Here is a 72089-nt window from a genome sequence, read left to right as displayed (position 1 = left end):
AGGGGGAGAGTGTACACCTTGTATAGTTTCAACTGAGGATGTCCACCAGGGATGTATTCTGGACCCATTTTTATTTCTTATTTATATAAACGGTCTAGAAACCCATATACTCCAAAAGAAGTTAAAATTCTCAAGATTAGGTACCCACTCTGTCCTCGCACTCCTTTATCAGACGACACTGTAATTTTAGCAAGGACAGCAAGTAGCCTGCAAAAAACACTTGATGCCTTTGTTGCCTTTGTCTTCCTTGGATGTTAAAGTCACTGATCTGAGTGCAGCATTCGACACAGTGAATCACCGTATCCTGATTTACCATCTCAGAAACCTAGGAGTTACTGGCACCACGTTGCAATGGTTGCGCTCCTTTCTGGAGGGAAATTTTTTCTAGATATTTGAAGGTGAGACAGTCTCTAAACCCTTGCCTTTGCTGTTTGGTGTCCCTCAGGGCTCATCCCTAAGCCCAACTCTTTTTAATGTTTATATTGGCCCGCTGGCGGCTATTGAAGCCCCCTTTGGCATCCACATGGTGACCTACGCCGATGATACTCAATTGGTCGTAGCGTTGAACCAAGCAAATCAGAGATCAAATGGCCTCTATTCCTGTCTAGAGGAAGTTTCTAAGTGAATGGTGGTGTCCCACCTTAAGCTCAGTGGTGAAAAGACTGAGCTCATGATCCTGGGTAATCCTTCAAGCTTTACATCCAGCACCATTTGGCCAGCATGTATGTGCCCAATTCTAGTCCCTTAAGCCGAGATAAAGAGTGGGGGCATCTGGTTAGACCAGAACTTGACATTCATGGTGCAAGCAAGGCAGACTGCGGCCACTTGTTATGGCCCAACAAAGTGCTTCCTCTTCTCCCTTCCTCCTTCCCAGGCCCAAAAAATATTAGTCCAATCTCTGATACTCTCCAGGTTAGACTATGGAAATGCATTATACATGGGGGCCCTAACCGCAGTAGTTATGAAACTTCGAACTGTTCAACACTGGGTAGCCAGACTTCTGTTGGGAGTGTCTAATCGCCTATCGGCAAAACCTGCTCTTCACTCCATTCATTGGCTACCGGTGAAAGAAAGAATTAGCTTTAAGGCTCTCTGTGTTGTCCACAATTCCCTGCAAGGGAATGGACCACCGATATACTCGACCATGATCCGACCCTATAAGTCCAACAGGAAACTGCGCTCGCATGAGCTTCACCCGGTCCAAGTCCCAAGGATCAAAAAGGCCAGAAGTGGTGGCTGACTTTTTTCGTATAATGCGGCCAAACTCTGGAACGCAGTGCCACTGTATTTATGCAGGCAAACCAGCCATCTTGCCTTCCGCAAGCAGCTGAAGACACTACTGTTTCCCTAAGTTTTTTGCTATCTGCCACTAGTCTCGCCCAGTGCTGGGATGCCCCCGGGTAGCCATGCGCTTTATAAAAATGTTTTTCATTTCATTCACTTACCGGAAGTCCTTTACAATGGTATGTGGACCAGACAGGACTAAATCTAAGACCCTTTATATCAAGGGTAATGTGGTAGAAAAGGTACCAAGCTTTTCTTAGTTAGGGCTTCTTTTTAATTCACAATTATCATGGAACCCATTGTTGGACTTAAGGTCCCAACAAACAAATAGAGCTGTAGAAGCAATGTCCCGTTTTGGTGCTAAATTGGGTCACAGACCTGTGAAAGAATAGACAGCTCTTTTTAATGCTAAATGCCTTTCTATTGCTACTTATGGGGCTGGAGTGTGGGGGTAACTCCACGTTATAGAAAATGTTTTTTTACATAGGCTTTTGGTAGTCCCCCAGGGAACCTCAACATGTATTTGTCATTCTGACGTGGGTTTTAAATTTCTAGAGGGTTATGTGGGTTTGGCCCCATGCTGACGGATGATAACACCGGAATTGGAATTCTCTAAACAAATCCTCTGTATTTGTTTGGCCCTAGACAATACTGAAAGTATCCCTTGCCTTCGGTATATACATCGCAGATTTAGGGAGCTGGAATTTATAGAGCTTTTTAAGGATTCAGCCAAAATAATAAGAACAGGTAGAGTTTTAGTTAAGTCAGCCTATTGCGAACAGGCCCAGTTTAAGCGCGGGTGCAATTTCCTCCAGTCCACTTCTTTGACACATTTGAAAGTAAATATTCAACCAGGAGTTTAAATCGTACCTTCTGTTGTAGAAAACTGTCAATACAGATTTTACTTGGCCAGAACCCGATTGAACACTGTGTATTTTCTAGTGGCCTTTCCTGTTCAAGGGGGATGGTCTGATAACTTGCAACTGTGTCCATGTGATAATATTTCTAGGCAAGGTACTTTTCATTTTCTACTATTTTATGCACTTCATAAAACAGCAGGCGTTAGGTTTGTAGTTCCTTTACTGGGCAGATGCAGATTCAATTCATTTCAAGAAGTTTTTCGTTTTTCTAAATATTCTTGAAACCCTTGATAAATTTATTAGAAAAGCACCTTATATTAGGAAATGTCATGGCTAAGCATCCTATTTATGATGTGCAGGCCTGTGGCTGCTTTAATGTTATGAATTATGACGTGTATTAACGGCTAATTTGATGTAATGTATTGTAAATTGTTCTGTGTTTTATTCATTTATGGTTTTGTAAAGCTGAATAAACATTTTGAATCTCAGTTCTTAGCCAGCTAAAACGTATACAACAATTCCCAATTTCTGAAACATCATCTGTAGTTGCCATGGGTCTGAGAGACATTACTGCAGAATCTCTTTGACTCTTGCTGCTGATATCTCATTCCACGTTGGGTCCGCTGAGGTGGTGAAGAGTGCTTTGTTTGTTTATTGTGCTTGTCCGGATTACTGCTTGCGGAACCCACTGCGCCGGTCCCGCTTCGCTGAGGCCACCACCTATCAGCCTAACCGAAGGATCTTTGCCGGTAACTGCGGAGACCTGCAGGGCTGCGAGCGTGTTGTGGGCGCAGGACTCCAAGTCCCAGGAGCGCCCACAACTCCCAATTACCAACAGCTGGGACGCTCTCCCTGCAGGCTCCTCCTCTTTCACCTTGGCCAGTATATTAATAACTGCAGATTCCCGCGGCGCGGGAGCGCGCGGGAGGGCGCCGGGAGAAGCCCGGGACAAGGGCGGGACCGTCTGAGGCCGTCCAGGGACGTGCAAGGACGGGACGGGCCACCCTATTTTTATTTTCAATTGATTTACAACCTCAATCAATATGTCTATGTTGCCATAGGGTCCTTAGATTGAGTATTAACCGGCAATATTGCGGAAAGGTATCTTCCATCTACCTGCCTGACGACTATTTGAGCCGTTAACACATCATCCTACAACAGAGTGGTTACTATCATCTAAAATACCCATAAACCTGAATAAGGAAATTTATATGGCCTTCAAAAAACTCAGATCTCGCACTATATTCATGAAGAGAATGGGCACCGAGGAAGCAGTAAGGAAATCATCCGACAAAGCAATAAAACAAGGTCAGATAACTGGTACACCTGCAATTAGTAATTATTTTTTAGACTTATCGCCAAAAAAGCAAACTCGGTCACCCGCTCAAGAAATTCCTGTAAAAATGGAAATAACACTATCTAAAGAGGCTTCAGAGTTGCCTCTCTTGGACTTACAAACTACTCTAGTTTTAAATGTTTCGGGTCTTGAATTCAACCAGCAGATCTTATTTTCAACACAAGAATCTCAAATACCGATTCACGAGTCTTCACATCTAACAACTTTAACACCCATAAAACAAATAGGAAGCCTCTCTGACACCGAGGATCTTTTTCAAAATGATATAAAGCCGATGGAAAATATCTCAGATCTACAGTTAAATCCAGACAATCTACAAACTGGGTCTCAGGAACAATCCCCAGATTATAAAATAGACCTGGATACATCATTGGATACATTTCTTCCTAATAATATCAACTCAACTAATACTGCGACACCTATTTCAAAGGCTCTTTATACTTTACAGGAAATATTGGAATCGGTTCTTTCTTTTTTAGGTAACATTTTGGAAAATTCTGATCAAACTTTGGATGTTCAAATTGGTATTTTAAAATTTTTGGTAGAAGAAAAGAGGAAAAAAGATTTTGTCGATGTAACAAATAGCAAACAGATAATCGAGGTGAAACAGGAGAATCACAAGACTTCTTCTTCCAATAATATTTTAACTGCCGAAACCCAAAACAAATGTGACACTAGTACCCAAACATCCGTTCAAAAATTATCAGGTCAATCAAATATAAAGATCCAGAAAAAGTCCAAGGATGTCCCAATATATTCCTTAAAGAAACTTTTTAGAGAGGAGCCTCCATCAACAGTTAAAGAGTATTCTATTTTCTCGGTTGCGAAAAAACACAATTTGCAAAAAGGTACCGATGAAGGAGAAGAAGGAACCACCATTATACCTTTACCTGATGAAGTTGGAGATGATAAGACCACCCAATTGAAAGCTAAAAAAGGAACAAAAGGAAATAATAAAAATAAAATTAGGAAACCGCTAAGAAGAATTAATAAAAAGAAATCCCGAAAGATCAAATTCAAAAATGCAATCCCCCACCAAAATAACCAGGAGGGTGTATATGATAAAACAATAGTCAATCAATCTTCGGTAGAGGCACCTAGTGATATAACAAATATACCATCAATAAAGTTATTGAACCATAAAGCGCATGAATATATACCTTCCAAAGCAATTGATAGAGCAGGTCAAACAAACAATGAAACAACTGAGACTAATAAGAAGCTGTCCCTTGGCAGCGACCAAACCGTGACTAATCACTTACAGTTCGAAGAACTTTTTCCAATTGATAATCTACCACTAAATCGAGGAAGGATAATTAATTTGCTACAGCAAATACATTCTTTACAAACCATCACTAGCAAAGAAATAGACTTGGTGACCTTCCCTATAAAAGAAAATCGTAAAATAGCGGAAGTAGTCTTCTGGTCATCTGTTCTTCCTGGGATTATCATAAAGGAAAAAGAAACATTACATAAATGTGGTTACGATGTTATTGAAATATTTCCACTAAAGAACATCAAAATTAAAAACAAATCTATTGGCCTCCAAGGTACTAACTTGAATATCCCAACTAACAACTGGTATACCAATATCTCCAATCATGTCGACTTAGGGCTAACTTGCTCTAGGAAGGAAATCTTGAAAATTCAGGTACATAATGGAGAAAGGAATGTGTGGAGCCAAGACCAAGAAGAAAATGAGGTCAGAAAAACAACAAAATCTTGGGCTTGGGTCTCGGAGGCCATAAACAGTAATAAATTAGTGTATCAACAACAATGTACTGTTTAACAACGGTCTAAAGATTACCTCGTGGAACATAGCCGGAAAAACAAACAATAAAATGAATACAGCATTGAAAAACTATCCTGATGTTTTAGCTATACAGGAAACATGGGCGACAAAATCCTTTAATCAGACGGGCTATTATGTTTATGATATTCCAGCTATAGCAACAAGCAGAGGACATGCTAAGGGTGGTTTGGCTATTTTATTGAGTGAGGAACATTCATGGTCTCAAGAAGTAATCGAGTCCAAATCCGACAACTTTCAATGTATCAAGATCATACTGAAGACTCATATCCTTGATCAAAAAAAGGCCTTTTTACTTTTCAATGTGTACATTCCTCCAGGTACTAACCAGGACGTCATCTTTGTTGAAACCATAGATGCAATTGCAAAGATAATTGAAGATCGAGCAAACACGTCATATTTAATTATGGGTGACGTGAATGGAAAAATCTCTAACGTCGAAATTGGTAAATGGGCAAAACTCTATGAAGAGGAAACACTGGATCTATCTATTCCAGTATTCCCTAAAGGGAAAGTTTCTGATAAAAGAGGAAAATTGTTACTAGCATGTTTGCCAAATATAAATGGGACAATTTTGAATGGTAACGTAGATGGTGATAGACCGGCGTCTTTCACAAGACGTGGACATGGATCCTTTTCAATTATTGATTATTTAATATGTGGTATGGAGCTAGTGGATACAGTCTCACACTTGAACATTAACTTTACAGATGACAGCGACCATGCTCTTTTATGCTTAAACACTGGATGGTCGGTAAAGTCCTCCTCGTCGAACCCAATTATGTACCATAAATGCAATATTGAAATCAACAATAAACAGAGGCGAATTTTCTGGAATTCATCGACCTTAGATTACATTAACGAAACGATCTCACAAAATAACCTCCTAACTAGTATACATTCTGAAGATCAAATAACAAACTTTGAATGTATTATGATAAATCTTAAAAGATCTCTCCTAAACAGGATAAAACCAGACAAAAAGAGAAATTACAAGATGGCCAACGAAAATACAATTAGGAGGAAGCTCAATAAACTTATTCGAGGGCAATACCTGAACTTTTCACCTGTTATACAGCAAGAAATAAATAAACTAAAAAATCAACTAAGAAGAGACAAGAATAGACAAAAAAGAGCGTTGCAGGATAAAAATTGGGTGGATATTCATGAGGCAGCAAAAAAATATAACCAAAGAAAATACTGGTCTCTGATAGCCAAAACAACTGGAACAAAAAAGAAACTGCATGCTATACCAGTGCCACCGCAGGAATGGGAAATTTATCTAACTGACCTATACAAAGAAAATACAATCGAAACAGACAGAAATGACACTGATATCGTTTCGGAAAGCAAATTAATTTCGATAGAAAAAACGACAGCATTTTCTATAGAAATACATATTAGAAAAGCTAGGAGTACTTCTGCGTCAGGCCCGGATCAAATACCCATCAAAGTTTTGCAGTTATATCCAAAAGAATGGAGTCAGATGTTATCACCACTTTTTAATTATATCTTCTGCACTAGGAGATTACCAAAGTCGTGGCAGGGAAGTACTATAATTCCAATACACAAAAAGGGGAGTCAAAATATCGCTAATAACTATCGCCAAATTGCGTTGATGGACGCTACAGGAAAAATCTTCGCTGCGGAGGTATTGGATAGACTAAAAGACTGGTGCTTCACGCAGGGTATAATACCGAAGTACCAAGCCGGCTTTCGTCCCAATCATTCAGTCACTGATAACATTTCAACCCTCCAGACTATTTTAGACAAATACATCGGGCAGAAATCACAACCAGTGTATGCTGCATTTATTGACTATTCAACCGCGTTCGATCGGGTAGACAGACCTATATTATGGAAAAAATTGAGAAGACTGGGGATTTCCGAAAATTTATTGCAAATTATAATTAAGCTTCATACTAACACCTGGTCCCAGGTACAAATGGCAAGTGAAAAAGGACTGACCAAACCAATTAAAACTTCAAATGGTCTTAAACAAGGGTGCCTTCTCGCACCAATTTTATTTTCATTATATTTGAGTGATTTGCCGTCCCATCTGCAACAATGCTCTAGTCTGCCGCCAAAGATTGCTTTACAGAGCATCCACGCTTTGTTATATGCAGATGACATAGTAATGCTGGACCTTACACCTTTTGGTCTTCAAAAGTTACTGGACTCCTTAAATGTTTATTCGAAAGATCATTTTTTAATCCAGAATTTAACAAAAACCAAAGTGGTAGCTTTTTCAGGTAGGAAAAAAAGTGCCAAATACTGTTGGAATCTTGATGAGATCAGAGTAGAGGAAGTAGAAGAATATACCTACCTCGGTAGGATTTTCACAAAGAACCTACAAATCTCAAAACAAATAAATAACCTAAAGAGAAAATCAGAAATACATGCCGGGGCACTCTCTAGACTGTATACTGCTACCGGAAATAGGCACTTCTCCTCATTACTCAAAGTGTACAGAGTAAAAATACCCCCGGTTTTATCTTATGCAACAGAGCACATACCAACAAAGCAGTGGTCCTACATGGACATAGCCGAAGGAAAGATCTTGAAAAAAATACTAAAGGTTTCTAGATCAACATCTGTACAAGCTCTCAGACTGGAATTTGCATTAACAAGCTCCTATGCTACAGCTGTGGCAAATGTCATCAGATGGGCTTATAACATTCTACATGCAAAGGAAGGAACATTGAGATTTTTGTTAAAGACCGAGACATTTAATGCAGATTCTTTAAAACTTAACTTCTTTAAGAATATGTCAGAGGCATTTAAAATTGCTAATCTTACCAAAGACATTCTGCTCTCTTGGTCAAAATCCCAATTGAAACTCTTTTTGAAATGCTTCACACCAAGATTAAGCTATGATCTCGATCTCATACGTTGTAGTAAGTTATCTACATATAAAAACTTTACTGAGACATTGGAATACAACCAAATGCGGCCATATTTGGGGTTTTGCCTTTCACACGGAGCCAGAAGGGCCATAACTATGTTGCGCTTAGGCATCCTACCTGTTTCTACTTTCACCTCCAGATGGTCACTAGCAGATTCCCCGACATGTAACCTCTGCCAAGGAGGTGATCAGGACATTGTGCATATTTTATTTGTCTGTCCTCATCCAAATGTAGTTAAAGCACGGGCAAGATATCTTGAGCCGATATATCGGAAATGTAAAATTACTACAGTAAATAACTTATCATCATTAGGTAAACAACCACCTGACGAATGGGTCTGTTATAATCTCTACAAATTTCTAAAATCTTTTTTAACACTATATTAATTTTTATGATTATTCATGTAAACTGTTTTTAAGTTTGTGGTCCTCAGCTGAGTACCAAAGCAAATAAAAATTCTTTGACTTTGACTCTTTGACTTTGACATTACTGCAGAAGGAACAGCTATATTGGATAGACTGATGGTGAGTTACCAATTGAGGACAGCAAAGCTCTTGATAGCTACATTGTGGAAGCAACAGGGCCCCTCGTTGTTGGTAAAATATTATGGGCTTGACAGGTCAGTGCCATGGAAAAAAGTTATCTTTGATTTGAATGGGCAGAGGCTTAAATTTATGAAGACCGGAAAACATATAATCAACTATTTCTCTTAGACTGATGTGTTAATAAGGAGGCCAGCAAGCATGAGAGCACCAGATCTGCATTGTTGATATACTAGTCAAACAATTATTGTGCGCTTAAGAGCTAGACTATTTCAAAACTGTCATGCAATGCTGAACAATTGTGAGGTGATCCACTAAAATGACAAGAAGACTTTTTGACAAAAACTGCGTGTTTGTGCGCTGTGACGGGAGGTGGGGTGAGAGTCTGCTTGGTTAAGTTTTCAAACAAACTGGAAAATCAGAAGCCTACTGTTAACCGGAAACGAATGTTGCTCATATGACTTCTCAATGAATTGTTAAAAACAGGCATCAAAGGAATAATCCCAACTAGAACAGACACTGTTTCAGAAATGAAAAGAAGATAACCATATATGTAACCAAGTCATGGTGCACACTAGCACACACCCATGTCCGGTTGTAGTGCATAAGGAAGGTGATGGAATCAAACCAAAAAGTCCTAAAGAAAGACCGTAGATGGTCTCAAACTCAAAAGTTCCAATTATCTGACTAATAAGGAATATGCCTAAAAAAATTAGGACCCTGTGTTCTTCGCTAGTGCAAGTATTTCAGTTAAGCCGGGGCGAGTATGCGGATTAAAAATCATTAACCCTTTGCACATTGCTTCAATTTTACAGTAATAAGTTGTGAAACCCGACTGCCCAGTTCTGAGATCGCCAACCCACCTTTCCATAGGCCAGCAACAACAGGAGCAGCTGGTTCACAGAATACTTGATAACTCCTAAAATAAAATTGCGCCTTAGATCACGTTTTCTGTGAACATAACATATCATTAAATAACATTGTTCTTCAATAGCAGATAACTTATCTGAGAGAGTGTAGACGGCTTAAAGGAAGTCCTCACTTGCCAGATCTCTATACACTCAAGAAAAATAGGTAGAGAGGAGCTGGTGACAACACTTGAAATCAAACAAAGCAAATTTATAGATATGCATAGGTGAAACAAGGAGCTGGTGCAGTTTCATACAGTCTTTAAAGTAAGACATTTTTCCCAATGGGCAGCACCGAGATGAACAGAAGCATACTGAGCTTATTGTAACTGCTGAATTATAGTCCGTGGTAATATCCTCAAACACAAGCTTTTCATTTTTGGAAATGCATTCATTTTGCTATCAAATGCAACAGGCTTCATTTTCGAACAAAAGCTTACTTCCCCCAAACAAAAGCTTGTACCTTTCTGGATTTTTTTTGTTTTTGTGAAATACCTACTTTTTATGAATGCACATTTAGTTTTCAAACATCCACCTGTAATTTTCATCAGGTACCAACTGTCATAAATGGATAGAGTCGTCTTGCATGCCCATGTGTCTCCATTATGCTGATCCTCTGCCGAGAGTGACACCATTGTAATGCCACAGATGCCTTCAATTTGCCAGAGCTCCTGTTATACCAGGAATGAGCAACTTAATGCCAAGGATGCTTTCAGTATGCTCAGGATGGGCCACCATTATAGAAGGAGTGACAGCATTTATTCCAAACATTCTCGAACAAGCAAGCCAAATACCTATTTATCAATATTGTGGGTGACAACATACAAGACCTGCTTTTGACTTACACACCTGAGTCAATAACCATCTACAAAGAACTAGTCAAATGCCTCACAAACAGTTTTGATCCACAGCGGAATGTCGACTGTCAAAGATACATGTTCAAAACGGCATGTCAAAAAGAGGATGAATCGCTTGACGATTTTATGACCCGTCTCTGAAAACTAGTCACCTATTGTGGATTTGAGAAGTTCAACAATGAAGAAGCAATTAGACTCCGCATCATTGAAGGATGTTACTGGGCTAGATTTAGAACCAAGATCCTAAAAGAAACCTACACAATGGACAAAACCCTAGCCATGGCAAGGATGGATGCCAGAGCCACATTACGTGGTATAAACATGGAAAGTGGTTGAAATCAAACGCTGGAAAAAGGGCACCTAATGGCTGTGGGAAGCCAACGGACTGACAGACAGGCACCGCCACATACCAAGGGTGAGAAAGCATGTTATCGCTATGGACAGGCATATGCACACGTTGGCGCCTGCCCAGTAATGGGACAGAAGTTTCACAAGTGTAACAGAGACAACCATTTTGCAATTGTCTGCAGAGGGGGCAGCGAAGGCCAGATTGAGGTTGACCTGAAAAGCCAAGTTTAAGCTTGAGTCAGCATGCAAGGCACATGGAAGCTTACACTTGAAGCCCTTCTATAAACTTTAATTCAGCCTCAGTAGGAAAGGCTGCTGAATGTCTGTACCTCATGACAGAAGCAGTGACCGAAGAAAAGCGATCGAGCACATACAACTACTAGACCAACAAGAGATCAAAAAGACAGCCACAGTAGATTTTTGGGTTGGACGACACTCAGCGAGATTCATGCTGGACTGTGGAGCCAAGAGCAACATCATGTGCACGTCAGAATATGCCAAAATGGAACCAAAATTACAAGTATCATCATCCAGCGTTGATGTTTTCACATGGGGTGCACAGCTTGCCTGGTAATGTTATCCTGCAATGAAATAGCACTTCAAAAAGAGATACATCTCTTGAAGGGACTGGGGAAGCTAAAGTACACACAAGTAACTCTTCACATCAGTGAAGCAATTAAACCAGTACCTCAAAACCACAGTCAAGAGCCAGTATACCTTCAACCTCAGGTGGACGAAGAAATTAAGAGCCTGGTAGAAACAAAATATCTTCGAACCGGCTGACAGGCCAATTTCGTGGGTGTCTCCCATCGTTGCAGTACCAAATAAGAGCACAAACAAGATATGCATCTGTGTCGACATGTGTCTACCAAACACGGCCATAGCAGGAGAGAGACCCAGGTTCTCACCTGAATGACATGATAAGCTGTCTGTATGGAATGTGTATGTTTTCCAAGCTGAATCTCTTCAAATGTTACAACCAGGTAGAGCTCGACCCTCAGTCGCGATACATCAGAACGTTTTCCACGCACCTGGGACTGTTCCGCTACAAACACCTTGACGTTTGTGAGTCCTCAGCAGCAGAAATATTTCAGGAAATGGTCAGGAGAGTAATAAGTCCCATAAAAACTGTCTGAACTGCAGCAACGACAAGCTAGTGTTTGGTCACACCAAAGAAGAGCACTGTAAAGCACTGATGGAAGTGTGCAGTCAGCTGGTAAACATGGGTCCAAATCTCAGTGCAGACAAATGACATTTGGAGAGGAAAGAAATAGTTTTCTTCGGGCATATTTTTTCTCCCACAAAGGTATGCAACCAAATCCAAGTAAAGTCGAAACACTCAACAAAACATGGGCCCAACTGACATTGCAGAGGTGAGGTAGTTCCTGGCACTTGCAAGTTACTGCTCCCGCTACATGCCATCGTAAGCACCCCACTCCAAGAGCTCACCATTCAAAGGCAGCCATTCACATGGACCGCAGAGTGTGTAAAAGCATTTGCGGATATCAGAAATGCAGTCGCATCAGTGGATCACTGTGCCTATTTCAATGCATCCCTTTGCACTAATCTCACAGTAGATGTCAGTTTGGTGGGACTAGGGGCCATCCTAGCGTAACACGAGCCTGGGCGCGACTCTTTTAGGTGAATTGACGCATACCACATTTTTCTATATGGGAAAACAATTTTACCAGACCACCAAGCACTAGTAACCATCTATGGCAATCCAAATGCCAACATTCCACCACGTATTGAGAGATGGGGGATATGTTTGATGGAGTATGACATCAGTGCAATAGTCGCTTGGGACCAGGAAGTCAAGGAAAAGCTGATGAAGCGGAAAGCTGACGGATGGTGTCACGCAACCACATCCCTGTTAAAACTTGGAGACCTAGTTTTAGTGTGCCAGTGACAGACACAGAAGTCGGCCAGCCCGTTCTCATGTAAGCCGCTAACAATAACAAACATCAAAGGGACAATGATCACGGCAGCGGCTGGACCATAGTCCATCACCAGAAATAGCTTGCACTTCAAAGAGTTCCAAACACCCAAAGATGTGGATGATGACATGTAATTGTTACAACATTGGTTGAGGCAGATGTTTGTAAAAGGCTTTCTCTTTATTCTTATGTTATATTATTCAGCTACTGTTAAGCTGAGATATACCCCCTTACTCTTCAGACCTACCTACCACTTGTTAACATCTGAGTACATGATACTTCAGAACCTATTTTAATAAAATTAAATGAGTGAACCCAACTTCCAAAAAATGGTGCCTAATGAAGCATTTTAGAGACCAGTTCTCACATTAATTTTCTAAAATTACATATGTTCTAAGGGGCACACATGAAATATGTCAATCATTTCTCAGAATGGCATGCAAGCACGAGAGCAGGAGACTCTCCAGGTGGAAAAGTTTCAAAACAGTAGCAGTATGAAGGTGGTGCTACATGATGCTTGCCTCAATAAAATATATCGGTTACGTATATAACTGTAAAACAAGGGAATGAAAATAAAGGGTAGGATAACTGGACGCTAAAAATGATGTGCCTGATCAACTGGAGAAGGTGAGGATGGTTGCAAAAGAACGGTAGACACCTGTAGCAGTGTTTGATTTATTACAGTTAGATTATTATGCACCTCACCTAGTGCCCGGTGACAAATGGCAAGATTTTTGAGAGTCAGACTTTGGACAGGGCATACAACAGCCATGCCCTTGTCGCGCTTTGCCTTATGAAGTTTCTCACGTGCACGCTCTCTTAAAAATTACAAGTTGAAGTGTGCAATTTGGTGATACCAACCATGTAATATTTGTCTAGGCTGATTTCACACTAATGTATTTCAGAGACACAGTGGGATACTTGTTGCACGTTCTGAGTAATCTTTACATGTTTGGTGATCTTTTAGTTTCACGCACTACTTGTCGCAAATCCCAACTTTTTCCTATTGATGTTATGGTGATTCTTTTGGTGTTCTGCTGTTACTACGCAGTCATCACATCATGTTACATTTACCACAATGTTACATTTCATTGCGTTACTTTGCAACAAAAGCTGTTATATCGTGCTTCAGAGATGGGTTTGGTTTAGTGGTGAACAGAGGTTTTAGGGCTAAAAGATGGGTTGAATTTAGGAGCAGACAGAGTAGTTGGGAGAGATTATTCCCCACCCGCCCCCCAAAGGAAAAGGAAACAATTAGGTGTTTCAGAGGTTTACAGTAGGTAAAAATTGGGGTTAGGGCAGCTTTGGAGTTGGGTTAGGTTTAATGATAATAAGGAATTTTAGAGTTAGGGGTTGTGGAGGTTTTACGATTAGAAATGGGTTTTTAGGCCTCAGGGCAAGGTTGAGAATGGGGCAAAAAGGCAAGGAGGGCTGAGGGGATTTACCTCTCCCAAGGGAAAAGAAATGAATTGGATTGTGTGGAATTTACCCAAACCAAAGAAAGTATGGAATAGGCCATGGTTGGCAATTTTTTTGGGGTATTTGGGTAAGTAACTTTGGAGTGGAAGGTTTTCTTAGTGTTATGGGGTAATTTATTTTGGGGGCACGCTCACACCAAGAGGTCGAGGACGAGGTCGAGGAGGCAGAGGAGAAAACAAGCAAAAATCCAACCGGAAAGAAAAGCAAGGAAGCCCGATGAGACTATTAGCAAGAGGGCAAAAGGCTGCAAAAGGAAAGCCAACAAGTCAGTGGTAAACTGTAGTAACTGACTCCACGCAGGTTGGTGATATTCAGGTAGATTTATTGAAGATAGATGGAGATCAGTAGTACATCAGTAGATAGCCTCACCAGGAGTACCCAGCTAGGCACTCAGCCCTACTCCAACTGACAGCTTAATAGAACAACACTCCAAATGACATCACACCAGAGTGTTCTACAGATGGAGTAGTGGGAAATCTGCATATACATAATATACAGGATACTACATATCCTCTTTTCTAATAAAAGCGAAAAGAATATTATTAGGTGTATAACCATGTAGACATAAATAAAGAGAAGAGAAGTGTAGAAATAAAGTCGTAGACAGAAATAAAGAGAAGGCGTGTAGAAACAAAGGTAAAACGTAGATAAGAAGATAACACACCACAGAAAAGCATAATAGTGAGCAGAACCAGAATAAAAGGCGTATAATAGAGAAACAAAGAGTGCTGAGGAACCATCAGAGAAGAGAGATGAGGAAGTATTCAAAATACAATTAGAGATACCATATTAGATCCCATAATAGACATATTACTTATCCTCCTCTCTAAACATGAAAAAGAAAGGAAAGTTAAAGAAAAAGCAGGAAAACCATCAATGGCAGTTCAAATCATACTTACTGGCCAGGTAAGCTAGAAAAGGACAGCACAAATCAGGAGAAAACGAATAGACAGTGAAGGAAAAGAATAAACTTACTCCACCCTCACTATCACATATAAGAAGAAAAATAAACATAAGAAAATTTCAAACTGGGCTAAAGTGGAAAACATCAAATAAGTATTAAGAATAAAACGCCCAGAGTAAACTGACCTATGCATCAAGGTAAGAAAAATCATGCACCCACAGAGGGTAAAACAACTAACATGGGCAACCTCCGGAGAGATACTGACATGTGCAAAGTTAGTAACAACCCAAACTCACACCAAATACCTAGAGGAGAAAAAAAACAAAGACGGTAGTGAGAGTAACTTAACTTTACAACATGGATAAAATTAGTGCACTGAACTAATGGGACGACATCCAACAAACACTCCCCATAAACGTGAGAGAATTGTGCACAGAATAAGAAAAAATTTAGTACCTGAAAACAAATCTATCTCTCTGGAGAGATTAAGATAGTGTACTATATGAGACAGGACCAAGTCCACGCATACACCTCATGTGAAGGTCAGACAGAATGCGCATTAAACATGGGAATATAATTCTAACACACCTCAAACAGAAGGAAAACTTAACTTAGATAGAGGCGAAAAGTCAAATATATAATGCACATACAAAAATGTGGGAATCGTTCCACGCAACTTAAACATAGATAATGGGGAAAACCCAAAACACACCCCGCGGAGAGGTAGCAATTTTGTGTGCATGTGAGTGGGACGGAAGTCCACGCAATACTTAGGGAAATCAAGTACAAGAAAAGACAATATACACCTCAGTAGAGGTAGAACTATAGTGCACTTGTGAGGTAAGTATGGAGTAAATATGACTAGCCAAATTGAAAATTCCACCATAAAATTAAATCCTCACTACCATATAACAAAAATTAATGTGCACTAAACATAACAGTTGTAGAATGTTGTAAAGCATAACAAAATAGCAAATTATCAAAAGAAAATACATGTCTTTCAAAATTACTAAAACTTGTAGTAGACATCATGTGTTCAAAGTACATTTATAAGTTAAAAAAAAACGTTACACTGTAAACGTATTTTAAAACCGAAGTATGTTAATAAAGGTGTGTCTGTCACCGGAAGATAGCAGACAAGCAGGTCTCGATTAATCATTACACCATTACTTAAAATTCAGAGATGTGCTTGTCACCGAGAAAAAGAAATGCTGGCTTCTTAAAAAAATTGACTTCATGTACAAACAGTACCTCAAAGATGACACTGCGCTCCATTCATAACTGTACTGTAATGGTTGAAACTGAAATACTGTATATGCTGGGAAAACATTTCTGCGCAGCTGGCATTGAAGAAAACACGAGCAGAGTAGATCGAGGATGTGGTGATGACTAGTTGATTAAAGCTCTAAGATGGCCGCTGCGTCAGGCGTGATGACGTGAAGAGAGAAATTACAATCACCAACACTCCCGGAGGGCTCAGTGACGTAATCAGTCACAAACAGATACAGTAGGAGAAGGATGGCTCCACACGGAAAATCCAACCGTCACTCAGCAGACGAACACAAGGTAAGAGAGAGTCTTAATTTCCTCAGCGTTCAACTCATATTGGTCCGATGTTATCATGTAGAGGAAAGTTGGTTGTCAAGCTGGCATTTGGAGATCGAGTGATAATGAGTGAAATATACGCACTTGTTGTGAAGGCTGTAGGTGAATTCCAAATAGGAAAGCCAACGGTCACTCTGCGTCCTACTTTTTTCCTCTGGGGCAATTATTTTTCAAAGATTATAGCACTTCATTTGCTTTAAAATTGCTGAAAGTTCGAGTGTATTGAACAGACATCGCACGCAAAATAAACTATTATATTTGAGACCAGTAGATGGCAGTAGCGATCTGTCAATCAGTCTCACAAAGCAGTCAAAACGATGTGACTGTACACAAATTTCCAAATCACATAGGTGCTTAGCTCATATGATTTTTGGTACGTTATTGCTGTTGTGGATGAGTTAAAGAACTGGACGAGGAGCCGCGATAAATAAGATTGATGACAAAGTCACAATAAAGTGGTGAAATGAAAATTCAGGCAGTCTGTATATATTTAAACACAAAAAGCGGAGATACTTGAAGGTACAGTAAAATGATGATAGGTTCTTTTGTTTTGTACCTTAATAAAATTCACTGCTGTAGACAGGCTGTGGTTGTGCCGTTTCTTGTTGATAAACACTGAGGGCACAACACAGGAACCAACTTGAAGTATGTTGAGGGCGACCGGTGAAGAGGTCACTGGTGGGGCTGATTTCTTGACAGTTGGTTCACAGCAGTGCAGGTAGACAAAGTTTCAGATATGTCCAATTGAAATAGATAGAAGCGGGTTCTTAGATCCCACCCTCGTCGCCAAATATTTGTAGTAACTGACTCCACGCAGGTTGGTGATATTCAGGTAGATTTATTGAAGATAGATTGAGATCAGTAGTACATCAGTAGATAGCCCCACCAGGAGTACCCAGCTAGGCACTCAGCCCTACTCCAACTGACAGCTTCATAGAACAACACTCCAAATGACATCACACCAGAGTGTTCTACATATGGAGTAGTGGGAAATCTGCATATACATAATATACAGGATACTACATAAACCTTTCAAATCATGTTTTTACTGACAATCAACTAGAAGTTTAAGTTTAGGCTTATCCTTCTACCCAATGTCAAAGTTTAATTATACAGAAACACGTATAGATCTATTTCAGTTTACTAGAAATATACAATTGAGAAAATGGCATGCTTCAAAAATAAATCTTTGAAGGCACAAAAAAGTACAATGAGCAAACAGAAAGCCGTAACATTGACGATTGGGGATGTTGAAACTCTGCATACTATGCATGAACTGGAATGGGAGGGAGATTTTATTGATGACCCCTTTTTTTTATCTGATTAATGAAGATATTAATGTGAGCATGAGATATCAAAGATGGGTTTAAACCTACATCAATATTTGTTCCCCAAATCACAAATGAGGCAATTGATATATTTGTAAAAAGTATGATCAAAGAATTGCAAAAAATTTATTTGAAAATACCACATGTCAGAAGCAACCTAAAACGTATCCACATTGAGGCCTTTAAAGAATTGGAGATGAAAAAAGATATAGTAATCAAAAAATCTGATAAAGGAGGAAACGTAGTGTTATGACCTGGTGATATGTATTTGATTGCAGGACAATAGCAATTAAATGATATTAACAGATATGAAATCACAAGGAAAGTTAAATATGAGAATGAAAATAGAAAGTACTATGATAATCTTATTGATTGGTGTGAGAAGGGAATTTTAGATTGGGATGAATACCAATTTTTGTTGTGTAAATTTCCCAAAATTCCGGCACTCTATTTGCTGCCAAAACTACATAAAGATCTTAGCAACCCCCCGAGGAGACCAATTGTCTCATCAAGGGGAAGCATGCTGGAAAGTACATCAAAGTATGTTGACTACTTTCTTCAACCATTTGTGCATGCCCTACCCTCATATGTGCGAGACACTGGTGATTTTTTTAGGTTAATTAATGAGATTACGTGGAACAAGAGTTATCTATTGATGTGCCTAGATGTAAATAGCTTATACACCTGCATTCCTCATGATTTGGGGATTGATGCTTGTCAATACTTCCTTAAGGAAAGATCACTTTCACATCTACTGCATACTGAAATGATTTTAGATATGATACATATATGCCTAACAAGTAACTTCTTTATTTTCAACAAAATACTGTACAGACAAACCCAGGGGCCGGCAATGTGAACTTGCTTTGCCCCTAGCTTTGCCGGGTTGTACCTGGGCTGGTGGGAGAAGCAGGTTGTCAGTAACATCAGACATTTTAAAGACCACGTCGTCCTCTCGGTCAGATACATACATGATCTTTTGTAACTGGAAGGGCGCCCAGGATCAAGCGTACGAATTTGTCAACATACTCAATGATAATTCCCTAAATTCATCCTTTAGTAGCAACATTAATGAAACTACTATCGAATTTCTAGATCTGAAATTGGAGGTGGTAGGAGAAAAACTGATAAGCCAACTGTTTCGGAAGGAAACAGCGGGCAATAGTCTACTGCACGCAGACAGCTGTCACCCCACCAACCTAATCCAGAGCATCCCTTACGGAAAGCTATTGCGTGCAAAAAGAAAATGTAGCACTGAAGAGGGATTTCAGAAAGAAGAGGAAATCATGATACAAAGATTTGCAGAGAGAGGGTATGCTAAGGAAACCATTAGACAAGTGAGTAAGAAAGTTGAAAAACGTAAATGTAATGAATTGCTAGTACCAAAGAGAAAGACAGATAGAATGAAGATAAGCAAATTATATTAATTACATCTTTTAACAACCAATCCTGGGAGGTAAAACGTAGTCTCAAAAAATACTAGGACATTTTAAAAACAGACCCAGATTTAGTTAAACCTATTGGAGACAACCCAGTCATTACTTTTAGAAAAGCAAGATCTCTAAAAAACTCGTTGAGTCACTGTTTTGTAAACCCTGAAAGGGATAAATGTGACATTAAAGGATTTTTTACTTGTAGAAAATGCAAGGCATGTAAGCTTAGTGATAATTGTAAAACTGTCAAATTATCCGAAAAACTATCAGCACATAAAATCCTAAAACATTTTACCTGCAGTACGGAATTTGCAAAATATGCTCTCAAATGCCAGTGCAATAAATTCTGTATTGGGAGTACTGTCCATGAGGACAAAAAAAAGAGTATTGGAACATATGCAAGCTATTCGCAATGATGATAAACAATATCCTATTTCTAAACATTTTAAAAATTTCCATAACCAAAATTAGAACTTGTTGAAATTCTGTGTGCTTGATAGTATTCCAATCCGAGAAAGGGGCGGTAACAGAATATTAGAACTGAAAAGATTGGAATCAAAACTGATTATCATGTACAACACTCTTCATCCGATAGGCCTTTACCTTGATGAAGAACTAGCAGTACATTTAGGTTAATGAGTACTGACTAATGGTTGGAAACTGCTATACCTCTCTTCATGAAATGTATGTTAGGTTCATTTGTTTTTAATTTGTAATATGTTGCTATATATCTTATTTTAATCACCATCTTTTATCAATTTTTTGCAGTATACATGAAGATATCGTTAAAACGCAGGAGAGCTCTAATATCTAACTACTGTTGTACAGTAGGAATTTTATTCTCTTAATTTTTTTAAATGTTAAATATATTGATGTGAAGAGTTATCAAATTAATGAATTGAAACTAGAATCAGGCTGTTTCAAAGGATAATATGCCCACTTGGGCAGAATTGGAATGGCATGAGTTAGCTTCATTAATAAGTGAAAGGTTGAAAGTCAAAGGTGGCGCAACCTGGTGACAGTAACTCAATTTTGTTTAAATGATCAAATGGTTTTGATTATGTTTGCCAAAAATTATCTGGATAATTTATCAAGTCTCTCATATTGATATACGCCCACTGGGGCACTCCGACATGTAGTAGCTGCAGAATATTGTATGATTTCTATAGACAGTATGCTTGGAAATTTGAATAAGGATTAACAAAATGCTGAAACAATTTTGTCTCTCCGAAAAATACGTGATTTTTCTATTTCCATTATGAGCACATATCACATTGTGGGTTCTGTATATGAACTGGAAGTAACGTGTAACCTCACCCGTGACCAAGGAGCGTAAGGCTCCAAAACGCGTTGGGTTGTTGCTGGCAGTATTGAATTAAATCACGCTGTAAAACTGAAAGCCGCGGTACTGTGGTATATGGACTGAGTGAATACAAATCAGTTGTATCGCACAGGTTTGCTGTGTATTTAAGGGGTTGCTACCCCACCGCAGGCTCACCGGACGAAAAGAGGCTCGGGCTGAGCGAACTGCAAAAAATGGTTGAGCGAACTCCAAAATATTATTGATATATATATATATATATATATATATATATATATATATATATATATATATATATATATATATATATATATATATATATATTCACTGAAAAAACCATAGGTTTCACACCTGTTATAGTTAGCTGGAAGTTTTACTCGCATAAAACCATTGAAATTCCCACGTTATAGTTAGTTGGACTCACTATAACTTGCGCGTGCAATGCACTGCTGATGACATCACATATTACATCACTCATGACATGGTCAGTGACATCACTCATGACATCACTGATGACACCATCCAGTGAATGTGTGTATTTAAAAAAAATATATGTGTTATATATGTATATGTAAAAGTTGATGGAAGAATAAATGTTTAAATAAGGGTTTACATGGATGTTTTTTTTTTTTAATTGATTGGTTCACTGGTTTATTAAGTTTATCTTAGTGTATACATATATTAGTGAGTAATATTTAAATATATGGATTAGTGTTTCACTTTGTGTATAAGTAGCTGCATGGGTTGGTGAGTAGCTACATGTGTATGTATATGGGTTATTAGATTTTTTTTTAATATCAATATGAGTGTCTATATGTTTGGTGGGGGTATTACTTAGAACATAGATGCATGAGTGACTGACTCTCTGTTTGTATATGTTTTGAAGACAGCATATGTGCAGGACTGTATGGGTGGATGACTGTGTATATGTGTGTGTTACTGACTGAATGACTGTCTCACTATTGTCTTTATCAGTAACTACATATGTTTTAATGTAGTATATGTGAATATTGATGTATATAAGTGACTATATGTGAGAGTAAGGGATTGTAAGAGTTCCTGTTTAAATAAGTATGTGTTTCTATAAATGATTGTTTAAGAGAGTAAGTATGTGTAAGGTTCCTTAGAAGTAAGGTGGTAGTGTGTGTATAGCTGTATATGCAAATAAATGGATGTTCAATAGTTTATTTGCATGTGTGAGTATGTGTGAGAGTATCTTTTGGATGACTGTCGGTGTGTAACAGGATGTATAGGTGTATCACTAAATATGATGAGTGAGTATACATATGAATGATTATATAGAACTGTTGGTGAATGAGTGGATGTGTATATAGATGGTGGAATTATTGAATTGGTTGTTGTAACTGGTATGGGTATCTCCATTTTTTTGAAAATTCTAGTTTCTATTTTTGAATATGTGTTTCAAGGGTTACATTACAGTGAAAGGAGGTCTGTCACTCTGTCACAAGGATGGTGTCATCAGTGATGTCATGAGTGATGTCACTGACCATGTCATGAGTGATGTAATATGTGATGTCATCAGCAGTGCATTGCACGCGCAAGTTATAGTGAGTCCAACTAACTATAACGTGGGAATTTCAATGGTTTTATGCGAGTAAAACATCCAGCTAACTATAACAGGTGTGAAACCTATGGTTTTTTCAGTGAATTTAATAGGTTTTTTAAATGCTAATTCCTAACTATAACTGGTGTGAAACCAATGGTTTTGTCAGTGAATTTCAATGGTTTTTTAATAGCAAATCTCTATAGGTATAAAAAATATAAATTTTTATAACGAATTTTATATTGTATAATTATGTAATAGTTTTTTTTTTTTGCCCCGGAGCGCTCCCGGGGCGCGTACCGGTGAACGCACGGGTAAGCGCAATGTTACGGCGCACCCCGGGGCGCGTACCGGTGAGCGTCCTGTTAGCGCTATTCTCGCGAACGAAAACAACATCGTGACGTTTTGCGTAACCGCGTGATGCGTCATATGACGCACTGCGTAAGTGCACCCGGAAGCACGCGAGCGCATACGATCGCGCAACGTCCTGACGCACTTACGCTACGCGCCCCCGGGCGCGCCCCGGGGCACGTAGCGTAAGCGCTTCGGGTCATGTGACCTGAAAATAACACTTTTCATTGGTGCAGATCAGTTTTGGTTTCCAAATGATGAAAACTCGGATCATGTGACTTGAAAATAACACTTTTCATTGGCCCAGAACAGTTTTGTTTTCCAAATGATGAAAGCCCTCACCTTTTTTCCTTATTCTGACTTTGTCCTTTGACTGAGGAAGACCTGTTTGGAGATCTGTCTCTAATCTTTTCTACTTTAAAATGGCTACAGTAGCAGCAGCAGCTGGAGCATCTGCACCACCACCACCACCACCAAGAGGACCACCACAACATCACTTTGGTGGTCAGGAAGAAGAAGAAGATGAGGAGGAGGATGAGAAGGGGAGAAGGACATTCCTCCAAGAAGACAATACCCCATATAGGCCAAAGGAGCACATAGTATGGGAGTTTTTTTCTATTCCAGAGGGCAAAAAGAAAGTCAATGCACCAAAGGTGACTTGCCTAATATGTGGCATGGAACTTTCAAGGGGGAACCCTAATAGAAAATATTCATTTGGTAATTATACCATGTTTAGGCATATGCAGTGCAAGCATCCCAGGAACTATGCTGCTGCAGAGATGAGAGAAATGGCCAGTAACCTTTCCCAATCTTCAGCCAGCACCTCCAAAAGAAAGCAACCCACTCCATCGGGACCAGACGCACGGGAGACGATGCCAATCATCCAACCACGGTTTGGTGAATTTAGGGTGACTTGTATTTTTTGTGGTAAGACCATCAGCTATGGTGAGCAGAGCGTAAAGCTCATCGTTCTTGCTGGTGACAACCACAATTGCCCCAAAAAACCCTAATTTTTTCCTGATTTTTTTTTTGCTCCAGTTGAGCCGTTTACAATTCCCTGTTTTTTGTTTCCCCCCATAAAAAATACAAAAAAAAATTAAAAGTGTTCAGAAAAGCCAAAAAAAGTAAAAAATGTTCAAAAAACCAATTAAAAAATATAAAACAACAAAAAGAATTAAAAAAACAGTTCTTTTTAGAACTACCTTTAATTTATAAAAATAAACCTATATTTTTAAAGAATCTCTTTCATTCTTTTTTCCTTAGGGTACGCGCACCGGGGCGCGCACCCAAAAAAAAAAAAAAATAAGAATTAATGAAGGAGTGAGCATGAGGGAAGAACACAGAGAGAGTAATGTTAAGAGGAAGAGAGCTAGAGAGAGCAACACAGAGGGATTGTTTATTACATAGTAAAAAACAGAGAAGGTATAATAGGATGTTATTGAGAAAAGGAAAATGAATAAGGGAGCGAAATTAGGGAAGAGAGACGAAGAAGAGTAAAGTAGAGGTACTGGGAGAATGTAAGTGGGTGTTGAAAGAAAAAGGAAGGAAAGTAAAGAATGGGGAAAGAAGGGTAGTGATGGAACTGGGATAAATTAAACAACGGTGAGGGAGGGTGAGAAAAGAGCAGTGAGTGTAAGTAAAGAGGGGTGAAAGAGGGTGAAAAAACTGAATTAGGGTAAGACATGGGGAGTGACAGACAGAAAAGAGAGAGAGAGTAAAGGAAACAGTGACTGAAAGGGTCTGAGTGAAACAGGAAAGAAAGGTAAGTAAGGCAGTGTGGGTGACTTATAGGGAGTCAGTGGGTGTAGGTGGGGGTGTGGGTGTGTAACGTGTGTGTGTCTGGGTGTGAGTGTGTGGGGTGTTTGGGTATGGGTGGAGGTGTGGGTGTGTAAGATATGTGTGGGGGGTGTGTGAGTGTGGGGGGTATGTGTGTGGAGTGTGTGTGTGGGGGGGGTGTAGGTGTGTGTGTGTGAAGAGTGTGTGTGTGGCTGTGTGTGTGTGTGTGTGTGAGGTGTGTGTGAGGTGTGTGTGTAGAAGTGAAGTAAATGATTAAGGTAAAGAAAACGAGTGAGGGAGCAAAGGAAGGGAACAGAGGGTAAGGGAAGTAAAGAATGGGGACTGAAAGAAGTTGAATGTGGGAGGGGAAATAGGGAAAGGGTATTAAACATGGAGAATATGAATAAGTGAGGAAAGCAGAGTAAAGAAACAGGAGTGAGGTAGGTTGAGAAAATAGTAGTGAGGTTAAAGCAAAGGGTGATGACAAACTACATTTTTTTAGTCACACTTACCATATAATAAATGTAACTTTAATTACATTATTTTACTACATTTTGTATCTGTAAAGAGAGAAGAAAAAATAAGTTATAATTAGTAAAATATGTATTTAAAATTAAAGATACAAATGAAGAGGTTAAAAATCATAACAGTGTATTTAGAAATAAAGTAAGGTAGAAGGACAAAAAGAGGGAAAAAGAAATAGAAGGAGAGCAAATTACTAAGAGTAAGGCATATAGAGTTACTGACAAAGGAAGAGAAGAAGAGAAAAATGAACTGAAGGTAAGAAAGATACTAAAAGAATATGAGTTAGCAAAACTAAATCAAGAAACAGGAGTCAGTAAAAAGATAATGACTGAGAGGGAAAGGAGTCTAATAAAGGATGCATTTAGAAGAATGAGGAAAGGAAGATAACTGAGAGTAAGTGAAGGAGAATTATAGAGTGAAGGGATGAAGGGAGAGAGGATAATATAGAAGGATTGGGGGAAAAGGAGTGAGGAAGTTAGTAGACAGAGAGACTAAGGGAAAGACTGAGTGAAGTGGAGTACAATGAGTGAGGAAAGAAAAATGAGTAAGGGAGCAAAAGAAGGAAAGAGAGGAGAAGAGGACTAAAGCAGTGGTACTGAAAGAAAGTGATTCGGTGATGAAAGTAAAGAGAAGGACACTGAAAGATAGGAAATGAGGGGTAGTAATGGAACCGGACTAAAAGAAATAGGTTGAAGAACAATGAGAGAGGAGCAGTGAAGTTGTTGTAAGAGAAATGATAGAAGGTAGATAAACACAAGTGAACATAACACAAGGAGAGTGAGGAACTGAGGACATAGAGGTAGTGAACGGAAAATAGAGAGAATAGGTCAAAAGAAAGGAGGAAACAAAGATAAGCGAGGGAGAGTGGATGATTTATAGTGATAGAGTGCCACAATACTGGCGAGTGAGTAAAGAGGAATTACTAAAAGAGCAAAGGAGGAAAACACGGAAAAGGAAAGTAAAGCAGACAGACTGAAAGCTGAATAGTTATGCAAGGGAGAGAGGGGATGCAGACAGTTGAAATGAGAATGAGGGGTTGTGAAAGAAGTGGAGTAAAAGAACGGGGTTGAAAGAGAGTGAAAGAAAGACATTATAAGTGAGTAAAAAGAGCTGAAAGAGGGTGGAAAAAGGAAAGTGAGTGTGAGACAATGGGAATATAATTTAAATTACAGAATACAAACTATAGATTAACTTGTACAACATGTTACATAGTTTATTTTTGCTGTTCTCAGAATATATTGTATTTCACTTAAAAAAGTGAGTTCAAACTACTCATCATACAACAGCGGGGAAAAAAACACAATCAAAAAGATTGTGTTTTTAAAAAAAACATCTAAACTTAAAAATAACAAATGTACACTAATCTTTGATTCACTTACTTTTCCTTTAGGCCAAATAGTATATCATGAAGGTCCTTTTCGTTGGAAAGTACTCTGCTGTTCTCTAAAAATTCCATTTCATCGACTTTCTAGAAGAAAACCTCGAAGAACATCTGAAATATTTTCATTATTTTCATATACTCCTTCTGTTCAGTCATAACTCTTTGCTCATTCCTTCACCATTCCTTAAGGCCAAATAGTGTCAGATGTATCAGTATATTTTCAAATTAATTAAAACAAACTCTAAAATTACCGTTTTTCCGACGTTCTGAAAGAAAGGCTCAAACAACATTTTCACAATATTTAAATTTTCGTAATTCCATTAGTGACTCAATCATGTTCATCATTTCCTATAATACTGATTACACTTACTATGAGATCCACTTACAGTACCTATATGACAACTCAATTTTTTATATTATCTTGATCACTTTTACTCAGAATATAATTTTAAACAGCAAACTAACCTTTATTAACTGCTCCCGTCTTCATAGGCCAATTACCTTTACTTAAATTTTGGTTCTAAAAACACTAGATATGAATTTTTTAAGTCAAAAGGCAAACGTTGTTTGAAAGTCAAATGAGTGTCATTACAAAGGGTCCAACCTTTACAACTTTTTAAATAGCATGTGTAATGCCCTGATGTTGTTGAAGGACCGTCATGATAAATAATAGCTACAGTTGCAAAGGTTCTTCCTGAAATTGATAACTGAAAAGCCACAACATTTTTAATAGAAGTTGACAATTTACTTCCATCAGGTCTACATCGTTGGAACATTAAAATCACATATTTACCATAAGTTTGTTAAAATAATGTGGACAGCATTGCAGACTTACATTGGTTACACACCATATTGTGATCAGCTGCTTTAACTAGATTATTAAAAGGCACTGATTTGCAGTCTGGTAAACTCAAATATATAAATCTTTCAGTGTCTATTCTAGTACTACTTGATAAAGTACAGTTGTCACAGTCATGCTGCCATTGATAAGAAAGGCTAAAAAGATTTTTTATATCTACTCCTTCATCTTCCAATACATCAAACATATACATTAAAAATTCCTGACAATCCTGCTGAATAATCTGTGAAAATTGATTTTGACCAGAACATATGTCTAGAAGATTTCTAATTTCTGAAACACTTTCTATTTTTGCCCTATCACTGCTACATTTCTCAAACACAGAATTCAATAAACAGCAGAATGTTTGATCCCGATTTTCAACAATCTGTTCTTGTAAATTTTGAAGAAAAAAAACAACATTAACCACTACATTAGCATAGCAGTTGACACCAGAACTGTTTTCAAACTGAAATCCAACAACATCTTCAACAGAATCCTTTTTCTTTCTGCTTACAATTACAGTTTCATCTACTTTTTGTCTTTTTGCTAGTACCTCACTGCAATTATTCTCATTTCTTTTTTTTCGGCCTACCACACGTTTTTCAAACAGAGGATATTGAGGCAAATGTGGAGCATACTCTCTTCTTAACCTATTGTATTCTTTAACACAATCTAGATCAGCACAAATCTTTGTTTCATCACACTCAATCAAGTACAATCCTGATAAAGTTCTGACTCGTGATAATGCCACATATGCCATACCCTCTTTAAACACAGAACTTCCAATGTTCACCAAAGCACTATCTACACTTAAACCTTGAGATTTATGAATTGTCACTGCATATGCCAAACAAACAGGAAACGGTTTTCGGCGAACATATAAGTCTTTCACAAGCAAAAATTGAGCTGATCAACGACATATTTGTTATATTTCGTCAATGCCATCAAATTGAATTTTTAAAATTTCAATTCCATCTCTATTCTTGTAATTCACAAAACCAACAACATGACCCATTGCTCCATTTACCAGACCTCTTTCAACATTTAAATTCCTTCTCAAAATGATACGACAATTTAAACACACATTCAGAGTCTTTTCAAAACCAGCAGTTTTAGATATAGTCTTCTCTAATGAATCCAATTTTGATTTCAAATTTTCTGACAAAATAATTGTTGCTCCCATATGCTCTATTTTATCTATAGCTTCCAGTTTCACTATCTCTTCATTTTCTAACTTTAACATTTTGTTGTTGAACATGGAACATTCTTTCAGAGTAGGCATCAAACATATGCCAGATTTCTTCTCGTTAATTTTCTTAAAAATATTCTCTGGAAGAATGTTTTCATTTGGGTACAAATTTGAAATTAATCGTCCATGTAAAGCTTCTTTCCCATGCTGACTTACTTTTCCGATTCTTACATCTTGTAGAATATATTTATAATCTTCATCCTTTGCCTGCCGCATATTTTGGAGTAGTTCTGCATATTTGAAATTTAACCATATATTAACGTTTCCAATGCTTCCTAGGCACTTCCTGGTATCTTCATGCATGACCATTTTAAACACTGGTTGTCCTTTTACTGGAGTCAACTGCAGTAGATCTCCAAAAACAATAATGTGTTTTCCTCCAAATAACACATCATACTCTGTTCTAAGAATTTCTTGCATTCTCAAATGCACAAAAGCAAGCATTAGATTTGAGACCATGCTTACTTCATCAATGATAAGTTTAATTTTCTTCAGGACTCTGGAAACTTCGGAACACGCATCTCCAGATAGCTTGTGGTATTGCAATTTGTTATCATGCTCCACTGGCAGCATCAGTAAACGATGTAAAGTAATCCCTTTAATATTATGTGCTGCCAGCCCAGTTGGAGCGGTAACAACACAAGACAGCGGTGATTCAGTCCTTTTCTGCAGATAAGTTGCAATTGCTTTAATCAGAAAACTTTTTCCAGTTCCCGCTTCTCCACTCACGTACAGTTGGACAGGCTTAAATGATGTACATGAGCACTCTTTCTTCTCATGACTGAATCCATGTTCAACCTGTTCTGTGACTACGTCATATATCTGTTTCTGCTCAAGGTTTAATTGTTTCACCAAATCTTCTAAATTAATTACATCCTCTTGAGCTTGCTCCATAGCTCTTTCCACCTCATCCATGGCAGTGGCAGCTTCATTTTGGATAATTGGTCCTCCTAGTGGATCCTGACTCAATGAAGCAGAACTCTGACTGTCTTGAGAACTGTCTCTCGCAATCTCTGCAGCAATTGTTGCTTCTTGTTCTATTTCTTCATTCAACATTTGCAGATAATTTGGAAAAACAGGACATTCTATGGTATCCTTCGTTGCATTAAAAGAGTCTTCGTAACAGAAAAAATCTCCAAGTAGTTCCTCTTCTGTACGCCATGGTTTAAAGAGTTTCAAAAGAGCCAAATAGTAAAATTCTCTTTTGTCTGGATTTTCACAACTCAATTTTCAATGATTAATCAAATGACCTTTTCTCTGTTTCACTATACATCCTTCACATCCAATGACAGCATATATTCCATTATTGATATCTTCTCTGATGTTCCTCTTATAAATATATCTTTGCAGAAATTCATAGAGACAAGCGTTCTCAAGATAAGGACTTCTATTTGGATAGTATGTATCCAACATGTTTGTCTTCAAAATATCTGTACTTTCTGGTTCTTTCTCCGCCAAATACTCTATTTCCTGTACAGATTTCAAAACTCGGTTTCGTGTTGCAGCAAGACCTAGACTCACCCAAATGATGGTTCTAGATTTGGCAAGATATAGACTTGCTGATGACAATCGATCGGAACATTCATATGCTCCAATTTCTCGATGTGACAACATCTTTAGACTGTAACTGTATAATGTCTTGCTTATACTCTTTTCATGTGAAATGTCCTCCCACATTTCCTCCAGTTCTGTCTTTTCTTTTTTTGTGATGTAAGACGTCACATATCGAGCCACAGCAATAGAGTTGTCAGCAACAAATTGAATATCCATGTTAGCATTCCACATGGACAAAATCACTGGGTTGTAGTCGTTGATGTACTTGGACTCTTCGTTTCTTTTTAAATTGTATGTATTTTTGGGTGATTTCCTCGTCACAGTATGTCGCAGAGAAGACATCAAATAATTTACTCTTCCTTTAGAAATTACTGCTCGTGGAAAACCAAAACGACATTTTGTGTAGAACTTGTCCTTGTTTCTGAATTTTCGACGACAGTACTTTCCACAACGATGGGATTGAAAGCGTAAAACTTGTTGCCTTAAACTGTTTTCTTCAGTAGTTTTCGGAACAGCACATGTTGAATACTCTTCAATGAAGCTCATCACTGTCTCATCCGAATCTGTTCCAAATTTGGGTGCATCTTTAATCCACAACAACATATGTATATGAGGAGCACCTCTCGCTTGGTACTCCTTTCTCCAAAAGAAATCCAAAACCTCTCCAAGGGGAGGATTTTTTTTGTTGGTAATGAAAGACATCATAGCTTCAAATCTATGATTAAAATATCTGCATACATTCACTGGATCCAAAGAACACAGTTCTCCAGGTGTTTTGAATTCTATATTTTGTATATTTGCATTTGCCTCGAGTATAAATTGAAGTAAGTCGTCCCATGCATACTCGGCACAGCTAAGAGTAAGGAACCATGTAGGAGTTCCTAAGTTTCTTAGCATACATTTCAATTGCCATGACAATGGTACCAATACTCGTTTGTACCACGCTGACATGCCATGAGATTGATTAGATGAGATTCCAAAATATTATCTTGCAGATTAACTTTCTCCATAAAGTCCCTCGCCGAAACATTTTGGAGATGTGCTCCACTTTTCAGTATATGGTTTACTGCATAAGAAAGCCCAGACAAGTCACTTTCATACAGTAAATTAAACAAATATGGGATGCATTGACGAAACATTGGATCTTCAGCATATAATCTTAAAGTCCGGTATTCAGATGCTGGAATTTGAAGTGGTCGATCGTCATATGGTCCACCTCGACCTGTTGGAAATAGCTGTGGAAAACAAGGAGCTTCCAAACTGTCTTCCCATACACTAATGGGACTTCCTTTTGCTGATTTCATTTGAAACAAGTCAATTGCATTCCCCATTACTTCTTTGGAATGCAAAGGATGAACAGTATAATGTTCATATATTTCTTCACTTCTAGGCACATCAACTTTTTCAATTTGGCCAGCTGAACAATCACTGTCTTCATCTGCAGCTGTTTCCTCTGCTCCAACACATACATGTTTGTAGTACTCATTGTTTTTAACCAAATACAACGTTGCCTTTTTGACTTTCCTAACATCCACTAAATCTTGCCAGATTTTATTACTCTTTGTCGGAACCCCATTAACTAGAATAACCAGAGGTTCCTTCCACTTTCTCTACACCAATTGTATAAATATTTTTCTTGAAATCTAGAGGCAAATAAACAACTCTTCCCTTTAATCCTCTCTGTAAATCTGAAGGAGGCAATTTCCCTATCTTAGGCTCCATGCGAACAATTGCCTGAAAAGGATGGACACATTGAATCAAAATACACTCATATGTATTTAAATCCATCAATTCAGGAGGAATGTCTACCAACTCAAGATTATTATGAACAGCTCTAGCAGGCATTCTGTTTTGATTTAATTTATCATAACAATATTTACAAATACGCTGATCAGAACTCAAATCAAAAGAATTCTCCACCCACAAATAAGTTGCAAAACCCTTCCACTCATAATTATTTATCTTTTCACTTTTTACGTATAAATCAACTAATCTAGTTTGATGCTTATAATGAGTTCGTCGACAACACACACAAGTAAAATTCGGCCTTTCACTTGATTTCACCTTAAACCTGATCATTTCCTGGTCAAACTTTTCTGTAGTTGAAATCTGTACATTGTCTTCCACATTACCTTGAATTTCTGTGTCAATTTCTACACTGTCCTCTTTTTCACTAAAATAACAAATCTCAATTTCTTCACAAATCTTCTTCACATCTAATTCAGTTCCATGCAAAAGAGCACTGTTTAATTGTTTAAGCTTAAGTGCTGGACTTTTTGCATAATACAACCTTCTCACTAATTTCCTCATTTTGTTATGATGCGCTGCTAACATCCTAAAATGATGAAAAACACTCTGACAGACTTTTCTAGAAAGACAAGCCAGTGAATGCCCTTGCAAACCTGTGTTTTCTCTCACTCTGCAAGGATCTAAGTCTTGCAACATCTTCATTTTCTGTTTTAGAGTTTTCTTACTATATGTACGTACGAATTTACAAAACAAATCGATTGATTCCTGTCGCACACTACAAATACTACTACACTTCCAAGTGTACACTGGACCCTTAGTACGTCTCCCTAAAACTTCATCAGTTAACACCTCTTCTGGTTCTCTAGGCACAAGTTTCTCTTTTTCAATCGGACAACCGTCTTTCACCTCATATGCTCGACCACTGGTGTCAACTGCATGCACTAAATCATTCTCCTGAAAGTAACTCTCCTCATTAAAAAATGGCTCACAACTTGAACTGTGCATCCATTCTCCAGAAAAAACTTTCCAAAAATTAGTCCGATTAATTACTCTTTTCCATTTACTGTTTGATTTGAAAACATCAATTGTCTTGTTAAGTGTCCTAATTCTATTGATTATTAAAATAAATATTTTTTTCTTAACTTCAAAAGCATGATCAACAATCTTCTCTACACTTTTCTTTTTCTTATAAAAAGCAGATCTCTGTTTACCTTTTTTAATATTTTTTAACAAATTTAAAACCACCCTATTGCGAAACATTCGTTTACGAATGTCCCTAAATTGATTTTGCCTTCTATTCCTATACATATTATTGTCTCCTGCTGCAGTAGTAACATTTTTTCGGAATCTCTCCTTCCTCTTCAAATTTGCTCTCTCCTTCTCTTTTTCTACATTCTGTCCAACATTTTTTTTTTATCTACATATGTTCCGTAAGAAAGACTTAGTTGTCTTACCAGGAGCTTTTTTCCTGTTTTTTGAAGTATTTGTTGTAGAAGACTGCTTTAATTCCGTTGCTGTTTTTGATTTTTTCCGCTTACAATCTTTTCGTCTCCTTTCCCTTGAGAGCATATTTCCTTACTATTGAAATCTTGATTTAAATCTGTGGAAAACCAAAAAAAAAAAAAAAATCATTATAGGCCACTATTACCAAACAACAAAACAATGACAATAAGCAAACAATATATACACTATAATACTTCTACATATGACCTTATCTCTGTTTTTTAAATATAATTCTAAAAAACTATTTCGGGCACATGAATTACTTTTACATTATTGACATGGATTAGATAGTATCTGCATGTTTAAAAAATATATTTGCACATTTCACAATCATATCACCTGTGTTTCCTCAGATTAGTAAGCAGATTGTACACATGAGGCCGGTGTCTAAGAGTGCACTGGACTGTACTTCATGAAGCCTATCCCCCACTGCACTCTTAGACACAGCCCTCACCTCCTTTCCACCCCTGGACAATCCTCACCTTATCTGCAACCCAGAATAGACCTCAACTCATCTGCACCATTAGACAGGCCTCAGTTCATTTACAGCCCTGAACACGCCTCTTCTCATCTGCACCCTGTTACCATCAATTATACTCAATGTATTGAGGCCTGTCGAAGGGCCACAGATTAGATAATGTTTGTCTAAGGGTCAGAGGAGGTAAGTCCTCTCAATTGCACTCATGGACACAGGCCTCAACTCCTTTGCGCCCCTGGACATGCCTCACCTCATCTGCACAATCCACTTCCTAATTTGAGGAAACACAGGTAACATACATTTCCTCTCTCTTGCAAACATTCCTACCAAGCATTACCAAAAAAATGACACAAACCAACAGCAACAAGCTCAGTCTGCTTCCTAATCTGAGGTAACACAGGTGACATGATTGTGAAAAGTTCAAATATTTTCATGTAATCATGCACACACTATTTATTCCTTCTCAAAAATGTAAAAGCCATTCATTTGCCCCAAAATCGTTTTTTGAATAACATTTTAGAAACAGAGCACAGGTCCTATGTACAAGCATTCAACTTCACTACTGAAACCTCACTATTTCACAAAATAAAAATCCTCTATCTTGCAAATGTAGATACCAAGCATTATCAAAAAGCATGACACAAACCAACAGCAAAGAAGCTCAGAGCCTCATTTATGAGGCCCTGCGTTAGTTTTGCGCTGGTGATGCGTCACTTTTTGTGACGCATCGGCAGAATAAAACATGTGCCTTGTTGCGCCATATTTAAAAAATGACACATCTAAGTAGATGCGTCACTTTTTAAACCCCAGCGCCACATTATACCTGCGTCAGGTATAATGTATGCAGAGGGGGCGTTCCCCCGTAAAAAACCTTGTAATAGTGACGCAGTGAAATCTATGAGATTTCACTGCGTCACTTTTAGGACGCTGTTATGTCAAAATCTTGTACCTGCCTCACAGCAGGCGTAAGACTGACCCAAACCCTTTCACATGGGGCTTTCCCCATTTGAAAACACGCATTGCTGGAGTTGCGTCACTTTTGTGACACACTCCAGCAATGCGTCACTTTTGCGCTTACAGATACGTCAGAAATACTGACTTATCTGTAACTCCTTGCGACATGCTGCGTCATGCATTAAATATGACGCATCATTGGTGTCGCAAGGAGTGCGCAGTGAAAACTGACGCATCGCTGTTTTCATAAATAAGGCCCTCAGTGTGCTTCCTAATCTGAGGTAACACAGGTGACATGATTGTGAACGGTTCAAATATTTTTATGTAATCATGCACACACTATTTATTGCTTCTCAAAAATGTAAAACCATTGATTTGCCCGAAAATCGTTTTTTGAATAACATTTTAGAAACACAGCGCAGGTCCTATGTACAAGCATTCCATTTCAGTTCTGAAAACTCACTATTTTACAAAATACATTTCCTCTCTATTGCAAACATTCCTACCAAGCATTACCCAAAAAATGACACAACCCAACAGCAAAGAAGCTCAGTCTGCTTCCTAATCGGAGGTAACACAGGTGACATGATTGTGAAAGGTTCAAATATTTTTATGTAATCATGCACACACTATTTATTCCTCCTCAAAAATGTAAAACCATTGATTTGCCCCAAAATCGTTTTTTGAATAACATTTTAAAAATACAGCGCAGGTCCTATGTACAAGCATTCCATTTCAGTTCTGAAAACTCACTATTTTACAAAATACATTTCCTCTCTATTGCAAACATTCCTACCAAGCATTACCCAAAAAATGACCCAACCCAACAGCAAAGAAGCTCAGTCTGCTTCCTAATCTGAGGTAACACAGGTGACATGATTGTAAAAGGTTCAAATATTTTTATGTAATCATGCACACACTATTTATTCCTTCTCAAAAATGTAAAAGCCATTGATTTGCCCCAAAATCGTTTTTTGAATAACATTTTAGAAACACAGCGCAGGTCCTATGTACAAGAATTCCATTTCAGTTCTGAAAACTCACTATTTTACAAAATACATTTCCTCTCTATTGCAAATATTGATACCATGCATTCTCAAAAAGCATCACACAAACCAACAGCAAAGAAGCTCATTCTGCTTCCTAATCTGAGGTAACACAGGTGATATGATTGTGAAAGGTTCAAATATTTTTATGTAATCATGCACACACTATTTATTCCTTCTCAAAAATGTAAAACCATTGATTTGCCCCAAAATCGTTTTTGGAATAACATTTTAGAAACATAGCACAGGTCCTATGTACAAGAATTCCATTTCAGTTCTGAAAACTCACTATTTTACAAAATACATTTCCCCTCTATTGCAAATATTGATACCATGCATTTTCAAAAAGCATCACACAAACCAACAGCAAAGAAGCTCAATGTGCTTCTTAATCTGAACTCTCTATCTATATTGAATGAATCATAACTCACCTTTACAAATGCTTTGGGAGATTGAGAACAGTGTCAGATACACACACCAATATTTCTTTAGCAGAGCAAAAGGTATGTACTCCAGGCACTGCAACCATGAATGGCACAGAAAACCTCTAATTCTACACACATATTCCTCATGGTAACCAATCAAAACTCTTCCCTCTCTATTTTCAAATCAACACCCTCCCCCCCTCAGCCCTTTCTACCTGTTACCATAGCAACTCCCTCCTCACTGAGCTCTCAGGGTTAAAAGTTTATTCTACAATGTTGCAAATGAACTCAGCAAGGATGTTTGACCTATCAATAAACCAGCTTATCAGGTGCAATCTTTCTTTTAATGACTTTTTCTTGACCATTCAAATGACTTCTTTCACAGAACACATCCATGCACCCTAACTTTCAGTTTTCAACTATCTGAATCCACCAATCATTGCTTGTGATTCAAGAGCACTGAAACTCCACAGTTTTTTTTTGTTGCAAACTCCTACTGTTCCAACTGCTATTTCATTCCTACACTTCATCTGACTGCACCAGAACCTCCTCTCACCATGTACTCTGTCTGGATTATTGGACATAGCTATCAGAAATTTTCACAACCTTGATTTACCAAATGTGCACATAAAATGGATTGGCCAAAGAGGATTGAGATGTCATCAATTGATACCATTGGTGAAAACCTTTCACCATCTACCACACCCTGACCTTATAATTTTGCACTGTGGTGGAAATGACCTAGGCACTTTGACTGGGATAGGTCTGGAAATGGTTTTAAAGGACACCTTTGGGCAATTGATGACACTTTTTCCACAAACTGCCTTGGTATATTCCAATATATGCCAAAGACAGAAATTGAAGTGGTCCAACCATTTTTGTCCACAGATTGAGAAAGCAAGGAAACATGTGAATAAATCTGTTTCTGCTTACATGAGAGACTATGGAATGGGTTCAATATACAACAACAACTTGCGTTACAACATGCAAGATATCTACAGAGGAGATGGTGTGCACTTCTCAGATGAGGGGAATAGAATATTCCTCCTGAATATAAGACTGTGCATTGGAACCTACTTGTAGGTACCTAAATCAGCCCCAGAACCCAAAAGCTCTTTTCAGGGCTACCCTACATCTGATCACTCAAAATGATTATTTTACTCTAACTTTTTTCACTAATTTTCACCAAAGTACCATCCCCGGTACGCTTCCCGGTGCGTGTACCGGGCGCTCAGCCCACGAAATTTTTTTTAAAAAATTATTTTTTTTGGCCTATACGGGCCTCCTAAGCCCCCCTCAGAAAACCTAGGGGGTCAGGGAGTGTCTACCGTGTCCCCTTTTACCCATTCCCAACGTTGTTTGTCCTCCATCTTGTGTCTCAATTCTTCCGAAACACAAGATGGAGGACTCCCGTAGCGCTGCCGGTACGCGTACCGGGGCGCACACCGGTGAGCGCTCCCAACATTTTTTTAAAGTTAATTTACATAAAAATCTCTGTAGAAAAGTTCACCAAATATAGAATAGGCAATACTACATACCAGTCCCTACCATTTTCCCAAATTTGGTGGAATTCCATTGAGCCATTTGGCCTGTAGCCCTGTCTAAATATCCTGAGGTAAATTACATGACAAAAACACATCTGAAGTGTTAGAATTTACAACCAATTAAAATGGTACTTTCATTTTCCACTATTATTTCCTGACATTTGATTGGTTATGTACATGAATATATATAAAAAAAGAGAGGAAAACACAGCCATTTTGACTACTACTTCCTGAAGTACATTTGAAAAAGATTTTCACTGAGAACTTCAACTGCTTTCACAAAGGTAAGTTGTTATTTTGGAAAGTGAAGTATGTTGTGCACTTTAAGTTAATTTGGGAAAACATTTTCTGATAGTTATATACTATCCCTCTGTAATAGTTATAGATTGAGATAGGCTTCTCTGTTATAGTTATGGATTGAGTTAGACTTCTCTTGTATAATTATGAATTTACTTAGGCTTTATCACATACACTTTTTTATATTTCTACTTCCAGCCTGATACCATACACTGCCCAAAGATAACTTCACTGTTAAAAAATCAAAACTACCTGTCTGAACTTAAACCCAACAGTGCCCTATCTCTACTGATATATTTATTTTTTATGCAATTTACAGCAAGAAAATGGAAGGAGAACAGAATAAAATGAATATTTCTTTTGAAATTGTTATGGAAAACATCCCTGCAGAAAATATTGCTGAGAATGATGACTTTGACTTTATGGATGAGTCTCTGGACCATGAATTACTTGAGTGTGTGGAAGCAATAGAATCACAGAATGAAAATGAGGACATTCAAGACAATATATTGTTAGAAGTTTTATTACATTTTGAAAAAGAATCAGAAAAATAAATGTATATTTAATAATCAAAAATTGTTCGAGACATTATTCATTTTTATATGTAATTCATGAAGTAGTACCAAAATGATTATAATATAAAGTGAGACTTATAGTATACTGTGCAACTTTTTTGTGTTACATAGTAATTTTGCTCATAGTTACTTACTTTCTCCCACTTTATTATCTCCAATGTGTATTTGACATCTCTTTTTCATCTCCTGCCTCCATGTTGTTTCTGCTTTCCTGACAGACTATAGTATAGATTCCATATACCACAATAACTTCTGTAACAACATGCAAATTATCTACAGAGGAGACAGTCTACATTGAATTTAAAACTCTGCATTGGTACCTACATGCTGGTACTTATATCACCCACACAACACAACAACTCTATGCAGAGCTACCCTACCTCTAAGCACTTTAAATTATTATTTTACTGCTTAACTGGGTTTTCCCCATGTGTGAGGTGGGGGGTGAGGTGTGTGTGGGGGATGTGTGGGGTGTGTCTGTGAGGTGTGTGTGTGTGTGGGGGGGGTGAGGTGTGTGTGTGAGTGTGGGTGTGTGGGGTGTGTGGGTGTGGGTGTGAATGTGTAAGGTGTCGGTGTGGGTGTGTGGGGTGTTTGGGTGTGGGTGGAGGTGTGGGTGTGTGAGGTGTGTGTGGGGAGTGTGTGGGTGTGGGGGTGTAGGGTTATGTGTGTGGGGTGTGTGTGTGTGTGTGTGTGAGATGTGTGGGTGTGTGTGTGTGAGGAGTGTGTGTGGGGGTGTGTGTGGGTGTGTGTGTGGGGTGTGTGTGTGTGTGGGGTGTGTGTGTGTGTGGGGTGTGTGCGTGTGGGTGTGTGTGGGATGTACTTGTAGGTACCTAAATCAGCCACAGAACCCAAAAGCTATTTTCAGAGCTACCCTACCTCCGGTCACTCAAAATGATTATTTTACACTAATGTTCTTCACTATTTTTCGCCATGGTGCGCTCCCTGGTACGCTCCCCGGTGCACGTACCGGGTGCTCCCCCCGCGAAAATCGAAAAACATTTTTTCTGTCCCGCGGGACCCTTTTATGGCCCCCACATCAAACCTAGAGGGTCAGGGGAGGTCTACCCTGCCCTCTTTTGGTTATTTCCCCCTTTGTTTTCCTACCGAGACACAAGATGGCGGCCGCTCCGGACTGTTTCAAATGTTGACAGACACCCGAGAGCCAATCAGCTTTCCGCGCGCGAACTCGCGGTGCGCGCCGGGTGCGCTCCCCGGTGCGCGTACCGGGGCGCGCTTATAGATATATATATATTTTTTAACCTAAATTACTCAAAATCCACTGGATCACATATCTTGAGACATAGCAAAGGCACATCGAGCTACCAGTCCCTACAATTTTGCCAAGTTTCGTGGGAATCCATTCGCCGTTCGGGCTAAAAGTGAGTCCAACCTCCCTATGGAAATTAACATGGGAAAAACACGTTTTGGGACCCCCCTTTTATCTCGACCCCCGCTTGACGAATCCCCCCCAAACTTTCAGGGAAGGAGCGGACTACCGCGAGGCAAATTTTAGGAAAATTACAGGCAGATCCCTCAATCTACGCCAAAGTTATTCCCAATAGAATGTTGCGGATTCCCTATGGAAAACAATCCTAACTATAACTACCTACTGGCGACCGCCAGTAGGTAATAGATATATATATATATATATATATATTTCTATTACCTACTGGCGGTCGCCAGTAGGTATATATAGTTAGGATTTTTTCTCTATGGGTTTTTTGAAAATTCTATGTCTAATAACTTTGGCGTTTGTGGACGGAATTGGCTGAAATTTTCAGGAAAATGGCACATTTTGTTTCTGAGCAGCCCCTGAAAATTTTGGGGGGGTTCGTCAAGGGGGGGCCGAGAAAAAAGGGGGCCCCAAAACGCGTTTTTCCCATGTTAATTTCCATAGGGCGGTTGGCCTCACTTTTAGCCCGAACGGCTGAATGGATTTGCACGAAACTTGGCAAAATTGTAGGGACTGGTAGCCCGATGTGCCTTTTGTAGGTCTCAATATATGTGCTTCAGTGGATTTTGAGAAATTAATGTTCAAAAAAAGATATATATCTGTAGCAGCGGACTGGGCAGCGCTCCGCTACGCGTACTTTTCGCGCAACGGAGCTTTGTGAAGCGAAGCTGATTGGTTCTCCGGCGTCTGTCAACATTCCAAACAGTCCGTAGCGGCCGCCATCTTGTCTCTCGGTAGGATCGAGAGACAAGAGGAGGCCAAAGCAAAGGGGCAAATGACCATAAGGGGGCATAGTACATTGTCGCTCACCCCCTAGGTTTGATGTGGAGGTTTTAAAAGGGCCCCGCGGGGCAAAAAAAAATAAACATAATAATAATCGAACAGCTGAATGGATTTGCACGAAACTTGGCAAAATTGTAGGGACTGGTAGCCCGATGTGCCTTTGCTAGATCTCAATATATGTGCTTCAGTGGATTTTGAGAAATTAATGTTCAAAAAAAGGTATATATCTGTAACAGCGGACTGGGCAGCGCTCCGCTACGCGTACTTTTCGCGCAACGGAGCTTTGTGAAGCGAAGCTGATTGGTTCTCCGGCGTCTGTCAACATTCCAAACAGTCCGTAGCGGCCGCCATCTTGTCTCTCGGTAGGATCGAGAGACAAGAGGAGGTCAAAACAAAGGGGGAAATAACTATAAGGGGGCATAGTAGATCCTCGCTGACCCCCTAGGTTTGATGTGGAGGTTTTAAAAGGGCCCCGCGGGGCAAAAAAAAAAACAAAATAATAATAATCGAACGGCTGAATGGATTTGCACGAAACTTGGCAAAATATTAGGGACTGGTAGCCCGATGTGCCTTTGCTAGGTCTCAATATATGTGCTCCAGTGGATTTTGAGAAATTAACGTTCAAAAAAAGATATATATCTGTAACAGCGCTCCGCTTCGCGTACTTTTCGCGTTACGGAGCTTTGCGAAGCTGATTGGTTCTCCGGCGTCTGTCAACATTCCAAACAGTCCGTAGCGGCCGCCATCTTGTCCCTCGGTAGGATTGAGAGACAAGAGGAGGCCAATGCGAAGGGGGAAATGACCATAAGGGGGCATAGTAGATCCTTCCTGAACCTCTTAGGTTTGATGTACCATTTTGCCAAGTTTGGTGTAATTCCGTTCAGCCATTCAGGCTGTAGACGTATGTAAATGTCCTATGGAAAATTGCATGGGGAAAACACATTTGAAAGTGTTGAAATTTAGAACCAATTAAAATGTTACTTTGGTTTTGTATTTGTGTGTGATGAAAGTTAATTGGTTATGTATATATGTCAAATGAGAGGAAACCACAGCCATTTTGTGATACTACTGTCTGAGGTACATTTGTGAGGAATTTTTGGTGGTGAATTTCTGGTGTTTGATTTACACAGTACTAACACTTCTGCTACTTTTAAAAAGGTGAGTTGTTAATTTGTAAGGGGAACTATGTTGTACACTTGAAGATAATTTGAAAAATGTTTTCTGTTATTTATTTGCAGTCCTTCTGTTATAATAAATACTTGATAAAGTTAGTTTTATATTATGTATTACTAAAAACGATAAATGAAAGTGATTATTTTTTTCTGCAATTTACAGCAAGCAATTTCAAAATAAAATGGCTCACAATGAAGAGACCGTGGCAATTTCTTTTGAATTGTCCAACACATTGATTGAAATTGAGAGCACCAATAATGAAATATTGTCACAAGGAGGACATGACTTGTATGATTCCATTAGATTGATTGAAATGGACAGCACCAAGAATGAAATATTGTCACAAGGAGATGACTTGAATGATTCCACTACATTGATTGAAATTGAGAGCACCAATAATGAAATATTGTCACAAGGAGGAGATGGCTTGTATGATTCCATTAGATTGATTGAAATGGACAGCACCAATAATGAAATATTGTCACAAGGAGGAGATGACTTGAATGATTCCACTACATTGATTGAAATTGAGAGCACCAATAATGAAATATTGTCACGAGGAGATGACTTGAATGATTCCACTACATTGATTGAAATTGACAGCACCAATAATGAAATATTGTCACAAGGAGGAGATGACTTGAATGATTTTTTTGATCAATCTCTTGATGGCGAATTTATCGAGTGTTTGGAGACCATAGAGTTACAAGAATCATCATTGGAGACTTTTAATGAGGACATTGCTGATGAGGACATGTTACTAGTTCTTTCAAATTTAGAAAATTCTGAAGAATAAATTTATATTTAGAATTCAAAAATTGTTTGAGACATTATTAATTTTTATTTTTAATTTATGAGGTTGTAGCGAAGTGATTGTAGTATAAAATGAGACTTATAGTATAGAGTGCAACATTTTTATGTTACATGGTAAGTTTACTCATATTTACTTCCCTTCTGCCACTATATTATCTCCAATGTGTATTTGACATCTCTTCTTCATCTCCGGCCTCCTTTCTCTCACTGTGTGTCTCCGATGCATCTTATCGCTGCTATTTGGTGTAATTACAGAAGAGAGTAAAATAAAATAGTTCGGAACGTGAAAAGGGGGCAAAGTAGAGTACTCCTCACCCCCTAGGCCTTTTTAGGCGGTCCCAAAAGGATCAGTTTCTGCTTTCCTGAGAGATTATGGTATGAGTTCCATATACCACAATAACTTGCATTACAACATGCAAGATATCTATCTCCTATTACCAACTTTTGGAGATATTCGCGCTAAGCGCGAATATCTCCAAAAAGTAACACCTGCCCTGAGCAGTTCTTAGCCATGTTATCCAATGGGAGGTGGATAACATGGCTAAGAGCATTAGCTCGGTAATGCATGAATATCGCTGAGTTTTTAGCGATATTCATGCATTGCGGCCGTTTATTATCGCATTTGCGATAAACCTTGATAATAGTAAGGTTTATCTTCGATAATTTCTGACGATGCTTAGTGTTAAAAAATTGGTTGGTAAGCATCGTTAGCGATAAATATCGCTTAACTTTGGTAATATGCCCCAACGTCTGATAACGTTCGATTCGAAGGAAATGAGGAAGTGTTGAAAAACATTGTCTGCGCCATCTTGCCTTTTTTGAAATGCCACACTTTTGTCGTGCACGGCAGCCATTTTAGATGTCTTGACCAGACCCACTCTCTGCACGCTGTCGATTCGTAGCATGGCTCCTCACCCACGCAAGCATCTTCCCTAGGCACTGGTCACCACCGCTCTCTGTCTTATGCATGGGCAATAAACCTCCCCCCATCTGCGCTGCTCTTCCCTGAGAATCACACTCTGTGCCCGCCCGACACCTCCCTTTCGCCCTATTCACTACCGCACCCTCTGACACTCCTCTTTCTCTGTGTCCGATTGTCCAGGCTATCAGCTAGCCCTGCAGATGTAGTTTATGGCCCCAGCTGTAAAGAATCACCCCTCTTCAAAGGAGTTATAGTAGATCAAGGCCCACACCCGATGAGATCCGTCACACCACACGTGTTCCTACTATCTGAAAACCAGCCTGTATTGTGATTGGGGAGGGGACCGAGCCTGAAGCGGAAGATTCCAGGAATGACTCTTTGTACATCAAAGTTTTTACAATTATGTGTCACATTAAAAATATATAGCACTCCAACAAAGTAGTAGGAATATAAAACTTTAATAACATATAAATATATACAACAAAACAAAAACAGTAAAAACATTTAAACAACGAAGAGACCGTGGCAATTTCTTTTTAATTATCCAATAGATTTATTGAAATTGACAGCACCAATAATGAAATATTCTTGTCAGTAGCGGTCTGTTGTGCGAATAGTTCCAAGGCAGCAGAACGCGCTGAAATCTAGATGGCACGAAAGTGATGTCTAGTAAGTTGCCGCCCAGCAAAAAACGGCGTGGGGCGCCGCGGGGGTGAGTGAGTCCAGTAGGCACCACAGCTATTCTTACCGGCATTGCAGAATTACTGCTGGGGACAATGCCTGTGCTGTAGCAGGGTCACAGCAGAAACAAAAAGGATTCTGTTGAAGATGTTGTTGGTTTTCAATTTGAAAACAGTTCTGGTGTCAACTGCTATGCTAATGTAGTGGTTAATGTTTTGTTTTCTCTAGAAAATGTAAAAGAGGGGGAGGCAGTCCAAAGTTCCGTTAAAAGGGCAAAGGAAAGGATCGGTGGTTTGAACTATCAGTCAAAAAGGGGAGGGGGTGCAATAATTTTTCCTACCGGGTCACACTGTGCTTTCACCGGAAGTGAGGTCTGCAGGATGCTAGTAATTCAAAGTGAGGCTGGCGCCAGCATGGGAGCGCCGACGTCCCGCGGATACAGTTTCGTCACTCCACGGGCGATCATGGCAGTCATTCCCCATCGGGGGTCGGAGACTCCCGCGGCTCCTCTAGAATCTTCAAGGTCGTGGAGGACTACGGTGGTGGAGTCAACCAGTGACCGGGCCATTTCTTTATGCTGGGCCCGCTCTTGCCAGGTCGACCGCCATTTTGAGAGTTCGGCAGCTACCGGCGATCGCGGGGTCACATGAGCGGACGGGCTCCACCCTGCCGGGCGAGACGTTGCAGCATGGCCACAGTGGAAGAACCGTTTTCCGGGCGCCTGGAGCGCTGAGGGTGCAGCTGGGAAGTCTCCACCTGGGGAGGCGGGAGAGGCCTGTTCGCACCGTCTCTCCCTCCCAGTGCACCCCACGGCGTCTCGCTTGAGATTTGTTATGGCCGGACCAGGCGATGAGGACGAGGGGGGGGTCGGAGGCATGTGCAAGACATCCCCCCCCAGTGTTGTCGCAGCCATTATAAAAGAAAGAAGTGTCCCGTCCGTCTTCGGGCCGGGCTTCCGGTGGATGTCGGCCGGACGCCCCTGGCTCTGGCCCCATGAACGGGTTTCTTGGTTTATCGGCTGCAGCCGGATCCCGTCGGCCTCGGCCCCCCGACCGTTGGTGGTCGGACCGGAAGAGCATGTGGCGGGACTACCTGCAACTCTCAAGGGCCACCGCGGCCGGACTGGGAGAGAGAGGGGAGGGTCGAGGAGACATTCCCCCCCCCTGCAACTGTTCAGCGTTGTAAAGGCAATCCCCTGGCCGGGTCCCGCTGGCCTCGGCCTCTCCTTCGGCTACACCCTACGTTAGGATCTCCTGGCCGAGGCGTGGCAGCAGGACCTGCCTTATATGGGCTGCTCCCGGCTGGGCGTAGCCGGAACCCTGCCCCACCTTGGAAGTTTCCAGAGTGGGGGTGGATGTTCTACTGACTTGCATTTTCCCTAGTCTATCGATTTTTTTGGCGTGGCAGGCAGTGGGACAGCGAGGGGTGATTTGGTTTCTCTTACTGTTTTTCTGGTCTCTCACCACTGGCATATTTTAACGTTTTCTTGTTTCTAGGACATTAATAGGTTTTATCATTACGTTATGTTATCGTTTCTTTGTTCGTTGTTTAATAAAAGTTCATGTTCATCAGTGGCCTACTGATTTTCGTTTTCCTATTTTTTTCTTTCCAGGTTGTTTCATGGTAAAGTTTCTGTTAACAGGATACAGTGATCACTTCGTTATTATTGCATATGTCCTTTTCACTAGGGGTGCTCTCTGGTCGGGCCAGATGACGTATCTCTAGTAAATGGTCCGGGTGAAAAAGGTGCATCAATCAGTGGGGAGTAGATAGGCATGACAGATTACAACGGGGGAGAACGGTCCGCATTACGTACCCTTTCACTACTTGCAAAGATTTTCCTACGTTTATTTGCAAACAGGGAATACCTCCAAAAAGAACTAATTCCCAAACAGTCAATGTTCGGACAATCAATCAATCAATGAGGAATGAAATAGGTACGACGTGTTAAAGGCTTGCGTTACCTACCCTTCACTATCTGCAAAGGGAGATAGAATATTCCTATTCTTCCTCGTTTGCAGGTAGAGAAGATCCTTAAGAGAATTAACTTCGAACAATTCAATGCTCGATTGAAACAATCAACAAGGGGTACTGTGAACACAAATGAACGCCGCTTATATACATACGCATTGCTATTTTCAACAGGTTGTTCCTAATGTTTCTATTTTAGCGAGGTCAAAAGAGATCCCATTAGTGGCCTACTGATTTTGCTCGATTCCTTTTGTTTTTTTACACGATTTTTCGCTATCTGCAAAGACTAAACAGAGTATTGCGACTCTGTGCTTGTTTGTAAATAGAGAATGAACCAAAGAGAACAAACAATCAAATGGAGAGAGAAGCAGGCACGACGGATTACAAAGGGGGCAAAGGGCTGCGTTAACTACCCTTCACTATCTGCAAAGAGAGAGTACTCCTAATAGAAATGAGGGGTGGGGGGCAGCAATCAAAGCAGATCAGTGTGCATAAACACGAAAATGTTTTTACTTACCACGTACTTGACATTCGACAGCTTATGATATTTGCTATTAAAAAACCATTGAAATTCACTGAAAAAACCATAGGTTATAGACCATATATAGTTAGGAATTAGCATTTACAAAACCTTGAAAATTCACTGAAAAAACCATAGGTTATAGACCATATATAGTTAGGAATTAGCATTTACAAAACCTTGAAAATTCACTGAAAAAACCATAGGTTATAGACCATATATAGTTAGGAATTAGCATTTACAAAACCTTATTTTACTCACACAAAACCATTGAAATTCCATATATAGTTAGTTGCACTAACTATATATCGCGCACCCGCAATCCACTGCTGATGATGTCACATATTACATCATTCATGACATGGTCAGTGACATCACTGATGACATCACTGATGACATCTCAAATGACATCACTGATGACATCTCACTTGACATCAATGATCACATCACTGATGATATCATTCATGTGATAATACAATGCATCTCCTCACACTCTAATATAACCTCTATTACACCCAGTGTTAAATAGAGAGTATAATTTTTGAAACCATTGACACACCAATACTAGTTACTACATACGCACTCACTGATTCCTATGTCTACACACACATTCACTCATACAATCATTCATACATACAATCACTCATCTTTACAACACTATCATATGCACTCATACACCTATACAGACACTCACACTCTGCCACTCATCCATGGAGTTACTCACACACCTAGTCAGTCCTGAAAAGAATCAATCACACTTCCATTTTCTCATCTATACAGTTAAACACAGAACACCTTACATTTTTGAAACATATACTAACACATACTTACTCTCTTATAGAATCACTGATACAAGTACACATTGATCTGCACAGAGTCACACACCTCCCAGCCAGCCATACACACACTCAGTCTCCCATACAAATACTTGTGCAACCAATCAATAACCCATATAGCTACTTATATAGCTACTGATCAACACATGCAGCAGCTTGCACAACAACAGACATACTGATGCACACTTTCAGACAGTTTAGTCACTAACCCGTGCATTCAGTAAGACGCATTTAATCACTCACTCATACAGTCAATCACGCACCTACTAAAACCTTCATTCAGACACTTATACATCCACTCATTCTTCAATATGTAAAACATATTTAAACTTTACAGAAACACATAATCACTGGATGTTGTCATCAGTGATGTCATCAGTGATGTCACTGACCATGTCATGAATGATGTAATATGTGACATCATCAGCAGTGGATTGCGGGTGCGCGATATATAGTTAGTGCAACTAACTATATATGGAATTTCAATGGTTTTGTGTGAGTAAAATAAGGTTTTGTAAATGCTAATTCCTAACTATATATGGTCTATAACCTATGGTTTTTTCAGTGAATATATATATATATATCTCCGTCAATCCTGTGCCTTGCTCGTCGTCCTCAGCATAAAGGTACTGACACGGACCAAAGTTTCTGAATGCAATTATTTTATTCGTGCAATCCTTGTCGCCATAATGTTTCGGCTCCGAAGAGCCTTGATCACATGACAACGTGTAAACATAAACCACCCACTTTTAAAGTGCTCGTGCATACAAAGTCATAGGCCACATGGCATAGACACTGAAGACAGAGTAAGTACTAGTCAACATTTAAATATAATATGTAAAGAGTCAAGACAGTTGGCTAAAAGAATTCCTAATATACACTAAAATCAATATTTACAGATTTACAAATGCAAAAATAGCCAAAAAATAAGTGCAAAATTGCATTCGCTTACATAATGACTGTCCTTGGTTGAATCTCAGGTTAAATCCCGTGCGTATTTACTATATTAATACTTCAGTTAAAATGCACCATGTCAAAACTTGAGAGTGTAATAAAACGTATACAGTGCAATAATAAAGTGCCATAGTGCAAACTATTAAAAAACTCATAATGGGATCGAGGCACTTGGTAGACTGAGCCCAGTCATACCTAACCAAACTCATTTAATTCCTATTGATTATCAATAGTGTCTCTGAGGAACTTCATCATAAAAAAATGGGAATCAGTTCATAATCAGGAGCACATCATGAATGGATCAAACATAACACCGGGAACAACAGTCTTCTTAATTTCCAATCAGAGTCCATCATTTTGAGATTGTTCTTTGCACTCTTTAAATTTTCATGTAGCTACGTGGGTATGACAGCAGTGAGCCAAGTGGCTGTAAACAGTAGGGGAGATGTATATTAGAACATATTTGCCAATAAAACACTAAATAATTATCAAACAGTTAAAATACCTATATACAACATTGCCTACTGTATTAAGGACCTATAGAAAAAATAACTATTGATTTCAAACCAGTTTTAATACAGACTAGTGTGTAAATCCTCTGTAAGGTGTAGCCCCCCTGACGGTTTGGTGTCGTTGGAGTATATATTTAGTTTCCAACTTGCCAAGTTTTGACTCCCTTTTGCCTCCCCATCTATTTGCGCTGACAGCATCAATTACATGACATTTAAGGCCTTTATTATCACTTTGATGGTGTTCTCAAAAATGCCTTGCCACAGGGTATGTATTATCTTGGTTAGCAATAGCCCTAAGATGTTGTAGGATACATTTGTGGACTGCGTGTTTGGTACTGCCTACATATTTAAGCGAACATGGACACTCCAAGATATAAATTTCATACTCCGTTTTACACGTGAGTACTTTATCAATCCAATGTTCCTTAGGGCTGAAACCATCAATATATGATTTTTTGTTAATCCCGTGGGTACAGGATTTGCAGGTCTTACATTTATAGAACCCACTATTGGTTTGCAACCAAGTGGTTTTCTTAATTACCTTCGGGCTGGTGTTGACCAATTGATCTCTCATGGAGGGATAAATGTAATAGATGCCTTCCTGAGAAGAGTTGCTCCAATGATAGGGTAATTGAGGATGATGGGCCAATTACTGTTGATAATCCTATGTAGTTCCCTGTGTTGTTTATTATAACCCACAATTACTCTGGAAGGAGTAACCTGATTCATAGCTTGGGTCTTAATCACAGAGCATTCAGTAATAGTGGTTGAGGTAGATACCGTATTGACATCATATTTCTTGAGTAGGGCATCACGACTAACTAGCATAGATTTGGCTCTAGCCTTGTCGATGATCTGGTCAGAGTAGCCCCTTTCCAGGAATCTGTTTTTACTGGCTTCCTGGGCTTGATAAAGGTAATAGTTATTGCTACATACTCTTCTCAAGCGTAACATCTCGCCATAGGGAATACTCATGATAAGATGTGGTGGATGTGCACTACCCGCATGAAGGATGGTATTACCAGCGGTGGCCTTTCTGAAAAGTCTAGTCTCTAGTTTGTTATTGCAGACATAGACTTCCGTGTCCAAAAAGGGCACATTGGTTTGACTAAGTGTTGCAGTGAATTTCAAATTACTTTGATTTTCGTTTAGCATGGACACAAAATTTACTGATTCCTCCTGCGTCCCTCTCCACACCACAAATAAATCGTCAATGAAACAATACCAGGCAACCACATGTGCCTGAAGATATCACTGTAACTTGCTCTGAGGACGAGTTCCTCCCAAACGCCCATATGCAAGCAGGCATAACTTGGAGAGAAACTGGCCCCCATTGCCACTCCTTGCAATAGTCTGTACAGCAGGTTATTGTACATAAAAACATTATTTTCTAGGCAAAACTTTAACATTTCCTCCAGCATGATATTGTGATCCCTAAAGAGGGCACTCCTCCGAGCTAAAAAAGTATTGACAGCAGTGATTCCATCAGCATGTCTAATACTCGTATAGAGCGCTGTCACATCTAACACTATCAACCAGTCATTTTCTTCCCACTTGATATTCTGCAATTTAAACAAAAAATCACCAGTGTCTTGAATATAAGAATCCAGTTGCCTGACATACCCTTGAAGAAAATAATCGATGTAAACAGATGTATTTTCCAGCAGCCCTCCTCTAGCAGAGATTATAGGTCTACCAGGAGGGTTTACAGTGTCCTATGGACTTTGGGTACAAAATAGATCAAAGGTGTTGTGGGATAATCTACTTTAAGGTACCTGTATTCTGCTTCTGACAGCATTTTCTTACTTCTCCATTGGGAAAGCTTTCGATGGTAGTCCTGTTGCATATTTTTCAGTTGGTTCATGTTGACCCGTTCGTAATGCTGTCTGTCATTGAGCTGTTTATAAGCTTCCTTGTCGTAGTCAGCATGGGTCATCAGTACAACATTGCCTCCTTCATCACTGTGACGAATGACGATGCTGTGTTCCTTGCTCAGTATAGCCACTAATTGATCATATTGGCTTGTCTGACTATCAAACCTGTATTTGTTGGAGTGTATTTTTCTCTGTAAAGCTTTCAATTGAGTAGTCATGTTGTCTTGAAAAGCATCAATCAAGTCTCGCGGCATGATGGGGTTAAACGTCGAGGGCAATTTGAACGGAGTTAATGGTGTCAGTGGGGTCATACTTGCAATTACTCCTGTTGTTTCACTTGCTCCCCTCGCCTGGCTTGCAGTATACCCTGCACCTTCGGTTTCCCAGAGCTCAAGAATATCAATAGTAGGGGTACTTTCAACTTCTGTGATATTCTGGTTGTCAGTGCTGCTTTGTATATCGCTGTTATTCTTGTTTTTCAATTGGTGAAATTTCCGCAGTTTCAGTTTTCTCACCGTTTTATATACATCGATGCGTGTTGCCGGGTAATTCATGTCAATTTGGGGTGCATAGGAGAGGCCCAATTTTAGAATATATATATATATATATCTTCCATTGCCCTTAGAATAAGGACGCCACTCCACCTCAGTTCATTTTCAGCAAGAAAGTTTATTGAAGGAAATTGGCATTTCCCTTTCCCCTTCTGTATCATTCTTCCCGACGCGTTTCGTAGTCCTTACTCCTTCTTCATGGGCTAATGCTGGGAGTCGTAGTCTTTTGGCCTGTAGAGTATTATTAATGGCCAAAGGACTCGACTCCCAGCATGCCATTAGGGAATGAAAGAAAACACTCACCAGGGAGGAGTTGGAAAACAACGTAAAAAGAAAGTGCTTTGGAACCCTGCTGATCGTCGGTTTACCCCATGAAGAAGGAGTAAGGATTCCGAAACGCATCAGGAAGAATGGTACACAAGGGGAAATGCCAGTTTCCTTCAATAAAGTTTCTTGCTGAAATGAATTGAGGTGGCGTCCTTATTTGAAAGGCAACCAATGGAAGATGTTTAAACGCCTCAGGTCCTACCGCAGAGGATGCACCGCCCGAAAAACAAAAGGGACCATACAGAAGTACATTTGGCAAGCCTGTGAATGGCACCACAGTGCTTTTAATTTCAACTGTGCCTTTCTCTGATTGTAGCCCACTGGGGGGCTGTTAAATATTTTAAAAAATTGACACTGGGTGTAAGCAGGACCCACTGGAGGGTATTATTAATGACCATAGGACTACGACTCCCTAGCATGCCATTAGGGAAAAAAAAAAAACTCACTGAGGAGGAGCTGGTAAACAACGTAAAAAGGAAGTACTTTGGAAACCTGCTGATCATCAGTTTAATAATAATAATAATAATAATACACATTTGTAAAGCGCGAACAATCACCCGTAAGGGTCTCTAGGTGCTGGGGCCGTCGGGAAGATTAAGCAAGCTATTGCCCAGAGTCACATGGTGCTGGGCTAATCTGCCGCCGGCACCGGGGATCGAACCGTGATCCCCAGATTCCGGAGTCAGTCGCCCTGGCCGTGGCGCCACACCTCTTCCTCCATGAAGAAAGAGTAAGGACTCCGAAACGCGTCTGGAAGAATGGTACAAAAGGGGAAATGCCGGTTTCCTTCAATAAAGTTTCTTGCTGAAATGAACTGAGGTGATATATATGTAAATATATATATATATATATATATATATTTAGCTCCTCGAACACCAGCCTGCTGCACTCGAGAACGGGTGCACGTCGGACGGGGTGTTCCTGTCTACGTATTCCTGCTCCAAACTCCTCCAGTTAATCGTACCTGACAAAGAAGACAGCACTCGCAGGGGGAGTTTCCGATCAGATTTTATTTGAAGTACAGAAACTAGGGCACACCAGACACGTTTCGGCACTCAGCCTTTGTCAATTGTTGCACAGAAACGCCGCGGCCACCATTACTTTTATCTATGTAAGTTCAGAATTACCGGCACATAGACAAAGAAAGAGGACTGTACAGTGAGACCACAGTGATTCCTCCATCTTGGAATAATCAAAGTTGCACAGAGTAGACGTATATAACGTACTAACCATTTCAATCAAACATGTAAACATAGACGGTAAATAACCTCAGTAAACATGATTATACATATAAAACCTGAGATGGGTTATCAAATGCAATTCCTGCGGTCGTTCAAAAAAAAAAAAAAATACAAAACAACAAAAAAAGTTATTTTCAGAACAAACTACTCTGGTTAAAGAAAGAGCTACACTAGTATGCTACTGAATGTTTAGATGAATGTATGTGTAGTGCATAATTGACTGAAAAAATACATTTGTGATGTGTGGTGAATGCATAAATGCAGAATTATAAGGAAGTGCTGCAGCAGGACACTGTAAACTGTTTAAGTACAGCATGCTTCCGAAGCACAGGGATGCCACATATGTATATAAATATGTTGCATGTCTGTGCTTCCCTCCGCACAGCTGCTTAAACTGCAGCCATGTGGTGACACAGGCACTCTTGCACCATGGTGCAAGGATGTCCGTGTCATGGGGAGATTGTTTTTGTGCAGGAAGGCACACCTTCCTGCACAAAAACAATCAGTAAAGGCATTTTTCTCCTTCAATATATGCTGTGCATTGTAGCATATATTGAAAGTGAAAAAATGAGAAGTGAAAACAATTCTCCTTGTTGTGCTTTACTGCACCAATTGGAGGATGGTGCAGCATTCACAAACGTCCAGATTTATGATTTATGATACATCTGGAGATGTGTCTTGTTGTATCAGTGTCCTGTGCAAACACGCCCAGCTAAACCTATAGAACTTCTTTCAACGCAAAGTGGTGTGTATGATGAGATTATATTTACATGGAAAACAAAAGGTATACAGAATGCCTTTCCCTCACCTTCTAAATAAGAAAGAGAGTTAATGGCTAGGCCAATTCATATTATAGAAGTACATTTCCGTAATGCTAACAGAAAACAAGATACATTTATAAGTACTTATGTTTTAGGAAACTTATAGCACATATTTATATATGACTTAAAAGAAGGGATGGGGCCTACTGTCACATGTGGAAAAACACTTAGTGATGTGCTTTAAGTTAAATAGTTTTATTTTTTCTAATCCTAAAATTACCAAGACCTACAAGACTACCTCATGTGTCTATTGTGTACTATACCATATATCTTGCAGACAGGTGTCCTGAAGCTGTCCTCTATTTCATACCTGACTGCAGTGGAATTCTCTAGCACAAATCTAGTCCATCCATCTTCCTTTTTTTCAACTGTGTGGAAACACAGTCCATTGTGCATTTTAAGACTTACTTAAACTCACCCCAACAGTAATACATCTAAAAAACGCTACACATTTTATTCAGTTGTTTTTTATAATCTAAATTGTGGTAAATTCCGTATTTTAAAATTAGGATCTGTAAAAGAAAAGAAAAAATAGTTATAACATGTAATAATATATTTTTAACAGCACAGCATAATTTAAAAATTTTCCAAAGTAATTTCTTTGCCTTTTTTGCTGTTCTCAGAATATATTGAATTTCACTAGAAATAGTGATTTCAATCGTACTCATCACAAAACAGCGGGCAAAAAAAACCCCAATCAATTAGATTGTTTAAAAAAAAAAAAAAATCTATCTATAGTAAAATACCAGATAATACAAATCACACATATATAAAATGATTACTGCTAAAAACATGTTATAACCTAAATTTATAAACACTGTAAATGATGTCAGTTAAAATTATACACCGAGACAATGTGCAACAAAAAGTCCATAATTCAAAGAAATACCTTTCCTTGAGGCCAAATTGTATTTTTGCAGTCATTTTTATGTAAATTGTCCAATTGTAATGCTATTAAATCATAATAATAAATTCCCCAGAGGCTGAATTATCTTCCTAAAACTTTCGCTTTAAAAATATTATGTAGGAATTTGGTCGTTCGAAAGGCAAACGTTATTTGAAAACCAACTCAGAATCATTACAAAGAGTCCAGCCTTTCTCACTTTTTAGATAGGCAGTGTAATGTCCAGATGTTGTTGAAGGACCATCATGGAAAATTATTGCTACTGCTACAAAAGTCCTTCCTGATATTGATAGTTGTGTAGCTACAAAATGTTTTATTAAAGTGTCCAATTTTCTTCCGCCAGCTGTGCAACGTTGCATCATTAAAATTATATATTGTCCATATCTTTGTATAAATAATGTTGATAACATTTCTGATTTGCATTGGCTACACTCCATGTTTTGATTTGCACCTTTAACTAATTTATTGAAAGACACTGATTTACAGTCCGGTAACGTCAAATATAGAAATATTTCAGTGTCTACATTAGTGCTACATGTATACATACAACTTTCACAGTAATGATCCCATTTATGACAAAGGCCAAAAATATTCTCTATGTCTACACCTTCATTTTCCAATACAGTTAGAATATACATTAGAAATTCCTGAGCATCTTGTTGGATATTTTGTGTAAATTGTGTAGAACCAGAACATACATCCAAAAGATTACGAACATCACGGGGAATGGTGGTTGTTGTTGGGATTGTTTCAGGACATTGCACATTCAGCCGGGGCCCTCACTCGCAATCAAGGACACATTCTATTACGCAACGGTGAGACTTGCCCCCAGCGGGAGGGAGGGGTGGACATCGGAAACCAGGGACCCCCTCGAATTATTGTATTGTCCTCTTGTCCTATGTTTGTTATTTGTAACTCAATAAAAAAAGATTTAAACAAAAAAAAAGATTACGAACATCAGAAACACTTTGTATTTTACTTGTATCAGTTCTTAATTTTTCATAAACAAAATGCAACAAACACCACCATTTTTTTTCCAGATTCTCCATAATTTGCTGTTGCAAACCTTCAAGAAAAAAAACAACATTGACCACTACATTAGCATAGCAGTTGACACCAGAACTATTTTCGAACTGATAACCAACAATCTCTTCAACAGTGTCCTATTTCTTTTTGCTTCCAATCACGTTATCTTGTTTTTTTTCCTTCTCTACACCTTCAGTACAAATATTCTTCATACCTTCTTTTTCGACCAACCACACACTTTTCAAATACAAGATATTGACCTAAATTAGGAGAATATGTTCTTCTTAACCTATTGTACTCTTTGACACAGTTGGCATCTGCAGTAATCTTTGTATCATCAAAATCAATCAAAAACAAACCAGATAATGTTCTTGCGACAAAGCAACATATGCCATACCCTCTTTAAACACAGTATTTCCAATGTTCACCAAAGCACTGTCAACACTTAAACCTTGAGATTTATGAATAGTCACTGCATATGCCAGAGAAACTGGAAACTGTTTTCTACGGACATATAAATCTTTAACAAGCAAAACACAAACTGAACAACAACCAATTTGTTTAACTTCTTCAATCTGATCAAATTTAATTTTTAAGAAATCAATACCATCTATATTCTGATAATTAACAAAATCCACAACTTTGCCCATTGCTCCATTAACTAAACCTTTTTCCATGTCCAAATTACGCCTTAAAATGACTTAACATGCATATTCTATTCTAAACCAGCAGTTTTAGATATTGATTTTTCTAAAGAATCCAATTTCGTCTTCAATTTTTCTGTCAAAATAATAATGATTCCTTCATGTCCTATTTTATTGATGGCTTCCATTTTTATTAAGTCTTCATTTTCCAGTTTCAAAAGTTGTTTGTTGAATGTAGAACACTCACGCAGGGTTGGCATTAAGCAGATTACAGATTTGTTTTCTGCAATTTTGATGTATATTGTCTCAGGAACTACATTTTCATTTGGAAACAATTTGGAAAGTAATCGAGTCTGCAAAGCTTGTTTGCCATGTTCAGTCAGTAGTCCAATTCTTATATCTTGGAGAATAGTTCCATAATCAACATTGTTTGCTTGTTGCATATTTGTAATGAGTTGTTTGTATTCAACATGTGACCAAATGTTCACGTTTCCAACACTACCCAGAGACTTTCTGGTGTCTTCATGCGCAAATGTTTTAAATACTGGTTGTCCTTTTACAGGAGTCAGTTGCAGTAGATCTCCAAAAACTATGACATGTTTTCCTCCAAATAACACGTCGTACTGTTTTAAGAATTTGCTGCATTCTTAAATGCACAAAAGCAAGCATTAAGTTTGATACCATGCTTACCTCATCAATATTAAGAAGTTTAATTTTCTTCAAGACTCTTGAAGCTTCACAACAAGCTTCTCCAGATAGCTTGTGGTATTCCAATTTGTTTTCATGCTCTACTGGTAGCATTAGTAAACAATGTAAAATAATTCCTTTAATGTTGTGTGCTGCCAACCCAGTTGGAGCAGTGACAACACAAGACAAATGTGAGTCAGTTGTTTTCTGTAGATAACTTGTAATTACTTTAATTAAAAAATGTTTTCCTGTTCCAGCTTCTCCACTCACGTAGATTCTGATAGGTTGAAATGACGTGCATGAGCACTCTTTCTTTTTATGAAGTAATCCATGGTCAATCTGTTGTCTCACTTGCTCCTATATTTGTTTTTTCTCAACATTTAGTTGTTCTTCCAAGTTTGCTAAGTTTGTTACATCTTCTTGAGCTTGATGCATTGCTGTTCCCTCCTCATTCATGGCGATTGCTGCTTCATTTTCAACAACTAGTTGTCCAGTGGATCTTGACTCAGCGCAGCAGAACTTTGACTGTCTTGAGAACTGTCTCTAGCAATCTCAGCTGCAATTGTAGCTTCTTGATCAATTTCATCGTTCAACATTTTAGCATAATTTGCAAAAGCACTGCATTGTATGCTATCTTTACAAGCATTGAAGGAATCTTCATAGCTCTGGAAATCTCCAAGTAATTCCAGTTTTTTTTTTTTTGTTTTTTTTTGTAGAGCGCATAGTCACCCAGAGGTATCCCAGCGCTAGGAACCCTAACTCTACATTTCAGCGGGCCACGAAGGAGACAGAAAGTGAAAGGGGGGAGGGGTGGGGGGTGGGGAAGGAGACTCGGAATAGTGGGAGGGCAAGAACATTAGGGAAAGAGATGCGTCTTTAGCAGCTTCCTGAAGCGCAGATATTGTGATTCACGTCGTAGGTCGCGGGGGAGCGAGTTCCACAGTTCTGAACGCCATGGTTGAATAGTTGTAAAAGGGCTAAATAGTAAAATTCCCTTTTATCAGCAGTGTGGCAACTCAGCTTTCTGTGATTAATCAAATTTCCTTTTGTTTGTTACACAAAACATCCTTCAGAACCAATTACTCCTTATTTTCCATCATTGATGTTCTCTGTAGTATTTCGTTTAAAAGTGTAGTTTTGCAGCACTACATAGAGACACATGTTCTCAAGATGATGACTTCTGTTTGGGTAATATGTGTCCAACATATTCGTTTTCAAAATATCTGTACTTTCTGGATCTTTTTCTGCTAAATATTCAATTTGTTGTACAGATTTCAGTACTCGATTTCACATTGCTGCAAGACGTAGACTCACATAAAGGATTCTTCTAGATTTGGAACATAGACATGCAGATGATAACCAATCTGAGCATTCATATGCTCCAATTTCTCAATGAGATAACATCTTCAAACTGAAACTGTATATTTTCTTACTTAGAGTCTTCTTGTGAGAAATCTCTTCCCACATTTCTTTCAATTCTGTCTTTTCTGATTTTGTAATATAGGACGTTACATATCGAGCAACAGCAATGGAATTGTCTGCCACATATTGAGTATCCATGTCAGCATTCCACATGGACAAAATAACTGGGTTGTAGTCATTTATCTATTTTGACTCTTCATTTATTCTTAAGTTGTAGGTATTTTTTGGAGACTTTCTTGTAGTAGTATGTCGCAAAGATGACTTAAAACTGTTCACTTTTACTTTGGATATTGCAGGACGTTTAAATGCAAAACGACATTTGGTGTTGAACTTGTCCTTAGATTTGTACTTTCATCGACAGTATTTTCCACATCGGTGGCTTTGGAATCGTAAGACTTGTGCTCTTAAGTTGTTTTCTTCTGTGCTTTTGGGTACAGCACATGTTGCATATTGTTCAATAAAACTCAAAACAGTATCATCCACATCTGTTCCAAATTTGGGAGCGTCCTTAATCCATAACAGCACATGTATATGAGGAGCACCTCTTGCTTGATACTCCTTTCTCCAAAAGAAATCCACAACTTCTCCAAGAGGAGGACTTTTTTATTGCAGATAAAAGACATCATAGCCTCAAATCTATGATTGAAATACCTGCATACATTAACAGGATCCAAAGAGCACAATTCTCCAGGGGGCAGATTTATGTTGGTAATGCACCACGTTTGCGTCACGCAACTGCGGCGTAAACGTGGCTCATCCCTACGACCCATTTACAACGTGACGCATCTAGGCAGATGCGTCACGTTGTAAAGCCCTGCGCCACTTGTGGACGTTCCGGCGCAGGGTGGGCGTTCCAGGGCAGGTGCGCCTCGCAAAAGTGGCTGAGTGAAATCTATAAGATTTCACTCAGTCACTTTCAGGCCAATGCTGCATCAAAACCCTGCGCCTGCTTGAAGCAGGCGTAGGTCTTGACGCAGAATTGGTCAGATAGGGCACCCCCGAGCCTTGCTGGAGCTGCGTCGCGCCTCCGGGGTTAAGGACGCGTTCTGCTATCGTGCAAGCGGTGATGGATCGGACGAAGTGTGAGCCATCGCTGGGGACCGTAATGGCCGCCATCGGAACTTTTCACTCGCAAATGGAGGCCCTTTTCCACAAATTGACCGTAAGGATCGAGACTGTGTGTTTGAGACCGGACTCCGGCCCTGTGTCAGACCTGCAACATACGGTGACCCCCGCGAAGCTTGATCTAACTCGAGAGGAGGTCCCCGAACGGAATCAAGACCCGGTGCCATTTGTCTATGCACGAGCACAGCGGTGCGTTACTGGAGACCCTGAACAACTAGTACGATCGACAGAGTCGTCGCCCGCACAGGACCCATTTCTTCTTTTATCTCTGGAGACTTCCTTCACTACTTTCTGGACTGACTTTTGTCTATCTGGTGGACTTCGAGACGTAACATTTTGGACCCTTTCTGGCTGTATTGGTCTCCTTTTTCTACAACGTATTGACTCTTTTCCTATTATGGTGGTCCTATTAGACGGTGTCTGTGCGATGGATCGTAAGGGCCAGGGCTGAATTTGACTGTCTGAGTTCGGTACAATGACTTCCTTTTGGCTCTGCTGGGTGGTGTCCGGGATCGTAGGGGCCAGATTGTAGTCTGATTGTCTGGGTTCGATACAATGGCTATGTTTGATAAGGGATTCGCGGCCTCTGGTGTGCCAGCGGTTGGGCGGGAAGATCTTCTTTCTTTTTTTGCCTCTCCTATATGTTTGCTTATGAGTCGGCTTTAATTCCCTTTGTACAACGGTAGGGGCTGTCTGCTTTTGGCGGGGGGTGGAGGGGTGCCCGGGGGCTCGTATTGTATTATATGACATTTCCTCCTCCATCTTTTCCCTTCCTTGGGGTTAGTTTAGTGGGCGACAGGCACGCTGCTAGTGGGGTTAGGTCGTAGCCATCTGCAGGGGTGCAGGGTGGGGGGCTGAGTTTTTTTTTATTTTTCCTTTATTTTGTCCTTTTCCCTTTTCTCCTCTTCACAAGAGATGTGGCGTATTATCCTGAGTCACTCTGCTCCTCATATCCGGGTGTCGAGTGTTCGATTTTCATATCCTGTATCATGGGTGGGCGAGCTCGGACGATGTCTGCTTAAGGGGATCTGTACCGTATTGCTTTGCTCTAGCTCTATGCTTGCATTGTGGACTCTCAGATGCCTATAATCGTTGTGTATCTTCTCGAATCATTTACCCGTTCACCGCTGTAATATGTTCCTCTAAATGATACCTGATATGTTAATTTCTTCTCTTGTGTTATAATTAATAAATATATATATATATAAAAAAAATAGTGTTCCCCATCACTTCTTTGGAATGTCCACTTGACGTTTCAGTATCTTCTGCTAAAACTATTTCTTCTTCTCCCATATAAACATTCTTATAGTATGTATTGGTTTTAATCAAATACAATGTTGCCTTTTGCACTTTCCTAACATTAACTAACTCCTGCTAAATGTTCTTATTATTAGTTGGCACACCATTAACAAGAATAACTAGTGGTTCACTTTCTACACGCTCTACACCAATAGTTTCAATATTTAGATCTAACGGTAAATACACAACTCTTCCTTTAATCCTCTTTGTAAATCTGAAGGAGGCAATTTACCTGTTTTAGGCTCCATACGAACAATAGCCTAAAACTGGTGCACACATTGAATGAGAATAGACTCATAGGTGTTTAAATCTATCAGTTCCAGAGGAATAGCAACCAACTCTAGATTATTATGAACAGCTCTAGCAGGCATTTTATGCTCATCTAATTTGTTATAACAATATTTACAAATACGCTGATCAGAACTCAAATTAAAATAATTCTCTACCAACAAATAAGTTGCAAATTCTTTCCACTTATCATTATTTTCTTTTTCACTTTTTAGATACAGATTAACACTCCTAGTCTGATTTTTGTAGTGAGTTCAGCGACAACAAATACAAGAAAAATTTGGTCTTTCACCTGAAATCACCTTAAACTTTATAATTTAATTTAAAAAAAATTCTGTACAACTATGTTCAACATTCTCTACAACATTTTCTTCTATTAATGTCTGCGTTTCTTCATTATCTTCTTCAGGACCAAAATAACAAAACTCAATATAATCACAAACCTTTTTCCCATCTGATACTGACCCACGCAAAAGAGCACTGTTCAACTCATTTAACTTTAGCGCTGGACTTTTTGCATAGTACAATCTTCTCACTAACTTCCGCATTTGAGTATGATGTACTGCCAACATTCTGAAATGGGGAAAAACACTTTGACATACTTTCCTAGAAAGACAAGCCAGGGAATGACCATGCACACCAGTATGCTTTCTCACTCTGCAAAGGTCTAGTCCTTGCAACACCTTAATCTTTTGTTTAACACTTTTTTTACAATATGCTTGTAAGAAATTGCGTAATTTATCAATAGATTCTAGTTGTACACTACAAATACTACTACAATCCCAAGTGTACACTGGGGCTTTAGGACGTCTGCCTAGAAGTGCATCATCTATCACTTCTTCTGCATTTCTAGGAACCATTTGCTCATTCTCAATTGGACAACCATTTCTAACCTCATAAGCTCCACCACTGGAGTCAACTGCATGCAACAAATCATTGCTCTGTAAATAAATCTCATAAAAAAAGGCTCAGAACTAGAACTGTGTTTCCATTGCCCTAAGAAAATATCACAAATATTACTTTTGTTAATTAATCTTTTCCTCTTACTTTTGGCCTTCATTAAATGGATTGGTTTATCTAGTGATCAAATTCTCTTTAATACTAAAATAAATAGTTTCCTCTTTACTTCAAAAGCCTTTTCAACAATGCATTCGATATGTTTCTTCTTTTTATAAAATAGTGTTATCTTTTTACATTTCTTTATATGTTTCAGTAAATGATGGACTACTCTGTTGTAAAATATTTTTTTGCAGATTTCTTTATATTGATTTTCTGTTCTTTTACTATACGTTGTATCCTTTGTATGTACATTGCCTTATTTCCTTTCTTATTCTTTACACTTTTTTTGTCCTTGGAACATTTTCAGTGCTTTCTACATTTCCAGTTTTTTTCTTCAATCTAGTAATATTTTTAAGAAAGTCCTTTGGGGTCTTACCAGACATTTTTCTCCTTTTAGCCACATCATGTTGGTGTCCAATACTTGTGGTTGAGTTTTTTTTCAAGTAAGTATCCTTTTTCATCATAAATAAATATATATTAATAACTTTATATATTATACTTTTTTATTACTATACAAACACATTCCATATAAATTCTGACTAAACAATTGTAGGCCTGAAGCACAACTATGAAGGTGGTAAGAGCACAACATACATAGTGCATAGCAGTTTGAAGCACTCCATAACACTAAAACCTAAAGCACTGTATGAGTACATGAATATTTACTAAATGATCACAATAGTATAAGGATAGACACTGAGTGAATTCATAATTGGTTTACTTTTACTTTAGTAAATAGATTACTATATGGTACATAAACAGTCACTATGGTTTTGCAACAGTACAGATTTAGAGTTCAGAGTAGTGCAGTGGTGTTTGTCTAGTGTAGGGGGTTGTGCTGGGGTAGTGTTCTAGGCTAGTGCAATTGTGTTTGGGTAGTGTAGAAGGTCGTGCTGAGGTAAGTGTAGGGGGTCATGCTGTGGGTAGTGTTTTAGGGTTTAGGGTATTGCAGAGGTATCCTCCCCCGGAAACATCCCAAACACTTTGTAACAATTTGGCTGACTTCTTTTCCGATAAGGTGACATCTATATTTAAGGATTTCACTCCAAATTTCAACAATGCGGACCCACTAATTACTCAGACAAATTCGGTTCCCACTGCTCTCACGGAATTTACTACTGTACATCCACAACACATTCATAAACTAATTCTGTCAATTAAATCTGGTTCCCCACTGGACCCCTGTCACCCCTCCATACTTAATACTATTCCAGACATCATTACTTTACCCCTGACACACATTTGTAACACTATGTTTTCAACAGGTTCCTACCCCACTATTTGGAAAAATACTGTAATCAGGCCACTTCTCAAAAAACCGTCACTTGATCCTTCATTGCCATCCAGTTACCGTCCTATTGCATCCCTACCCTTCCCAGCCAAGATCTTTGAATCCGTCACGAATAAACAACTGTCTGACTACATTCAAAATAATGACCTCTTAGATGACACCCAGTTCGGTTTCCGACAAGGTCACGGGACAGAAACTGCTTTGATCAAGGCGGCAGATGAAATAAGGACCACGATGGATAATGGCGGACAGGCTGTCCTGATTTTGCTGGATCTTTCGGCGGCTTTCGACACGGTCGATCATGCTACTCTGATCGGCCGTGTCGAGGCCATCGGGATCAAACATACGGCCAGAGACCTTATCTCATCTTTCCTGGCCGACCGCAAACAGGCAGTTAAGCTAGGTACCTTCACGTCTCCTACTTTCAGCCTTCCTTGTGGAGTCCCTCAGGGTTCCTCGCTAAGTCCGACCCTTTTTAATATCTACGTTTCGGACTTAGCGAGGGTAATCAAATCTTACAACATCAACCTAACAACATACGCCGATGACACCCAGTTGGTACTATCTATACACAGAAATGGACTCGAGGTTGCAGCAAATTTTAAGGACGGCATGAGGGCCATTAGCAGTTGGATGGCATCCAACTGCCTAAAACTCAATTCAACTAAGACAGAGGTCATGCTCTTTGGAAGCATTCAGCCTTTGTGGTCCCCCTTATGGTGGCCGGAGGAAATGGGAACTCCACCGCAACCTGTCTGCAAAGTCAGAAACTTGGGAGTAATATTTGATGATAAACTCCTTTTCCATCATCACGTGAACGCGGTAGTATCATCATCATTTAACATCTTAAGGAAAATAAAAAAACTGCTCCCATATCTACCCATGACTGCTGGAAAAACACTTATATCTACATTGGTGTTTTCACGCACTGACTATTGCAACGCCCTTTTCCTCAACGCACAAAAAAAGATCATCTCTAAACTTCAAATGGTACAAAATGCCTCTGCCAGAGTTCTTCTGGGCATCCCAAAATCTAGCTCTGTATCGTGTTACCTGGACCAACTGCACTGGCTTCCAGTCAGAAGTCGTACGAAGTTTAAAGCCCTCTGTATTGTCTATAAGGCAATACACAATATGGGACCTAAATTCCTTACAAGTTCTTTTAAGCCTCTGGCTTCTTCCAGAACGCTTCGTTCCAACACGGCCCATCTGCTTCAGATACCCAGAACAAGGAGAGTTAAATGGGGAGACAGATGTTTCACCATAGCAGCTGCTAAGCTATGGAACTCCCTTCCTTTGAATATAAAATCTAGCCCATCTCTTATCACTTTCAGAAAACAGCTAAAGACATGGCTGTTCTCTCAACGCTACGATTAATCACTATCTTTCTAATTGCTATCGAGATTCCTGATTGTTGGCGGCAGCCCTTAGCCCTCAGCGCCGAGACACCCATGGGTAATTGTAGCGCTTTAAAAATTGCATAAATAAATAAATAAATAAATAAGGGGGTTGTGCTGGGGTAGTGTTTTACGGTTTGGTGTAGTGCAGTGGTATTTGGGTAGGGTAAAGGGTCATGCTGAAGGTAATCTCACTGCAAGAGTACTTATATGTCTGCAAACACATCAACCAACCAAATTATTCTCTCACAATTTTCCCAAATGGACACTGACTCACAGTATGATTCTACACAAATAATAGTATTTCTTATAAATGATGAGTATATAGATACTGACTGGGAAAATGTGGCCTGAAACACAAGTGTGAAAGTGATTACACTACTACTTGCATAGTGCATAGGAGTTTCAAGCACTGCATGCCCTAAAGCTTTGCTCACTACAAGAGTACATGTACTTATATGTCTGCAAACACATCAACTAACCAAACCATTGTCTTTCAATTTTACCAAATGGACACTGACTCACAATGTGATTTTAGACAAATAACAGAATTTCCTATAAATGGAGTGTATAGATACTGACTGGGAAAATGTAGGCCTGAAACACAAGTGCAAAGTTCATTAGACTACTACTTGCATAGTGCATAGGAGTTTTAAGTACTCCATACCCTAAAGCCTGGCTCACTGCAATAGTACATGTATTTATATATCTGCAAACAGATCAACCAACCAAATCACCCTCTCAATTTTCCCAAATAGACACTGACTCACTGTATGATTCTAGACAAATAACAGTATTTCTTATAAATAGAGTATATAGATACTGACTGGGGAAACGTAGGCCTGAAACACAAGTGTGATGGTGATTACACTAATACTTGCACAGTGCATAACAGTTTCAAGAACTGCCTGCCCTAAAGCCTAGCTCGCTGCAACAGTAGATGTACTTATATGTCTGCAAACACATCAAACAACCAAATCATTCTCTCTCAATGTGCCCAAATGGACACTGACTCACAGTGTGATTCTAGACAAATAACAATATTTGTTATAAATGGAGTAGTAGGATAGTACAGTGGTGTTTGGGTAGTGTAAGGGGTCGTGCTGGGGTAGGTTTAAGGTTTACGGTAGTACAATGGTGTTTGGGTAGTGTAGGAGGTCATGCTGAGATAGTGGTCTAAGGTAGTACACTGCTGTTTGGGTAGTGTAAGAGGTCATGCTGTGGTAGATTTAAGGTTTAGGGTAGTGCAATGGTGTTTGGGTAGTGTAGGGGGTCTTACTGGGGTAGTGTTCTAGGGTAGTGCAGTGGTGTTTATGTAGTGTACGGAGTCATGCTAGGGATAGAGTTTTAGGGTTTACGGTAGTGGTGTTTGTGTAGTGTAGGTGGTCGTGCTGGGGTAGTTTTATAGGAAAGTACAGTGGTGTTTGGGTAGTGTAGGAGATTGTGCTGGGGTAGATTTAAGGTTTAGGGTAGTGCAATGGTGTTTGAGTATTGTAGGGGGTCGTGCTGGGGTAGTGGTTTAGAGTTTAGGGTAGTGCAGTGGTGAATAGGTAGTGTAGGTGGTCGTGCTTGAAGTAGATTAAGGGTGTAGGGTAGTGGAATGGTGTTTGGGTAGTGTAGGAGGTCGGGCTGGGGTAGTGTTCTAGGAAAGGACAGTGGTGTTTGGGTAGTGTAGGAGGTCATGCTGTAGTAGATTTAAGGTTTAGGGTAGTGCAGTGGTGTTTGTGTAGTGTAGGGGGTCATGCTGGGGTAGTGTTCTAGGAAAGTACAGTGTTGTTTGGGTAGTGTAGGAGGTCGTGCTGTGGTAGATTTAAGGTTTAGGGTAGTGCAATGGTGTTTGGGTAGTGTAGGTGGTCGGGCTGGGGTAGTGTTCTAGGAAAATACAGTGATGTTTTCCTAAATGGACACTAACTCTCAGTATTTCTTATAAATGGAGTGTATAGATACTGACTGGGGAAATGTAGGCCTGAAACACAAGTGTGATGGTGGTTAGACTACTACATGCATAGTGCATAGGAGTTTCAAGTACTGCGTACCCTAAAGCCTGGCTCACTGCAAGAGTACATGTACTTATATGCCTGCAAACACATCAACCAACCAAATCATTCTCTCTCAATTTTCCCAAATGGACACTGACTCACAGTGTGATTCTAGACAAATAATAGCATTTCTTATAAATGGAGTTTATATTTACTGAGTGGGGAAATGTAGATCTGAAACACAAGTGTGAAGGTGGTTAGACTACTACATGCGTAGTGCATAGGAGTTTCAAGTACTGCGTACCCTAACGCCTGGCTCACTGCAAGAGTACATGTACTTATATGTCTGCAAACACATCAACCAACCAAATCATTCTCTCTCAATATTTCCAAATGAACACTAACTCACAGTGTGTTTCTAGACAAATAACAGTATTTCTTATAAATGTAGTGTGTAGATACTGCCTGGAGAAATGTAGAACTGAAACACAAGTGTGAAGGTGGTTAGACTACTACATGCATAGTGCATAGGAGTTTCAAGTACTGCGTACCCTAAAGCCTGGCTCACTGCAAGAGTACATGTACTTATTTGTCTGCAAACACATCAAGCATCCATTCCATACATTTCATAATTGCATTTTACTATTAAAGCTAAACTCATTTTGGAAACACATAACAACCAATGACTATTTTCTAATTCTACCAAAATGTGAGAACACAATACGTTTTTAATCAATTACATGTCAGGAAACATATGAAGTACCAAAACGCTTCTCTCAGAGTGTTTCCTAAATGCACAAAGACTCACTGTGTGATTCTACACAAGCAACTCTATCCCTTGGATTTTACCAAAACACATTTACTAGTCTACAAGATTTAGGTGACTCTACACATTGCACAAAATGTTCTACCACACATTAGTATAGAGTGCTTCTATCAGAATGATTCCTAAATGCACAGAAGACTCACTGTGTGATTCTAGACAATCAACACTATCCCTTGCATATTTCATAGTCTAGAAGGAGTACTGCATTTTAATGTAGAAACTCGAATCATTTTGCAAATACATAAAAAAATGACTGGTTTCTAATTCTACCAAAACATGAGAACAGCATAGTTATCTGTCTGCAAACACATAAAATACACAAATGCAGAGAAAAAAAAGTATTCCCTGCATTTTAGCAAGAGAAATACATTAGTCTGATTAAAATCAAAATGCACCACATACATCCCCTCACAAAATAATAACTCACCTTTCAAATTGTTTTGTTGAATAAGAGGTATGTCAGTCACACACCAGATTTTCTTATACAGAATCTCTGTTTTGTACACCTCTCACCAGAACCAAAGAATGGCACAGTTTCCCTCTCATTTTGAACACATATACACCTAAACATCAAATCACATTGCTTCCCACATTAATTAAAAAACAAACACATATTTCTATTGGTTAAACATTTCAACCCTTTCCAAATTACATAGATTTCAACTCTAACCCCAATCTGCCTTCTGCCTGTTACCATAGAAACAGTTCATGGAACACTTAACTGAGCACACAGGCCAAAGGTTCATCACACAATGTTGCTAATCAAAACAGCAAGTGTGCTTGACTTTTCAACATATCAGCTTCTCTTATGTGACGTTCCTTTCAATCAGTTTTTGTTAACCAATAAGAATCATGCTTTTAAAAAACAGAAACATGCACCCTAGTTTTCAGTGTAGAATGTTGTCAAACAACCAATCATTTCTATTCTTTTATTAAAACTGCAAATTATTCACCATTTTAGAAAAATCTTACTTTTCAAACTGCCATTTCATTTACAGAGACCATCCAAGTGCATCACAACCTCCCTTCCAGATGCTTAGAGTGTGGATTGAGGGACACAGCTATATTTTCTGGAGCTAAAGGTATTCAGAAAACAAAGGAATTCTCAAAGACCTAGGTTTACCAAATGTAGACATTAAATAGATTGGACGGAGAGGGTTAAAGTGGCACCAGTTGATGCCATTGGTTAAATCCTTTGTGCATCTCCAACACCCTGACCTCATAATTGTGCACTGTGGTGGCAATGACCTAGGCACTTCGACTGGGGTAGGTCTGGAAATGCTTATGAAGGACACCTTTGGACAATTGATGTCACTTTTCCTCCCAAACTGCCTTTGTCTATTCTAACATATGCCAAAGGCAGAAATGGCACTGGTCCAATCAAGTTTGTCCACAGATTGAGAAAGCTAGGAAACATATGAATGAATCTGTTTCTGGTTTTCTCCGAGGCTATAGAATGGTGTCCATTTACCACAACAATCTGCGTTTCAATATGCATAGCATCTATAGGAGAGATGGTGTACATTTTATAGATGAGGGGAACAGAGTCTTCCTCTTGAACTTTAGACTCTGCATCAGTACTTACTTGTAAGTACTAAAATCTCTCAATAAATACAAGGGCTCTTTTTAGAGCCACCTAAGAACTAAACACATAAGATTGATGTATATCTGAAAAATATTATTTGTTTTTTGGATTGGAGTCGCACACCCAACGCACCAAAGTTGTGCAGCAAACGCGTACAAGTTGTGCACCACACGCGCTGGAGTCGCGCACCCTATGGGTTAGAAGCTGTGCAACCAACGCGTGCACACCAGGGGCCTCACTGAGCGCTGCGTTGGGTGCGTGACTCCTAATTTTACCGTAAAAAAAAATAGCCCCTATCACTAATTTTTATTATCCCTGGGGACCTCATCCCCGGGGCTTATATTCAATGTTGGGGACCATGGGGGGAGCCCCAATGCCCCCACAGTCCAAGCCGGCTCCCCGCGTCCTTCGGGAGCCGGCATTGCTTTTCCACATGGAGAGCTGCTAACATGCAGCGCCCCATGTGGAAAAGCAATATGGTTTGCATTTTGAAAGAGAGAGCAGGTTTCCCTGCTCTCTCAAAATCCAAACCACGTTTGCTATGAGAGAGCAGGAGCTGAGAGACTCCCGCCCTCTCATAGCAAACAGCAGTGTCCCGGGGGTGGGTACCCTGAGACACTACAGGAGCCCCCCCTGGGGGGTGACGGTCCCCAGGGCCCTCGAGAGCTCCAGGAGTGGGGCCACACAGCCCCCTCCCTCCAATTCATAAAGCCCTAGGGGTGGTGATCCTGGGTGCTTGGAGGGCCGTTGAGCCCCCCCGACAAATTATACTGGGAGGGGCTTTTGAGCCCCTCCCAACAATTTATTTTGTAGCCCTGGGGATGGTGGTCCCAGAGGCTGGGGGACCCCTCTAGGTCCCCTTTACCTTTATTAATTTTGCCCCCGGGATTTGGCCCCGAGGGGCTAATTATAAAAGAAGCTCGGTTCTATTTTTTTTTTTTTACAGCAGGATCCGCTCACCCTGCGTGCACTTAGCGATTTAAAAATAAAAAATTAAAATTAAAATTAAAATTTGGGGGGGCCTGGGAGTTCTTGTGGGACCCCCTAAGCAGGTCTAGAGGATCAGGGTATGTCTACCCTGCCCCCTTTAAACATTTTGCACACATATTTCACAGACTTCTTCAGCCTCGCTTCTACCGAGGCATAAAATGGCTGCCAACAGTTCCTAGTTTCGAATATTGACAACCACTTGACAGCCAATTAGCATTCAGCGCGTGATTGGAAGGGTACGCTCAGGCTGCGCTCACGGTGCACGCAGGGTCCACGGATCCACCGCACCCATAGATATATAAATGATTTTAACTATAATTTTCTCAGTTACTACTGAACAGATTGGCACCATTTAAGCAAAAGGCACAAGTCTGAACTGATTGACGGCCGTTGAGGACGGTTATATGAGTCCTGCTGTCCCCACTGGCTATATTCATACCCATGTCAGTCAGAGGAGCCGAGACCCTTCCACTGTGGACTGCACTGTCCAGGCGTGGGATTGTCTACTCGCCGCACTAGGTAACCCGTTTGCTTACTCGCCCAACCAACCCTTGCTTAATGACCCTAGGCTCCAAGTAACATGTGAGGTAATATGTCATGTGATGTTACGTAAATTTAATCTATGGTGCTGGGGAGACCTGTATGTACAGGGTACATTCCGCACGGCGGAACAATTTTTCGGGAACGTGGCACCTTCTACCATGGACACCTTTCTCTTTACCAGACTGCGGCAAAATGTGCGAGCCTTAACTCCCTCTTTCCCCGCTGAACCTGATATACTCGCCCCGCTGCATGCGTTGGTACAACCTGAAGCTCCCCGACACGTCATATCCATGCTTTATAAACACGCGCTGACTGCACCCAGTGCTGCCCATGCTAGAGCTAGACTGGAATGGGATGGTGACTTGGACTCGCCCCTCACGGACGACCAGTGGGAAACCAGCTGCACTCAAACACAGGCAATTACCAGTAACAATAGGTTGCGGCTCCTTCATTATAAATTTCTTCACAGGCTCTACCACACACCTGCCAAATTACATAGGTTTCGCTTAAGGGACACTGATTGTTGTCTTCGCTGCGGCGCCGCTGGAGCCGATTTCATTCATTTAGCCTGGTTTTGCCCCCAAGTGGCTAGATACTGGGATCAGGTATTTGCGGGACTCACAAGCATGCTTGGTGTGACTATCACCCCCTGTCCACTCATGGCACTGCTGGGACTAACACAATCTGTGGTCACTGTACACAAAAAATTCCTAGCCATGGGTCTGTTGCTTGCTAAGCGTTTAATTGCATGCCGCTGGAGCAGGGGCCGCTCCCCAAAGTTTAAGTGCTGGATTCACTCCCTGGCCACATGGCAAGAGAGGTTACATGACTATGCTGAGCTCCTCCCTCTCACCTCGCAGCCGACAGACATATGGGCACCACTCACGGCATATCTTCTTAG

This window comes from Lissotriton helveticus, chromosome 2_1 (genome assembly GCF_964261635.1).
Source record: "Lissotriton helveticus chromosome 2_1, aLisHel1.1, whole genome shotgun sequence".
NCBI classification, from domain to species: Eukaryota; Metazoa; Chordata; class Amphibia; order Caudata; family Salamandridae; genus Lissotriton; species Lissotriton helveticus.
This window is presented reverse-complemented; position numbering follows the sequence as displayed.